Here is a 72,089-nt window from a genome sequence, read left to right as displayed (position 1 = left end):
ACTGAACATACCTCCCCTACTAGGGTGCAACAGCATTCTCTTCCAGGCATAAAACTGTATAAAACTGTATATATTCTCTACCTGCAATTCTGAGCTCCCAGCATTCCCCTCCACTCTCACTCTGAGAGTCCAGAGTCCAGATTCTTGGGTGATTTCTCGAGGGGTGTGGACAGGGCCTAGACTGCAGCTGGTCAGTGCTGATCCTGTGGCATGGGAGTGAGGAGAGGACGGTAGGCTAAGATGGAACCACGCTGGAGTGGTGGTGCCCCGAGGTGCAGAGCAGCAGCCATTTTTTGGCAACAATAGGGCTCACTCCCAGATATTCTGAAGCCACACCCCCTGTCTCCCTGGGCAACCAGCGGAGGCTGGGCATCTTCTCAGGTGGCAACCACCTTGGAACAGATCTGGGATTGAAATGCAGGCCCCGTGAGTAAAGGGTTTGCCTGAGGCAGTACCGGCCTGGGTGGAGCATGGGGACCAGAAACACATGCGCAGAGCTGGGAAATTCCCAGGGCCAGGGTGACCCAGAGGACTGCTTTACTGAGCCTAAGATGCACCCGGCCCTCAGGGGATCATCAGCCTATAGACAAAGGAAGACAGGAGGCTAGAACTGACAGGTAACCGAATACAAACCTGCAGGAGCAAAGACAGGGCCTGAGGCACAGGCTCTGGGAACTCAAAACAGCTTCTCTTTTGCAGGGGAATTTAGCAGGGACCGAAACAAATTCCTGCAAAGTTGTTCTGTTCTGTTCAGTCAGTAACATCAATCAGGGGTGGGGCTGGAACTGAGTGAACACCCCCCCAGCCTCCATCAAGCACCCAAGGTTGTCAGGCCTCACCTCCCCCTGCTGGATAGAGGCAGAGTGCACTGGCCTGGCTGAGCAGAAATAGATTTCCTTATGATTCAGGCAGGTGCGAACCCCTGGAGTATCTATTCACCAGAGGCAACTGGGTCACAGCCCTGCAGGGCTATCAGTGACTGGGTGTGACAGAGGTGCAAGATGGGGAAGGAGGCATCAACCTTCCCAGACTAATCTATTTGCTGGATGGGTCCTCCTGACTTCACAGAGCACCAGAGCAAGTCATATCTGAGTTGTCACCAGACCCCTGCGATCCAGTTGCCAGAGACCTTTTAAACTCTCCCACCTGAGACAGGTGCTGACTGAGACAATTGATTTGGACCTTTTGAACTGAGACAATCGCCCGAGGACTATTCAAGTGGTGCCCTGGGTGTGTGATTGTAGGAAGGTTTGATTTTCCTTTTCCAATTGTTGCCTGTGGGGGGCAGGTAACTTAATTGCTGGTATTTCTCCACAGCTGAGACTTCAACCCAGAGTAACTGTTTCAGTAGGTTCAGACAGAGACCAGCTGAAAACAAGACAGAACCACTTAGCCCCACCATACCAAACAGGTCCCCAGTTTCTCAGGCCATAGCACTATACGGGTCCTTGACAAAGCTCCAGGGGAAAAATCAAACAGTGTAAAACAATCATCGGGCGGAATCAGTGGAAAAACTCTGTAACATGAATAAACAGAATAGATCAAACCCCCACTCCCCAGGAAAGATATGGCAGATGTAACTGAAGAGATCCCATTCATAAACAGCTGGCCGAGATGTCAGAAATCTAATTCAGAATTTGGATTGCAAACAAGATTAATAGAATGAAGGAAAATTTGGAATTAGAAATTTGAGGAACAATTCAAAAGTCGGAATTAGAAATTCGAGGAGAAATTCAAAAGTTGTCTCAAGAATTTAACGAATTTAAAGACAAAACCACCAAAGATTTTGATGCACTTAAGCAAGAATTTGCAGCCCTCAAAGATCTGAAAAATATAGTACAATCCCTCAGTAACAGAGTGCAGCAAGCAGAAGAAAGGATTTCTGACATTGAAGACAAAGCCTTTGAATGCTCCCAAACTCTCAAAGAGGAAGAGAAATGGAGAGCAAAAATGGGTCATTCTCTCAGAGAGCTCTGGGATAATTCAAAGAAGGCTAATATCCACCTCATTGGAATCCCTAAAAGTGATGAAGTGGCCTTGCAAGGCACAGAGGCCCTTCTCCATGAAATTATGAAAGAGAATTTTCCAGACATGATAAGAGATTCTGAAATTCAGATAGCAGACAGTTTCAGAACCCCAGCATGACTCAATCCCAATAAGACATCCCCCAGGCATATCATAATTAACTTCACTAAACTTAATATGAAGGAGAAAATTCTGAAAGCACCCAGACGTAAGAAATCCATTACCTACAAAGGGAAGAATATTAGAATGACTACAGATCTCTCTGCTGAAACTTTTCAAGCTCGAAGGGGGTGGTCAATGACTTTTCATCTCCTAAAGCAAAATAACTTTCAACCCCGGATCCTGTATCCAGTTTAACTGAGTTTCATTTATGATGGAGAAATTAAACACTTTAATGACATTCATATGTTGAAGAAATTTGCCATAACCAAACCAGCTCTTCAGGATATTCTCAGACCTATCCTCCACAATGACCAGCCCAATCCTCTACCACAAAAGTAAACTCACTCAGAAACTTTTGATCAAACTCCAACTTCCACACTGGCGAAAGGATTAAAAATGTCCACTGGACGTTCGAAAAACTTGATACCCAAAATTTTACCAGACTTATCAATAATCTCCATTAATGTGAACGGCTTAAACTGTCCTCTAAAGAGGCACAGGTTGGCTGACTGGATACAAAAACTCAGGCCAGATATTTGCTGCATACAAGAGTCATATCTTACCTTAAAAGATAAATATCTTTTCAGGGTGAAAAGATGGTCGTCCATATTTCAGGCAAATGGTAATCAGAAAAAAGGAGGTGTTGCAATTCTATTTGCAGACACAATAGGCTTTAAACCAACAAAAGTAAGGAAGGATAAGAATGGTCACTTCATATTTGTTAAGGATAATACTCAATATGATGAGATTTCAATTATTAATATGTATGCACCCAACCAGAATGCACCTCAATTTATAAGAGAAACTCTAACAGACATGAGCAACTTGATTTCCTCCAGCTCCATAATAGTCGGAGATTTCAACACTCCTTTGGCAGTGTTGGATAGATCCTCCAATAACAAGCTGAGCAAAGAAATTTTAGTTTAAAACCTAACCATCCAACGTTTGGATTTAGCAGACATCTACAGAACATTTCATCCCAACAAAACTGAATACACATACTTCTCATCAGCCCACGGAACATAGTCCAAAATCGATCATATCTTAGGTCACAAGTCTAACCTCAGTAAGTTTAAAGGAATAGAAATTATTCCTTGCATCTTCTCAGACCACCATGGAATAAAAGTTGAATTCAGTAACAACAGGAATCTGCATACTCATACAAAAACATGGAAGTTAAATAACCTTATGCTGAATGATAGCTGGGTCAGAGATGAGATTAATAAGGAAATTGCCAAATTTTTGGAACAAAACAACAACGAAGACACGAATTATCAGAACCTCTGTTATACCGCAAAGGCAATCCTAAGAGGGAAATTTATACCACTGCAAGCCTTCCCCGAGAGAACGGAAAAAGAGGAAGTTAACAACTTAATGGGACATCTCAAGCAACTGGAAAAAGAAGAACATTCCAACCCCAAACCCAGTAGAAGAAAAGAAATGACCAAAATTAAAGCAGAATTAAATGAAATTGAAAACAAAAGAATTATACAACAGATCAATAAATCGAAAAGTTGGTTTTTTGAAAAGGTCGATAAAATAGATAAACCTTTGGCCAACCTAACCAAGAAAAAAAGAGTAAAATCTCTAATCTCATCAATCAGAAACGACAAAGATGAAATAACAGACTCCTCAGAAATTCCAAAAATCCTTAATGAATATTACAAGAAACTTTATTCTCAGAAATATGAAAATCTGAAGGAAATAGACCAATACTTGGAAGCACATCACCTTCCAAGACTTAGCCAAGATCAAGTGGAAATGTTGAACAGGTGCATATCAAGTTCTGAAATAGCATCAACCATACAAAATCTCCCTAAAAAGAAAAACCCGGGACCAGATGGCTTCATGTCAGAATTCTACCAAACCTTTAAAGAGGAACTAGTACCTATATTACTCAACCGGTTCCAAAATGTAGAAAAAGAAGGAAGACTACCCAACACGTTCTATGAAGCAAACGTCACCCTGATCCTCAAACCAGGAAAAGACGCAACAAGAAAAGAAAATTATAGACCAATATCAGTAATGAATATAAATACAAAAATATTCAACAAGATCCTAACAAACAGAATCCAGCAACACATCAAACAATTATACATCGCGACCAAGTCGGTTTTATCCCAGGGTCTCAAGGCTGGTTCAATATCCGTAAATCTATAAGTATAATTCAGCACATAAACAAATTAAAAAACAAAGACCATATGATTCTCTCAATTGATGCAGAAAAAGCTTTTGATAATATCCAACATCCCTTCATGATCAGAACACTTAAGAAAATTAGTATAGAAGAGACATTTCTTAAACTGATAGAGACCATCTACAGCAAACCCACAGCCAATATCGTATTGAATGAAGTTAAATTGAAATCATTTCCACTCAGATCAGAAACCAGAAAAAAAAAAAAAAAGGAATAAGCTTTTGTTACCTGTGTGTCAGCCACTGTTTTAACTAACTATATTTAATCCTCTTTTAATCCTTACTATAACACTATGAGGTAGATGCTGTTTCTTCATTTTTCAAGTGAGGAAATGAAGGCAAATAAAGGTCAAATAATTTGCCCAAGATCATCTGGCTAGTAAGTAGCAGAGTCAGAATTTGAACCCAGGCAGCCTGGTTCTAAAATCCACAATCTTAACCACTACAATGTAGAACTTCATGTAAAAATGGCCAAAGCCATAAAGAAGAAAATTTATACCTTTAATAGCTTTTTATATTTTAAAAAATAGACTGGTTAGCCCAAGACTACAACATGATGGCAGACTTAGCTTCTGTACTAGAAAGGAGAAAAAGCAGAAGAAAGTAAAAGAAAAAAGTTGTATTTCCCCAGCTGAGGATTTGCAAGTATCTATGTTGATGGTGTCAAGGTGACAAGGGCAGATCTGTGTATACAGGTATATACACAGGTACAAGGTAAAAATTGGTTGGAATCATGGCTTTGACTAGAAACACCATAATTATATCAGTGCATGTTGAATTAAAATTATTATTTCTGTGCAAAATTAAGTTCTATGTGGTTGCATCATCTCTGTAAATGGGGACTGCTGGGATGCAATGGTTAAGAGCCCAGGCTGTGGTGTCAGAGCTCAACTCGAACCCCTGGCATCACGTGGCAGCCCATTTAGTCATCATTAGTGCCATAACAATTGAGTCCAGAAGTTGTTTGGGATTCTGAGGAATTTAGTTCCCTTGACATTTCATCGCAATTAACCACAAGTGATAGCTTGGTTGATTTTAATGTCACTGAAAGCCATAGATCACTTGCATCCCATTTCCCCCGGCAAGCAGCTGAGCACTAACTACACTTAAACCCAAACAAATCCCCCTCAAAAACAAACAAACAAAAAAAAAAAACATTGGTGTGTGTATGTGCTCTTGGGAGTCTCTGTCTTGTGGGACAACACCCTATACCAATTCTGAATCAACCAGGGTCCAGGCAGGAGACTTTGAAAAGGGAAGGTTTAGCATGATGAGCTATTTAGTGGGAACCTACCCTAATAGATAAAGAAAACCCCCGGGGGAGAGAAGCCAAGGAAGAAATAAACTTGGCAGGTCCAGCCCTTCACAAGGCTGGGATTCAGACCCACTGTGAGAGCCAGTCCAGCCTGAGGGCGCTGAGGCTGGTAGGTGGCCAGGCAAGCACATGGGCTGGGAACTGACAGCAACACCGGCTAAAGAGTAAACCACCTGGTGTCCCACACATATGCTGCTGGCCACCACGGAGCAAGCAGAAATAGGTGCACACCAAAAACGGGAAGAGGCCCTTCCTCCTCAGTGTCCCCCCAGCATCCTCCCCTGACAAAGTTTAGCACCGGGCCAGACAGCAAAGGAGGAATGTCTACAGTCTGACTCCCTCATCAAGGCAATGAAGGGTGGACACGGGGGTGGGAGTGAGTAAATCGGTAACTGTTTAACTTATTCACTACTGGGAAGAGTCAGAATTTGAACCAGGCAGCCTGGTTCTAAAATCCACAATCTTAACCACTTCTTCAGCCAGCTCCACAGCCTTCCAGAGCTGTTTACGGAAACCTGCACCCTCATTCCCAGTGGGGCTGAGCCCCGGCAGTGCTGCCTGGGGAAGCTGCGCAAACTGTGTTAGCCTTTATTATGGGTTCAGGCAAGCCCTGATACCTTCCATTCACTTCTCTGAATCCTCCTTGGGCAACAGTGACCCTAACTCTCCCTTGATAGTTTTACCAATTAACTCCTGCCAACAATAGGTTTTTTTGGTATTCAATTTTGCCTATTGACCTAGTAGTGACCCCCAAAGCCACTAATGGCCCAGTGGTGCTTTCAACACCCAGACTCAATAGAAGAATCTGAGTATTAAAATTTCTAAACTAGCAGAACCCAGACTGATGGGGACAAAAATCATTTTGTAAGTGGATTCCCATGTAATCATGAAAAAGAGTGGCAGCCAGGTTACAGGGGAGGAAATTGAGGCCCATAGAGGTTCGATAACTTACTCAGGTTGCACAGTTTAACACGGACCAGGTGCAGTTGCTCATGCCTGCAATCCCAGTACTCTGGGAGGCTGAGGTGGGAAGATCCCTTCAGCTGAGGAAATAGAGACCAGTTTGAGCAAGAGCAAGACCCTGTCTCTACTGGTAATAGAAAAATTAGCCTGGTGTGGGCGGCACCTGTGGCTCAACAGAATAGGGCACCGGCCCCATATGCCAGGGGTGGCACATTCAAATCCAGCCCCAGCCAAAAAAAAAAACTGCAAAAAAAAAAAAATTAGCCTGGCCTTGTGGCGGTCACCTGTAGTCCCAGCTTCTCCAGAGGCTGAGGCAGGAGGATGATTTGAGGCCAGGAGTTTCCAGTTGCTGTGAGCTAGACTGATGCCACAGCACTCAGCCTGAGCAACAGAGTAAGACCATGTATCAAAATAAATAAATAAAGCTGAACTAGAATTTAAAACCAGGTCATCTCCAAAGTCCGTGCTGTTTCCTACTATGTGCCAAGCTGCTAGGAAGTACTCGTGTTTAATTAACACAATATCGGACCTCAGCCCACCTGAGGGTTAAACGTCACGGATCCTTTCCTTCACAGCCTGTATGCGGAGGAGGAAGGAATAGCAGCTGTATGACACTCTCTACCTCTCTGGTGCACTGCTGGGAGTGGAGGAAATACGTGGCTGAGATTTGGAGCAAACATTAACTGAGACCTCCAGTAAATGCAAAGTTCTATTGTTTTTTAAGAGACAGCTGGCCATAATCTAGTAGGGAAAGGAATGGCTGTGATGTAAATATCCTTCTTAAAGATGAAACTTTATTAATAACATTGCTTTCATTTATAGAGGTCATCATCAAGTCCAGAGACATGACTGAATTTGTACAGCTGGAAGCGCTCGGGCAGGGTCAGGTGTTACCCACCTACTTCCAGTCAAGGCAGAGTGCACCTTGATGACAGAAAGTGCCCTTAGCAGCTGCCACCCAGCAGGCTGGCTCCCTGTACCTCCCCCCAACCCCCTCCATCCTCCACCCCTCGACCCTCTACCCTCCACCCTTCCTCTCCTCTGCCCCTCTACCCTCCACCCTCCACCCCTCCCCCTCCAGACCTCCACCCCTCTACCCTACACTCTCTACCCCTACACCCTTCTACCCTCCACCCCTCTACCCTCCAGCCCTCCATTCCAGCTCTCTGGGCCCCCGGCCTTATTCAGTTCTGCTTAGCACTGGTTGAAGCCTATTTGTCCCAGGCTCTCAGAATCCAGGGGTCAAATCTGGTTCACAAATCAGTGCACACACAGAGGCAAGTAGGCAGCTTGCCACTATTTAAACCTTTAAAGATAAGACACTCATTGTTCCTATTAGAGCTATAGGTATCACAAACGTTGTGTTAATTTAACAAACATGAATATGGCAGTCATTATGTGACAGGTGCTTTTATAATCACTTCACAAATATTCACTTATGAAGCCTCATAAAAGACTGTAGGAAGTATGTTCTATCATTAGCCCTATTTTATAGGCAAGGACGCTGAAGCACACAGGGGATAAGGGATTTGCCCAAGGTCGTGCAGTTAAAAAGCTAAGGCTGGTTTCACAGATTCAATACTTTCTTTCATTTGCACCCACATATACAGAGTTTAGCTTCAGGGGTATCCAGTCTTTTTACTTTTCTGATGCCCATTGGAAAAAGAGTTATCTTGGGTCACACATTAAATACACAAACACTGATGAAAGTTGATGAGCAAAAGAATTGTTGTGCTATCCGGCACCCCAGATAAGCAAAGCAGGCTGCAAACCTGCACATTGAAGAGAAGGTCCCTATTGCAGTCTCAAGAGCTAGGAGAGGGAGGCATGGACACACATCAGTTAAGGATGCATTGTTGCCTTAGAAACCAGGCCTTTCTGGTCTGTTTGTTCAGTTCCAAACTAGCAGCGACAGTGGTCAACCTCAGACTTTCCCGTCATCTGAAGTCAGCCAGTATCTGACGTCACCATCTCCTCCTGCTGGAGGAGCAAGCTGGGACCCACAACACCTAAGATTGTCTCTTCCCAGATCAACGTGAACTAGAAACCTGACCCAAGGGGCGAGACTGGTAAGAGCTGGAAGGTCAGGAAGTGTGGATCTGCCCTGGCCCCTCCGTGAGAGCCTATTCTGCAGCCACAGTCCAGGCAGCTGTGGGACAATAGAGCCAGTGACAAGAAGAGAGGAAAATCCAGGGATGCTGACACTCGACTGAGGTTTCTACCAGCTTCAATAACAGACCCTGTCCTCATGTCCTCACCAAAGTATTTAACATTCCTGTAAAAATGAATAAATATATTTTTAGCAAAACATAACTGTTTAAGTGACAAGTAGTAGGAATTGTCCTGGGTTTTGTTTTCATGTAGCCAAATTTATTTTTGTCTCTGGATTTTCAGTTCTATTTAGAAAGCCCTTATGGACATGAAGGTTAAATGGAGAAGTCGTTCATTACTTCAATGCTATCATTTTTTACACTTTAATCTCTAACTCAGCTGGAGTTTTTTCTTGCATATGGCATAAAATATGAACGTGATTTTATTTTACTTTTACTTTTTTTAGTGGCATGTAATAATTGTGCATGTTTTGGGGACACAGAGTTATATTTGGATACATGTATACAATGTGTAATGATCAAATCAGGGTAATTAGTACAGTTGTCACCTCCAACAATTACCATTTCTTTGTGCTATGAACATCCAAAATCTTCTTCCAGCTTTTTGAAAATGTACACTAAATTATCCCTCACCATGTTCACCTACAGTGCTACAGATCGCGGGGACTTATTCTTCCCATCCAGCTGCAACTTTGTAACCATTAACCAATCTCTGCTCGCCCTTCCCTCCCACTCCCCTTTCCAGCCTTATACTATGTAACCACAATTCTACTCTCCACTTATTTTTGTTTTTAATTCAGAGTAATATGAGGGTACAAAGGATTAGGTTACATTGTTTGCAATTCTAAGGTAAGTGTGCTGTATACCACACTTACAAGAAGTGTGTGTATATATATACCACAGTTAAGTTAATGGGCAGTTGGGTTGTCTTGGCAATTGTGAATTGAGCTGCAATAAACATTCTAGTGCAAATGTCCCTGTGAAAAATGATTTTTCTTCTCAGTAGATACCTAATAATGGGATAGTGGGATCAAATGGAAGGTCTACTTTTAGCTCTTTTACTTCTTTCCATAAAGACTGTATTAGTTTGTAATCCCACCAACAGTGTAAAAGTGTTCCCTTCTCTCTGCACCCATGCCAGCATCTGATGCTTTGGGATTTTGTGAAATCTTACAGATATTCTCATTGGGGTTAGGTGATATCTCAGGGTGGTTTCGATTTGAATTTCTCTGATGATTAGGGATGATGAGCATTTTTCCATGTGTTTGTTGGCCATTCTCTACTCTCTGCTTGTATGACAATTTTTTTTAGCTCCCACATGTAAGTGAGAACGTTCAGTATTTATCATTTTTGCCTGGCTTATTTCATTTAACATAATGTCCCCCAGGCTCATTCATGATGCCACGAATATAGGATTTCATTCTTTTTTATGGCTGAATAGTATTCGATGGTGTATATGTACCACAATTTCTTTATCCATTCATCTGTTGATGGACATTTATGTTGAGTCCATGTTTTAACTGTTGTGAATTGTGCTGCAGTAAACATGTCATTGCAGGCATCACCCCAATATCCAGAATATGTGATTTCCTATCCTTCAGATAAATACCAAGGGAAAGTGCCCCAGACCTGATCCTGAACTGCTGAACCATTCTAGACTCTACAAATAAATTTCCTAGCTCTTCAGTGAGTAATGCAGATTGAGGTCAGGTACTGCCTTCACAGCCTACAAAAAATAAAATTCTCAAAACTCCTGACACCATGCCAAGCAGGGCACATCTGCTCCACCACTGCACAGCCTTAGAAAGGGAATGCCGACCATTGCGTGCTCTGCCCACGTACCTAAACAGACCTTAGGATACCACGTAATTCTACTTCGTCCCCTCCACCCACAACACTTGTGAGCATGAGACCACAGAACTCTGGTCCGGCTCAAAAAGATGAACTTTGCAAATTATATTCTTTTCAGGGCAGCACCTGTGGCTTAAAGGAGTAGGGCACTGGCCCCATATGCCAGAGATGGTGGGTTCAAACCCAGCCCTGACCAAAAACTGCAAAAAAAAAAAAAAAAAGCAAATCATATTCTTTTCTTGACAACTGGAAAACTGAAAACAACTGGAATGTCACACAACTAGAAAGTCACATAGTCAGGGCCTCGTGGTCTAAAAGAAACTGGAGCAGAGAAGAGGAGGCGGGAGACAGAGGGGTGGGTGACTGCGGAGAGCGCCCGCAGTCCTGGCTGCTCTCTTGGCCTCCAGTTCTGGTCCAGTGTGGCTTGGATCCCTGTTCTCAGGGGCTCATGACATTCCCTATTGAATCTAGATCCTGTGAGAACACCACTAGAGGACAAGCCTAGTAGCCCACTAATTAGTGACAGAACTTGGAGCAAAATCTCGGCCCCCACATCAAAACTGATGTATCTGTCCTCAAAAGCAGGGGTAATCATGAGCAGACTTTACAACTAGGTGGCACGGCCCCCCTGATCAGAATGGAGGTCTGCCCCGTTAGATGAGGCAGGGTGTGTCCTGCCAGCCTACTTGAGTTGGGAAAGTCATGGAAGTTAGCGGAAGGCCATCAAGAACAGCTCTCTGCCCTTGACTAAATGAGACAATGCCGCAGAGCTCACCGTACATTGTCAAACATGATGCAGTCTGTATATCATGCCCACCCTGACTCTGCTCCTCAAACCTCACTCCCACTCCCACCCAGGGTCCCTCTGAGAAACAAGGACATTGGCTGGCATGGCACATATATCCAGCTCGTGGATGGAACTAAAGTAGTCCCTCAAATTGTGGTTCCTTTGTGATCACATGGTTAGACTGGATCAGGGTGTGGCCATCAGAGTGGGAGAAAGTCTAGGGGAGAAAGGGCAGGTCCTTGTAGGTAAGGATGTGCAGTTCCCTTCACCATGGTGAAAGGTGCAGGTATGTCCCCACCCCAGCAAGGAAAAGGAGGTGACTCACTCTTTCCCATAAGTCCTTAATAGTGTCTGGGCTCACACCTCTTAGCTCGCACCACTATATGAGGTCAATAAAAATAGGTACCCCCTGTATAATTGTAAGGTGACATCTAAATTTTTCATCTTTGGCTTGAATAGCAGCAAAGAATACAACTTCTGGTATATAGTAACTATCAACATTTTAAAATAAAACTAATGTGTTGCTCCCTTAAATGTAAACATAAAACTGGATCGTGGGGCGGCACCTGTGGCTCAAAGGAGTGGGGGGCCAGCCTCATATACTGGAGGTGGAGGGTTCAAGCCTGGCCCAGCCAAAATACTCCAAAAAAACCCAAAAACTGGATCATGAGATAGACTGTGATGGGCAGGGTGAGGAGTGAGATGGGAGGATGAAAATGAGCTGGGCTCAAAATGAGTGACCATGATCCCTGCAGGCAGAAGGGGAGAAACACTTTGGGCAGAAGAAGTAAGTGCAAAGGCCCTGAGGCAGAAAGCAAGGTAGGAACATAGCAAAGAAGGGACAGAATTGTTGGGGACGTGAGGGGCGGGCAGGAGCTGGGTCATGGAGACCTCTGCTGACTGTTTTCCCTTTGCCTCTTGACTTCCTCCACCCTACCCCCACTGTTCTGGGCCACAGGAACCTGGCTATGTTGGTGAGCTCGGTTGACTGTCAACATCTAGATGAGCACAGCCTAGGGTGTGTGCTGCCAAAGGTCTGAGAGAGAAGAGGTTCCCTTCTCACAGGCCTCTCTGTTTCTGAGTACTGATCCCCACACCCCGCACCCCTTCATGCCTCTGAGTGGTGGCACCACCTGCTGCGACAGCCCAGGGTATTACACTGTCTCCCTCTCTCTCTCTGCCTCTGTCTCTCTCTCTCTGCCTCTGTCTCTCTCTCTCTCTTCTCTCAGTGTCCCTCTGCCCTCCCCACCTTGGTAAAAAGTTCTCCTCTTTAACTCCCCTCTGATTATCCTAATTTGTGTGTGTTTGTCATCTGTTTCCTCCTGGGACTCCATAGGGATACCATGACAAGGTGTGCATATTTTATGAGTAGTATCCTTAAGTCATTTGATAACTTTTCCATCCTGAGAAGCTACAACACCCATCTTTTTTTAAACATTTGTTTCCAAGTGCTAATTACAGCGCCATCGGAAATGTTGAGCGGCTATATGCAGGATGCACAACAGAGCTAAGTGTACTTGAGAGACAACTGGTCCGTTGAGAACAAAATGCATTTGGAGGCCATGAAGTTCAAGATGCAAGCAGCATTCCCAGGCAAGCCCCTCTCTGGGGAATGGAGCTGGTCACTGCAAACCCTGTTCCCCTCTCCAGGTTAAAAACTTCCTCTTCACCCCAGTGTTAGTTGGAAGAGTTTCAGCCATAACCATATTTAGTTATATTTGGGGAGGGGGAGTGGTGAGTCAAAGGTTAGAAAGGGAAAAAAAGGGAATGTATGTATATTTAAGTGGCTGAGATAACAGTTTGCTCCTAACATGCTTGCCTGGGAAAGCCCCAGATGGACGTCATACAAAACAAAATAAAACAAAACACCCTTTCCCTTCATTGGGTGGTCAGCTGGCTAGTTTGCCTCAATCCAAGAATCACCCTGTAAACTCATGGCTTAGTCGCAACCCTCTGGGAAACTTCAGTGGCTACCAGGCTACTGGTGACAGGAGACTAGTCCAATGCTAATCATTGCCAGTCACAGCTGACTTATTTTTTTCAAAGCAGGTTTCCTTCATCAAGATAATATGAAGTTACTGGCGAATTGAAATTTTCAGACAGCCCGGACTGGAAGCAGGAGGTTACGAGTGAATTGCCCAGTTAGAAACAGGAACATACGAGAAGAGAAAGCTGCCCTGCCCTCAGAAGCTAAGCCATGTTCCCAGCCGGAAAGACCCTGGTGCAGGATGCTGGGACCAGACACTCTGCTCACACTTTCTGAGGAAGTGGAGAAGGCTGACAAGTGTATGGCCTCCAGAGCTTAATTATGAAGCAAAGAGGAAAGGGCGGAGAGGTTGGTTAAAAATAAAACTTATCAGATGAGGTTTGGGTGCTGAGAATGTTATCGCTCCCCACAGGAGGGTGGAAAATAAAATAGGCATGTCAGGGAGAACCAGGCCACAGACTGAATAAGTATGAAATAGAAGGAAATGACCGAGCAGCCCAGGAAAAATGCAGAATTGGCCGAGGGCCTTCCCCGAGTGCTGACTGTCCAGGAAGGCACGGCCCAGCCCCCCCCACCACCGCACAAGATAAGTCAAGGCCAAAAACCCTGGCCAGGGAGCTGTTTCTGGAAGAGAGAGAATGTTTTCCCTCCGTACCTTTTCAAACTGTTTGCATTCCCCTCCATATGTGTTTGTTACCTTTTATTAAAAAGAAAAAAAAAAAAAAAAAACCTGAATGTTTATGGAAAAGGTTCTTGGAAAATTCCTACTCACAGCATTTTAGGGCAGGTAGTTTGGTCCCCAGGCACTTCATTGAAATCCAAATAGCTGGTAAACACTGAAGTCCTTCCCCAGCTTCTTACTATTCTGCTCCCCTCATCCACACCAGCCCTGGCCAGCCCTGAAGTGAAGAGGGACGGCAGGATGTAACTTCTCTCAGATCTGTGAACTTGATCTACTCCCAAAGCTCTTGGCAAAACTCACACCCACACCCTGCTCTCTTTTAAGCCCATTTTCCCAGAAATGAAAAGTGTTCTCTCTGTTCCTCAATCTCAAGTAACCTTTTACCTCTGTAAAAACCAAGCATCGTCATAAGAGATATGGGGTTGTTCCTCAAAAAATAGGTGCAAAGCAGACATCAGGCCCACCTCGCTTTGTGGCACTGAAGTGCTTTGCAGATGCTGCCATTTTTTTTTTTTTTGCAGTTTTTGGCTGGGGCTGGGCTTGAACCCGCCACCTCCAGCATAGGGGGCTGGTGCCCTACTCCTTTAAGCCACAGGCGCCACCCCAGATGCTGCCTTTTTTTTTGTTTACGAGTTGAAGATGTGTGGCAAACCTAAGCAAGTCTATCAGTGCCATGTTTCCAGTACCAGGTGTTCAATTCCGTCTGTCACATTGGGGCAATTCTCGCAACTATTTCAAACTTGTTCATTATTATCTGTTTTGGTGACCAGAGGGATCTTTGATGTTGCTGTGGGAATTGTTTGGGGGTGCTATGTATAAGATAACAGACTTAACTGACAAAGGTTGTTTGTGTTCTGACTGCTCCACTGATCAGTTGTCTCCTCCTTTGGCCCCCCTATTCCCTGAGACAAAACTATGGAAATCAGGCCAATGAATAACCCTATAATGACTCCGAAGTGTTCAGGTGAAAGGAAGGGTCACCAGTCTCTTACTTTAAGTCAAAAGCCAGAAGGTTGGCCAGATTCCATGGCTCACACCTGTAATCCTAGCACTCTAGAAGACTGAGGTAGTGGATTGCTTGAGCTCAGGAGTTTGGGACCATCCTGAACAAGAGTGAGACCTCCATCTCTACCAAAAACAGCAAAATTCCAGGCATGGTGTTGTACGCCTATAGTCCCAACTGAGTCAAGAAGATCACTTGAGCCCAAGAGTTTGAGGTTGCTATGAGCTTTGATGATGCCACAGCACTCCACCCAGGGCAACAGAGTGAGACTCTGTCTAAAAAAAAAAACTTGAAGCTTAGTAAGGAAGGCATGTCAAAAGACAAGACAGGCTGAAAGGTAGGCCTCTTGCACCAAGTTGTGAAAACAAAAGTTCTCAAAGGAAATGAAAAGTGCTTCTCCAATGAACACACAAGTAATAAGTGAAACAGCCTTATTGCTGATATGGAGAAAGTTCCAATGGTCTGAATGGAATATCAAACCAGTCACAACATTCCCTCACACCAAAGCCTAATCCAGAGTGAGGACCTAAGTCTCTTTAATTCTATGACTGGTAAGAGAAATGAGGAAGCTGCAGAAGAAAAGCCGGAAGCCAGCAGAGGTTGGTTCATGAGACTTAAGTCATCCCCATAACATAAAAGTGCAAGGTGACTGACCAAAAAAAGCTGCAGCAAGTTATCCAGAAGATCTGGGTAAGATAATCAATCCATGAAGGTGGCAACACTACGCAAGAGATTTTCAACATAGACAAACAGCCTTATACTGGAAGATGCCATCTAGCACTTCCATAGCTAGAGAGAAGTCAATGCTGGCTTCAAACTTCAATGGAAAGGCTGACTCTCTTGGTACAGGCTAATGCGGCTGATGACTTTAAGTTAAAGCCAGTGCTCTTTTACTATTCTGAAAATCCTGGGTCCCTTAAGAATTATGATAAATCTGCTCTGCTTGTGCTCTATAAATGGAACAACAAATCTGAATGACAGCCTATCTGTTTACAGCATGGCTTACTGAATATTTTAAGCCCAATGTTGAGATCAACTGCTCAGAAAAAAAAGACTTTTCCTTTCCAATATTATGACTCAGTAACAATGCATCTGGTCACCCAAGAGCGCTGATGGAGACGTACAAGATGAATCTCTCTTTCCTGCCTACTGACACATCCATTCTACAGTACATAGATCAAGCAGTAATTTTAATTTCAAAGTCTCATTATTTAGGAAATTTATTTCACAAAGCTATGGCTGCCATAGATAGTGATTCTTATCATAGATCTGGGCAAAGCAAATTAAAAATCTCATGGAAAGGGATCACCATTCTTGATGCCATTAAGAACATTTGAGATTCATGAAAGGTCAATATATCCCTAGGAGTTTGTTAGAAGTTCATTCTAACCCTCATGGATAAATTTGACAGGACTGAGACTTCAGGGGAGGAAGTAACTGCACACGTGGTCAAGTCTGAAGATGGGACTGAATTGCTTCAATCTCATAAAGAAACTTGAATGGATAAGGAGTGGCTTCTTGAGATGGCATCTACCTGGTGAAGAGACTGTGAACATTGTTGAAATGCTAACAAAGGATTCAGAACAGTCCATAAACTTAATTGATAAAGCAGCAGGGGGGTCCGAATCCAACTTTGAAGGAAGTTTTATGCTAGGGGAATGCCAAACGGCGTCACAGGCCATACAATCTTTCGTGGAAGCAGAGTCAGCTGATGCAGTAAACTTACCTTTTTTTAAAAGAAATTTCCATAGCCACCCCAACCCTCAGCAGCCACCAACAAGGAAGGAAGACTCCCCACCAGCAATGATCATGCCTCACTGAAGGTTTAGGTGATTGGGGGCAATTTTTTGCAGTAGTATTTTTAATGAAGATATATATTAATACTTTTTGACAATGCTAGTGCACACCGAATAGAATGTATGTAAACTTTTATATGCACTTTTATATTTTTTGAGAAACCAGACTATCTGTGCAACTCATTTTTATTGTAATATTTATTTGGGTGGTCTGGAACCAAACCAACAGTAACTCCAAGGTATGCCTATGCCCTTTAAATTAATTTTAATGACCCAGTGTTTGTCCACTCCTAAAATCATAGATTTCACTCAACTGCTCTTAAAGCTGTTTGCAAAACTATGCCAATAAAACACAACAGCCATTGTCTATCTGAGATATTTCTCTAACTTAAAAAAAAAACAATTACAAAATGGCCTTCATAAATTAATGGAAAGTTTGGCGCTCGGGAGCATAGGCAGCAAGTACTTCCAGAAAAGCTGACTTTTCCAAGTGTGAAGGTTATCAGAGATCAAATAAACACGATACAAGAAAAAAACTGGTATTTTTTTTCAACACTTGTCATCTTTCCTAGTAGTTAAGCCAAAGACTTATCTGTTTTAAAGAAATAAAAGTAGCATCTTTCTACACAACACTTTTAAAAGATTAGGTAGAAATAGTCCACATGCCTTTGAGAATTTAAAATGTTTGTAAAAAATCTCCTCCCAGTATTGCTCAGAGATGATAAAAGTGTGCTTATCAGACAGAGAACTATCAGCAAGAGAAGGCCACTGGCAGCTCTACCTTAAGCCCAAGCTGGGAAGTCAGTGTACCAAAAAAGAGAAGGAAATGTTTCCCTTCTTCCCCCCACCAAGTGTGTCTGACACACGGACGCGAGGGCAGCATCTTGTGTGGTGCCTAAATGTCCCAGTGTGAGTGGCAGCATGGGTAGCCTCCTAAGTACTCCTGATTTGTTTTCACTTCCAAATGGCCCATGACACTCAAGTGATGAATGGATAAGGGCACACCCCAGGCAGCCCATGCCCAGCATCAGCATGAGGGACCAATGTTGAATGTAAAACCAAAATCCTCCCCCCACCCCGCCCCATCCTGTGAATCACGTGGGAAAGAACCCATTGCAGTCAAGGGAGAATTCAACCAGGAAGCTGGGGTTTTCTGCTTGTGTGGTTTTTGTTGAATAACAGACATTCCCTTAGGATGCCGTGTGTGACACCCTTGTACATAAGCATAACATTAGGCAAAAATATCAAGCACCAGCCTTCAAGGCTCCCCCTCCAGCTCCACTCGTCCCTGTTCTTGTTTGGCATCCGCTCTATAGGACAGAGACACCGAGGACAACAGACACTGGGGAGCTGGAAGGCGCATCACGGTGGGCCACTCCGTGGTGTGTAACCTTGGGCAGGCCACCCAACCCTTCTGGGTACAAGTCCTGAACTGTGGAAGAGGAAGAGAGGTCTCACAGGGGCTGCGAGGAATGAACACCTGGGAGCACAGAGCACTGGGCTGGAATACTGGCATCCTCTGAGGACTCCGTCATCTTACCCATTGTTCTCAGCTTCTTTACATCAGACTCCTTAACCTCTGCCCCTGGTCTTGCAAATGCAAAGGAGATAAAACTATGGTAAATCCAGCCTCTCAAAGGATCTAATTTGACAACACAGCAACATGAGAGAGGAACATGCTAAGAACCACATTTGGATGGGGTAAAGTGGGTCTGAACAGACTCAGTCTTTAATATAAACCTGCACATATTATCCAAGAGTTTGACTGTATAAAGTTTCACTTGAAAAGAACTGCATATTTTTCCACTCAATTCTGACACTAATTTCAAACCACTTCACTAACTGGTATTCTTCTCATATCATTCAAAAGATTCGTGACTGAAGCTAAGTCAGTTCTATATTATTTTTAATTAAAATAACTTTACTAGGAATATCTCCTTGCTTATCCTCCTAGTTGATCAAATATAAAGGTACCTGCCATGTCCAAACTCCCTGTCTGTCTCACACAAACTGCTGACCCAGCAAGGCATTTCCCATCACTGCTTTCTAAACACAGGAAATTTCGAGACCAAATGGCCAAAAGAATTAGGATGACCCAGCCTCTTAAAAAACCTGAGTTAAAGAAGAAAAACAAAATCATGTCTGAATAGATCATCCATAATTCAGACAGTCCAGCATTCAAATGGTATTAACTACTCGACTAAAGATCTATTTAATGCACTTAGGTAGGACTTTTTATTTCCATGAAATTGGATCTTTGGTTCAAAATTTAATCTCCTACCAAGGACTCTGCACTATATAGGTGACGTAACGGTGAGGCGAGCTCTTAACATTTCATTGCCAGGAATATAAACGAAATTGATCGGATTATTTGCCAAATAATGTTTCTTCGCAGGGCTAAGTCCTCCCCTAAATGGCTGTCAAAGAGAGGACAGTATTAAAGCTGTGTTTTCCAGCTTTATCTTCCAGGACTCAAATTCAGGCATGAAAAGTCAGTGTGCATAAAAAAGTTATTTGTTATATAGTTTATTCATGTAGAGGAGGTTTGTCTGGAAGAAATAAGCAAGGCCTGGGTGGCGCCTGTGGTTCAGTTGGTAAGGCGCCGGCCCCATATACTGAGGGTGGCGGGTTCAAACCCGGCCCCGGCTGAACTGCAACCAAAAAATAGCCGGACGTTGTGGTGGGCGCCTGTAGTCCCAGCTGCTCGGGAGGCTGAGGCAAGAGAATCGCTTAAGCCCAGGAGTTGGAGGTTACTGTGAGCTGTGTGATGCCATGGCACTCTACCGAGAGCCATAAAGTGAGACTGTGTCTACAGAAAAAAAAAAAGAAATAAGCAAGACCTTTTGGCAAGTCAAAATATTAACGAAAGTGAAAGATATAAAACATACTATTAGGCTACCTAATATTCCTTCCGAAGATCGTCACTGTCACTCTCATGACATTAGCAATCATAGACAAAACAGTTATCATTTTGCAGAATATGAAATTCCTAACAATTATCCTTTTTTTCTCTTGGAAGTTTTTTGAAATGTTCCAAAGGACAGATATACTCTGTCCTATCTGAAGCTATTCTTACCTTACTTTTAGGGTCTCAGGATACAGAAGGGTGGAAATATTATTTGTTCAAATTTCAGATTCCTAGTGGTCAGCCAGGGACCTATTCATAGGTAAACAAATATGAAATGACACTACAAGCAAAGCTTTCTAAAACTCTTAGCCTAAATTCATACGTCGACACTGTTAGAAAGATGTATGTAAGAATTCTAGCAAACCCTTCTTGCCAAAGATGGAGGAAATGAATCAAACCATGAGAATGCTATCATCGGACATCAAGTTTATTCAAAAAGTACTTACTGAGCCCTTACTATGTGCCAGGCACTATTTTAGGTGCTGGGAATGTATGCATTGCTTAAGAACATACAAAATCCCTGTCTTCATTGTGCTTATACTCTAGAGGAAGGATACAAGACCATAAACATAATAAATAAGTAAATTACCCAGTATGTTAGAAGGGGATAAGTACTCTGATACAACAAAATACAGCATTGAGAGCATGTATGGTGACAAGACTTATCTGGAAATTTCCCAAGACTAGAAAAGGAAAAATTAAACGTCTTAGAAAGTGTACGTATGTACGGAACATAGTTCTAAACTGACTCATTAATGTTCATGGGATTTTCAAGCAAGAAATTAAAGGGATTTAAAAAACACAAAAGTTTTTTAAATCCTGAAAACTAGGAAGGGTAACTTTCATAAAATAGGTGCTTTACGACAGAGTTCTTAAGACAGCAGAATCTCTGCAGAATGCAATAGTAAAACTATCCACAGTTCTAGCAAATTCCATGATTCTGGCCACACTCCCCACAGTGGATCTGAGGGGTCAAGACAGCTGAAGAAAGGCTGCTGGGGACAGACAACGTAGAAGAACTCAGGTTTTTGAGGGTTTTTTTATTTCCATTTCCTTTTTAGAAGACAGCACACTATTCTTTTTAATTTTGTTAAAGAAGGAAGGTGGGTTCATTAAAAAGGAAAACTGAAAAAAAAATCAGGAACACTCGCATTTCCAACTCCATCTCCCCTCTCAAATTACTCAAGCTGCACACGTTTATTGCATATCAGTAGCTCTTTCCACACTGTTATCAGAGGCTGACACTAAACTACCAGGCAGGTTGTTTTCCTTTGATTTAAATTCAAATTCCATTCCAACAAAGCAACCCAAACAACCAATATCTAGCTTTAGCTTCTGGAGAATTAGGTTCTCCAGGTGAGAAAGGAAAATAGAAAATAAATGGTGTTGTCATCTTCGTTCAGAAAGTCATTATTTTCAGAAAATGAGGCAGAGGCAGAAAATCCAGGTTGTTGGAGTAGGAAAAAGGAATGTCCATTCCATGGGACACTTATAAAATCACTGTGACAGCAGTCCTTTCTAGAGGTAATGATGTCATTACGTTGTGATAATTCTCCAGAAACCAACAGCCAAGGATTAAGAACATCTGGAAATCGTTTTGATGATACAAAATTCCGTTTCCAGCTGCTAAGGCTTCCATGATGCTTCTCTGGGGCATCTGCCACCACCTTCTTTTTCCTCTGCACCTCCTCCTTTCAAAGCAGGAAGTACACATAAAGTGCAAGTAAGATTCATCCCCTCGCCTGTGCTCCTAGGCTCTTCTCTTGATTGCTGGTATTACCACATCTATCAGTTAAACAGCTGGCCAATTAGGATATCTGCAGGAATTTCTGGAGTTAGCACCTGAGTTCATCTGGTAGAGAGAGCATCTGAAGGTCAATGCCGTCTTGGAAAAAAAAAAAAAAAACCACGAAGGACCACTTAAGACAGGGATGTGAACGCTGCAAGCAGGAGGCGGGTATTTGTCATCACTCAAGAGGCCATCTTTGGATCTCGACTGTTAAAGCAAATTCAGGAACTGTTACTAAAATGAAGGAGGCCAGCGAAGGTCGGGCATGGTCAATCTTCGGTGAGGGAAGATTCCGTTTTCCCTGGGGTGGGGACAGAAAAGAGAAGAAAGAGGGGAGGGAGTTAGGGAGGCAGCTCTGAGGAGTTTTACATTACCACTGTCACAAAAGAGCCTCCAGAGAACACTTCCTATCTTACAAGACAAAGGAAAGCCTCCTGAATTTAGTTTTCATAAATCCACTGGGCAGGATTAATGTTTTAATGCAATATGCTTTGGAAAACACTGCCTTACACGCCTGGTTAGAAGGGCCAGGCACGGTGCTGAATCATGTTCAGTTTAGACACGTGTTACCTGAGTCCTGCTTTTATCCTGAGAGTCACAGTCTCACCCAACATAATAAATTAGCTATTGGAGCTGGGTTCCATTGTATTTCCTTTGCAATGTGCCAAAATCACAGGCAAAATATTATGTTTGACTGGTTAACGTTCGTGATAAAAAGTTAATTATTTCCCATCTATCCTAAGTCGACACACAATCTGCAGACATTCTCTGGGGATGCTCTTTATGTTTTTTCCTGATTTTCCTAAGAAACCTAAGGCCAAGTTTTCAGGATTAAACTCATGAAGATAGCTTTATATAGGAAGCTAAACCATAACTGAAATTGGACAGAGTATATTGGAAAATAAGTAAAATTGAATAAAAACCAAGGATTGACTTGACCAAAAGTCGCAGAAAATGAGCAAACCTACTAGTTAAATTCCGAGCAAACCTACTAGTTAAATTCCTGAATTTCTTTTTGGCTTCTGCCCTTTCTTCGGCATCAAAGTACCAAACCGTCATTGCGTACCTGTGAAAGAGAAGCAGATATAAGAAAAGAGGCTGAATAACACTACTAAAAATCAAGCTTAAAGTTAATTTCTCTGCTTTTAATTCTATTTAACTGTACTAAAGACAGAAGGAGTTCCAGGTATGTGCCAGGCATGATTCTGGGTGGTGGGAGTTCCAATGATCCTGGCAATGGGTCTCCATCCTGCTCCAGATCTCACGCTCAGGCAGGGGAGGCAGGTGGCTTAACACATAATGCATCAGGTAAATGTGACAAGGTCTTGCTCTTATCACCCAGGCTGGAGGACACTGGCACTATTAGAATTCACTGCAACCTCGAACTCCCAGGCTCAAGCTATCTTCCTGCCTCAGTCTCCTGAGTAGCTGGACTATAGTCATTACAGAAAGAACTAGAAGGAAGTCACTCTGGGGCATCCAAGTTGGTACAGACAGCACAAAGCAGAGGAGGTGGTATTTTCATGAAGCTTTTAAGAATAATTTGTTTAAATCACAGTAGGTTTAAAACTCTTGGCTGGCTTTCCTTAATTTTGGACATTGAGGCAAAAATGCAATTGAATAATACCCTCAAGCTTCCTGCTGCCTTCCCACTAATTCGCTTTTATACCATCCATGGAATAGACTGTAATGGAAGCCATTTCATGCTTGGATTTTTTAAGGTTCATTTTATAATTATTATAAGATATCAGAATTTCTATAATACTTGATTTTTTTCAAGGGCTTCTCATCAACGTTTGCTAATGTTTTCCCTGTGAAGTCGGTCATGCAGGTGGACTCTATTGAGTCCGGAGAATAACCAGGAGAATTCTGCCACAAATGACAGGGTCCAATCATTATACCCTACGAAATGAGTCACAAGCAGACTTTGGTGGTAGAATTAGTTATCTGCTTATGTAGAATACATTCTGGTTTGGGCGGCGCCTGTGGCTCAGTGAGTAAGGCGCCGGCCACATATGCCGAGGGTGGTGGGTTCAAACCCAGCCCCAGCCAAACTGCAAACAACAAAAAAATAGCCGGGCGTTGTGATGGGCGCCTGTAGTCCCAGCTGCTCGGGAGGCTGAGGCAAGAGAATCGCCTAAGCCCAGGAGTTGGAGGTTGCTGTGAGCTGTGTGACGCCACGGCACTCTACTGAGGGCAGTAAAGTGAGACTCTGTCTCTACAAAAAAAAAAAAAAAAATACATTCTAGTTTGGCAGTTACTACGTAACTTTGTTTGAGGCTTGGATCTGTGATTTCTGGAGAGGGACATATGTGGTTTTAATTTAATTAGACTCATTAAGGTTTAGGCATCATCCTACCAAAACTCTCTTCCTGCCCCCAAGTGCTATTATCAGCACAAGTTGCACCCCACAACACTTCAATGCTATCTACTGTGCAGCTTTGGCCAGAGACAAAGTTAAATCAAAGCAAAATCAGGAATTAAAATTTTTATCAAGAATTTCTAGATTGCCTGGGTGTGCTGGCTCATAGCTGTCATCCTAGAATTTTGGGAGGCTAAGACAGAAGGATCACTTGAGGCCAGGAGTTTGAGACAGCCTGGGCAACATAGCAAGATCCCATCTCTATAAATAGCATAAAAAAACTATCTGGGTGCAGATAGTGACTATAGTCCCATCTACTCAGGAGACTGAGGCAGGAAGATGGCTTGAGCCTGGGAGTTTGAGGTTGCAGTGAATTATAATAGTGCCAAGGTACTCCAGCTTGGGTGGTAAGAGCAAGACCTTGTAGCTTTAAAAAAAAAAAAAGAAAGAAAAGAAAAGAAAGAAAATTCTAGATTGACACTAAACAATTCCAAATTGTTCAGTAATTATGAAAATACTTACATGCACCTACTAAAGAAAGGATTGTTTGGGATTGTTGGGATCTGGATACACCAAGTCCAAGCCAATTTTAGGCTAAGGAACAGGTGAAAAAGAAAAATAAGTCAGAACAAATTAGGCTTTCTTTTTTGAAAGCTCTTTCTCTGCTTGCAACTGGCAACTTCTAAACTCATCTGGAGTAATCACACAGAATTCCTGATATGTGATAGCCAACATTGTCTAGGGATAGATCAAAATTAGATTTTTTTAAAAGGGGAGGAGGAGGTAAGGGGGGCAAGGAGAGGAGAAAAAAACACTGAGAAATTTGGAATCCAATATACCCAACAGAAACCAGTTTTATTAAGAGTTATTTTATATTGAAGGTACGTTTCATATTCTAAAGAATTCAAGTTTCCCCTTTAATTTTTATCAACTTCAAATAGGTTTACTATCAGCTTTGGGGTGTGTTAAGTCCCCCCCATGCATAGGACACATAGGGGGGAGAGTTTAGAGAGTTCTCTGGGAACTGGGATTTATACAAAAGCTTTTGAAGAGGGGTCTGCCCCTTGCTGTTACCTGGTCGCATAGGAAGGCTGGACTTCATGTGGGTTCCTACGATCTGACCAGAAGAACAGGAGTCTGTCAAAAATGGGCTCCACGTCTGCTATGAATGATTTCCCTTCTGGGAATATCCGCAGGATTCCGCCATGTAGCTGAAGGCCACAAACAAGGGAGATTATTTCCTGGTCTTACATATAATTTACCAACAACGATATTCCAGCCCCATCGAGAAACAATGCCATCTTCTAACCTCTACTCCAACTGTATGTGATCCCCCAATTTTGACTTCAGCCTCATACTTTCAGGCTTGGCTGAGGTAGCTCCTTGATCACCTTATACCAAAAAAGCCTCCCCACTTCCCACAATCCCATGGACTCAGAGCACCATTAGATTGAATCATACAGAATTGCCAATATTTCGCTATTTTTGACCCACAAGACCCCCTTAAGAATTTCATGTGGTTCTAATAGTAACACCTTCCTAAGATAATCATCACAGGTACCTTCCCCTTCAATTAGAACTTACAGCTTTGTATAAATGTCTTAACATAATAACTAAGAAAATGCAGTGAAGGCTACGTTAACCATTTTGATGAAAATATTTCAAATGGTATATAAAACTAGCACATTGTACCCCATAATTGCATTCATGTACACAGCTATGATTTAATCACAAAAAAAAAGAACTTACAGCTTTCTTCTGAACTCCCTTAGCTCCTGTCTGATCTCATAAATTGGAAATTAATCTCGTTTTTTCTGAACTCCCAGACCACTTTATCTGCATCTCTTATGACATATATTACTCTCTTCGTTGCATTATTTTTTTTTTACATATATACCCCTTCTTCCCTACTAGATAACCATAGTCAGGCCTCACACATTCCTGCTTCCCCACAGCACAATGCCTAACACTAGCAAATATCTGTTAAATGATTTGATACCTTGCGATTTATTATTCTCAACCTGATAACTTCACTCTCTTCCCTATAACAGCACTTCTGAAGAATTTAAAGGAAACCTCACGGGTATATTCCAGTCATATTGCCAAGTAGGGAGAAGAGACAAGCCTTTTCACTAATTCACTAGTTTCCTTGGTTTCATTTTTTCTGACCCCAGATAAGACATGATTGCTTTCTGGCAGCCTGTCTTTACCCTAACGAACATGAGGTGGAGATGTGGAGGGTTCAAAAGCCAAATCAACTTGAAAAGTTCTCTGACTTCCCAGACCCCTAAATCATTCTGAATATTTGGAAAGCTTACAAAGTCCAGACAAATGTTCGTAAGCGTGGAACCAGACTTCATATCTCTATCTATATGTTATAATAAAAAAAATAAACCACAGGGCCTCTGGCATTCACAGACCATAGTAAACCATGGCAAGCAGCCATCAACAAGACGTATCACCCCAAGAGAGAAGACTGTGTGGGAACTCTGTCTTGGGTACAGTTTTATATCCTACAGTTCTATTTTTGTGGAATTTTCTCAGTGTTACTGCTGGAAGGGAAAAGGAAAAATCTCTGCATTGAGAGTCATATTGGCTCTGAATTCCACTAAGAATTTTGATTCTCTAATCTCAATATTAAATTATCTTTTCTTCGTCAGTGACTCTTCCCGCACCCTAATAATCATCCTATCTGCCCCGCCCCCAAAATTAACTTCTATTATAAAGGGGGGGAGGGGAGAAAAAGATGAAACAGAGAAGACTCATCAGTGGGAAATAGGGTTGATTAGGATCTCCAAACTCTCCTCTAAGTTATCCAAATTCTTTTCCTATAGTTTCTGACCTTGCCCTCCACTCCCATTGTTCCAAAATACCTTGGCGTCCCAATTCTTGTTCAGGTAGTAGATGCAGGTGATACAGCGGCCGTCACCGTTGGGGTTGTCCACATGGCGAACATAACCGGTTCCATTTCCTGGATAGCAAGCCACCATCGCCTATGGGGAAATCCCAAGAAAGCTGGTTAGCAAAGCTGTGACAACCTCCTGCTCCTACTGGTGGGCAAATAACACCGTCTCCTGGGGTACTTATGTGACATCTATAGGTCGCTGCTGGCTTAATTACACATGCAGTATGTAAATCTGAACTCTTCAGCTCAGCCCCGTGGAAACTGGTGCTAGAACATTTTAGACAGTCATTCTTAAAGTCACCTATCTCTGTGTCATCATTAGCGTGCCCTGCCTTATCTTCAACACTCCTTTTTGAAAAAGCAGGTTCTGAGTTACCATCCCAGATCCATAAAATCGGAATCCAAGGGTGTGAAGCTCAGGGACTAGCCTGTTCAGCAAGTGCTCCTGAATTCTCTTGTTGTTTGAAAACAATGGGTAAAGATATATGAATTTACAAAGAGATAGAACCAGTCACAAAGGAGGAAAATGTCAGCTTATTCCATAAAATGCTCAGGAGGGAAGGAAGAAGGGAGGAGCGACAGGAGGCGACACCCTCAGCCACCCTCACCCTCGCTGGTTAGCTCAGGAGGTGCCGGGTCTCCGCAGGGAAAAACCTCACGCGCATCTCAGTACAAGTTCTTAATGCTTGGCCTCCTCCTACCTGGTAATTATCAAATCAGGCGATAACCTGAAGTTCTTTTGCTTTGTCTCAGTGTAACCTGTATCAACCAGGTGGAAAAATAAAGCAAAAAGCCGTATCAAAAATCCTACTGAAAATTACTATTAGAGAATAGCAAACCTCTAATTATTCCAAGGAAAAAACACAATATAGAATAGGAAAAAGAAAAGGCGAAGTACAGAAAGCCAGCTCTCTTCCTCATAGGACACTGCCATATTTTAAAAATACCGTTATAGAGCCAGGGAAGGTGGCTCATGCCTGTAATCCTGGTGCTTTGGGAGGCTGAGGCAGGAGGATCACGTGAAGCAAGAAGTTCAAGATTACAGGGAGCTATGACCAAGCCGCTGCACTCCAATGTGATAGACAGTATTAAGACCCTGTCTCAATATATATATATAATTTTGATAGGCATGTAATATGTGCAGGGACGATGACAGAACTGGCAATGTAAAATGACGATGGGGTCCCTCCCATTCTTTTCACAGATGTATTCTTAGCGCCTAGGACAGTGCCTGACACACAGAAGGTGTCCATTTAAAATGTGATGAATAAATCAATGAATTAGTGAATGGCTCTTTCTCTAAGGGTGAATTCACATTCTATCCAGATCAATAGCTATTTCCATCATTATAAAAACCTATCTTCAAACATACATGCAGGGCTCCAGGTCATATATTCCCTGATAAGTAGCAGGGTTGCTTCCCTGACAAAATGACCCATTGGGTAGAGCCCCAAACTAACGTACCAGCAGTTCAATGAATCATCTTTAATGCAGTTGCCAAGTCACTTCCAATAGTAGCATGAAAACATGGAACCAGGCATCACACACTCTGCAAACTAGAACAGTAAGGCTGAATGGTAACATGGCTTTAATGATTTTAAAGCTTAAATCATCATATCTCACACTTTATATCCTCATGCAGCTAGCAATCCCCATGTCCTGCCTCCGAACATCAGAAATGTCAACGCGCTGTCATCCTTAGAGCAGAAGTTAGGTCGTTAGCGTGAACATCTTTCAGAAATTTTGAGGTGACTCCAATAAAGATTTAACGAATGATGGCACCACCAAGGAAAGGATGGCTCAGGGAAAGGTGACTGCAGCCAGAAATGATGGGTCTGGCTGGAGAAAAAGAGATAAATGAAGTCACCTATAATGACTGGGGAATTACCTGTCCCTGGAAGCAGCTATTAGGATTATAAGAACCACCACTGAGCCAATAATGAAAGTCACTTAAGCCACAAAAAATTACAGGCTAGATTTCCTACCATCTCAGCCTCCCCTCAATATGTGTCTGAAAGAAAAATACTCCATCAGTGCGGTAATCTTGTATTCCTACAAAGGCTCCACTCTAAGGAAAAGGTCAGTGGTCTGGATGCCTGTCAGTCATCTAGTTCCTGCTGCAACTAATTGTGTGATCCCAGGAGCAGTTGCTTCTCAAAGAGGGACCACAGCCTCCAAATGTCCAAAAAGTTCTACGACTTGATCTCGGAAAATGCAACAGAGGGCGGCACCTGTGGCTCAGTGGGTAGGGCGCTGGCCCCATATACTGAGGGTGGTGGGTTCAAACCTGGCCACAGCCAAACTGCAACAAGAAAATAGCTGGGTATTGTGGTGGGCGTCTGTAGTCCCAGCTACTCCGGAGGCTGAGGCAAGAGAACTGCCTAAGCCCAAGAGCTGGAGTTTGCTGTGAGCTGTGACATCACAGTACTCTACTGAGGACGACAAAGTGAGACTCAGTCTCTAAAAAAAAAAAAAAAAAAAAAAAAAAAGAAGAAGAAAGAAAAAAAAGAAAATGCAATGGAGTTCTTCAGGGGCATTTTGAGGTATTTCTCTGCCTCAGAATTCAGCTCAATTAAAAAATTGAAAAATACATAAAAACTCAAAAAAGTACATCCTCTATTAAATGCTGCATCTACAAAACACAGAGAAAGAGCCACTTTTATAGAGGACTTAACTATTAGAACAAAACCCCTGAGTGTCAGCAAAGCATCTAATTGCTTAAGAGAGAGAAACCGAGATAATTTTGCTGGCCAGCGTTGAGTATGCACCCCCTCTCTCCTGGTTCCAGAAGCCACGTGCAGCAAGTCTGAAACAATGGGAGGAAATCATCGCGAGCCTCAGTGGGCCTTTTGAAACTACACCGGGCCAATTTTATCAGTGTGTTTTCTGGAGGAGTGCCACAGGAGATGGGTCTGGGCTTGGGCACACTCCCAACTATTTGCTGGGCTTTGACAGGGTCTAAAACCAAGAGGCTAGGGATGCACCGAGAAGCCAGCCTCCCTTCGCTAGCCAGCCTTCCATTTCAGTGCCAATTTGTGCACGGGGCAGTAACAAGCTCCGGAAACCAATCAGTTCAACTGAGCTGCTATCTAAGCCTCATCAGGCCTGGGAAGGAATTTAGAGTGTGTAACAGAGGAGAACGCTTCAATGCTCTATTGTTACAAGAACAGGGCCAGAGGACTTTAATGATCATATAACAAACATGCCCAGCAATAACGCTGACATGTATCAGGAGGCTATCTTATTTATTACAAGCTTTTCATTGACTAAAACTTCCTGACTAGTATTTGAAATGTCCACACGTCTAATAACACAATAGTGTCACCTAGAGTAGCACATGTAATACAGACCTAGAGTTCTATTCTTGCAGATGCAGATAAATGCACATATCCCCTTCCGCTTTCACCACTCACTCCACTGACCCCATAGTGCGCCCACTCTGACCCCCCATTCTCAGAGGCCTTTCCATAGGTCTGTGGCAACGGGAAAAGGGCAGAGGGGTGAGCCAGGCTTCCTGGGCTGGTTTTAGACCAGAATGTGTGCTGCAGACACCTACGCAGACACCTTTAGGAAGGAAATCTGTATGTATTCTTTGAAGATGTAAACAGATCCATAATAGTCGACTCCCAGTGTAAAAACCTGCTCCCCAAATGTCACAGGTAGATAAGAAAACAGAGGTTCTCTTATAGTTTTAGACGAGCTAACTTCATAAAAAAAAAAAAAGCACCTCATCAAGTCCAAAGGTAAAGTTGAAAAATAAAAGTCTAAGACTTCTCTTCCAATGCCTAAACAGAAAGCTCTTGAACTCCATCACCCGCAGCTTGACTGCATGTGAAAAACCATGTTAAAATATTGACGTCGGCAACCTCTACCATCCACTCAGTGAGGATGACAATTTTTTCAGACCCACAGGTAAGAAAGGTTATTTAGACTCACCCCTTCTCTAATAAGTATATTTCTCTAGAAGTATATTTCACATTGTTTATGACTTTGGAGTCAGAGTTGATTGTATGACTTGATTGCAAACAAGTTATAATAAAGTGGCATTTATGCAAATTCAGCAAATAAAAATACTCAAGTCTCACTTCATTTGCAAAATTTGCAGTAAGTGGACAGCTATTGTTTATAACCTGTCAAGAATACTATAACTTCAAAGCTGTCTGGTTAAATAACCTCTAAACTGGTTTGTGTTTTTTTTTTGTTGTTGTTTTGTTTTATTTTTTGCAATTTTTGCCAGGCTTGAACCCTGGTATATGGGGCCAGGGCCCTACTCTTTAAGCCACAGATGCCACCCTAAACTGGTTTTTTGATACATCGACCAACAAATGCCAGACCCTCCTCTAGCTGCTAAGCAGAAATACCAAACTTTGTAAGGCTTTGTTTTAAATTAAGAATGGTTTGAAGTAGAGCACATTTCAAATGCAATGCAACCTAAGTATAGGATAAGCTGCAGGTCTGCTCATTTGTAAAATGGGCTGATGAGGACTAATGGAGATAATCTATGTAAAATGCTTAGTGGAAGGACTCATATACACCAAGTGCTTAATAAATGTTATCCATTTTAAAGCTGATAACGTGGCATATCTGTCTTCCCCTCAACTGGGGCTACAGAATATGTGATATCTCTCCTTTAGGAGATTCTACTTAAAGTGCTTTGTAGTTTCCAATCCTGGGTTGGCAAACTAAAACAGCTTTGACACTTAGCAGTAACACAGATGGTTGAAGCCAGTCAGGTATGTGTGTGTCAGAACTCTGGAGTGTGTTCTATGCCACCTACACCAGGGGATTTGCTGCCATTTTCAACAAGGGCAAATCTTCAGAATTCTATGAAAAGTTGCAGGCAGATTTCTATATAAATTCCCCTAAGTATCTTTGATCCCAACTTTTTAATCAGGGCCCAAATACATACATGTATTTTGAGATCACTGTCCGGAATCAAAGACGTCGAGCTAATCTGAGAGAGTTCCTGAGGGTGGGGACCTTCCCCATCTATCTTTACCGGGTTCAGACATATCCTGCCCAAAGACAAAGCCTCCTCTGTTAGTGCCATCCACACACATTCCACTTGCCTCCTCTCACCTCTCATCCTCAAGCCCTGCCAACTTGTCCACCCAGTACAGAGCAATGGAGACCCAGGATCCTTCCCTTCTCCCCCACCTGGCATAACTACACAGTCAATTAGACATGTTAAGAGTTGGGAAGATATACCTGAGACCATATACCTACTTTAACTCAATCGTCCGCAGCTTGACGGCATGTGAAAAACCCAAGGAACTCATCATAGTGTAGAATGCAATAGCTGAAGTTTTCTGGCCAGAAATAGCTCTCATTTACATTCGGTGGCAACAACCTAGGTGATTTTGGTCAGCTGTGGGCAGAGGAGTTGAAGGCTGTACTTCCAGGGTCGTTTATCTGGGTGATCTGTGTCCAGCACGTATTTTAGCACAGTCAACGTGGCCAGCAAGCAGGGCAGCTCCCTGTTGTACCCTTCATGTCCTGCACTCATAGAGGCACCCTGCAGAGGGAGGGACCCCATTTGGTAATTCATCTGAGCAGGGAGAGGGATTAGTCACTGGAAGAAAGGCACTATATGTGCCAGCAGCAGTTCTAAGATTGAAATCCCCCCCTGTTTAAAAAGAAACAGAAAAACCTCCAAGTATCCAAACTGCTAGACCAGCAGTTCTCAACCTGTGGGTCGTGACCCCTTTGTAACAATGAAAATACACTGAGGTATTAGGAAGGTTGAGAAGCACTGTGCTAGATTCAGGTATACTACAGGAGACACTGGAGTGAGAAAAACCCTGGAAGACGCTCCATCCTTGCAAGTTTTGGTCTTTAAAAAAAAAAATCTAGGGCAGCGCCTGTGGCTCAAGGAGTAGGGCCCCGGTCCCATATGCCGGAGGTGGCGGGTTCAAACCCAGCCCCGGCCAAAAAAAAAATGTAAAGACAAATTAAGCCAGAATGTCAAATTCCATTATTTTCCATTTGGCTCCAAAAAGGAGTGAGAGAAAAGAACTCCAAAAATCCTCTGTGCTTTAAATCCAGAGGACATGAAAAGCAAACTGGACCTCTTGTGTGAGCCTTTTGTCATCTCCCTTACTGGGGGTAAGTGATGTTCCAGCATTCAGCACGATCCATTGTTGTCACTTAAATTAAATTCCTACAGTACAGTGTTCACAAGGCCTCTTTACAAGATGATGGCAATGACACAGAACTTACTCCAAGTTTCAAGAAAATGTCATGGACACAAAGTTCACAGTTGCTGCCAGTTGGCCCCACTCTTTGTATGATATTTAACAAAAAAGCAAGCTCTCAATGTGATGATGAGACAGAGCGAACATGTAAGCATTACAAAGTGCTTTAGAATTTTTATGCATTCCTTCTAACTTCCCCCAGACTGGCACAGAGAAATTAGCTGTAGATAATGTAAGCACTTTAGTGCCAAAGCAAACTTTGCTCAAACTGTCATTAGTTATCTTGACATCTTGCTTGTATCTATGTTGCTGGTTAGGAGCAAGCCTAGCTATTTCCTGCTTTCTAGTGCCTTTAGACTGATGTAACGAAACGAGGGGGAGATAGGAACTATGCCCTTGGTGGGCAACAGCACAAGCTTTGTCCGGCTCCCATGGTTCCCCTGCTAAAGATTCAAGACAACTCGAAAGTTTGAGAACACCAGTCACACAGTCACGTATCTGACAGGTAAGTGATCCTTTCAGTAAACCCCAAATTATTCATGAAAATGTTTTTTACTACTTTATTTTGACAATGAAAATGACTTGTGCCTGTCCCATTTGCCCTAAATCCACACTAAAAATAATTCCTCTTCTGAACCTACATACCCAGAACACTGGTGTACATAACCTCACCTCCAAATGTACAGCAATAATCACAGTGCCCTAATACCTTAATTTTGTAGTAATGTAGGGACTTCAGTACTTCTTGAAAGAAAAAGTAAGAAGTTATAAGTGACTTTCAGTTGCTTTAGTGAAATGGATCTGTCCCCTCCTGGTCAGGAAAGAGCACCGTGCCTTAAGGGCAGAGAATTTACTATCTGCACTTTAAAACCTGTCCTTAGATGTAAGGAAACTTGGCCTTACCTTCAAGATCATCTAAAGAAGCATCAGCAACTACCCAGATTCTGGAGACATCAAGTCCCCTTGGGTCAGTGATGACAGTTCTACCAGGTTTGATAGCCCTTGAGATTCTTACATAAAAGAGATGTAAAGATTCCACCCTCCACCTCCAGAAACATGCACATGTACACTGAAATCCACACAAAAATTACAAGGGCTCCCAAGCCTGTAAAGTCTACCCCTACTAGATCAAGATTCTGTTCCAGGGGATCCTGCATTATCACACAAGAACTTCTAAGTGAATCACCCTCCCCCAAGAAGCCACTGAAACTCTCCCAGGCCAGAAATTTAAGAGACTATTGTCATTCCTTTCTGAATTGTAGTTAATTCTTTGCCTTGGAGGGGATTCAGCCAGAGCTCTTGCAATTAGGCACTGTAAACAGGCCGGGCAACATGGACATATTCATACAGGCTGTTTGGGTTTGGGCAGGCCGCCCTTCCCGTGAAGGCCTGGCGCTGAGCCAGCGGGGTGATGGCTGAGTGACAGGGCTACGTGCGCTGCGTGAGGGTGGCAGCCAGCCCACACCCGAGCACACGGCCAGGGAGCCTGAGCAGGGAACGGCCGCCGGGGAACCCTCCCCCCACCCTCTCACTACCCCAGGCTCCAGAGAGACAGTTTTCCACGGGCCTTCCTCACAATCATCAAATCAGCAAGAGGCAGTCTGGCCCAGGGACAAGCATTAAGACCAGCATTTAACCATATCCTTTCTGCTGCCTTTACGCCGATATTAACAGCTGCTGTTTCCTGAGAGCCCACACAGGCGGGTGGCGCTTGACACATATCTTGTTGGAGTTCCTGGTTCCTGGGAAGGTGCGTGTGCCCTGAGTCACCTGCTTCACAGGTCTGGGCAGCAGTCATTAACCCCAGAGGTTATCCTGTGGACCCAGAGGATGTCATCCTTCTAGAGAAAAACACAGCATTTAACTTCCTTTGATGTGAGAAAACCACATTATCTGAAAAATAAAACTTTACATGTGGCTCTCTAAAGGTTCTGTGCATGGGAGACAGAGGCACGCTTGCGACCAGGGGCCTGTCAAGAGCTGAGGGTGGCTCTCTTCACATTTTTGTCTGAAATGAATCCTAAAATACTTGAAAGAAGCCATGATAATTCAAAGACAATTGGTGAGACAAGACTTTACTCACAGATAAAGGGTGAGTAATGCATAGTTACCAATCAAAACAGTCAGGAAAATGCCTCCAAGCGACATCCTTACAAAACAGGAGAAATCTACATTTGCATTTCAGCACTTAGGAAAATATCTGCTGAATGAAAAAAATAAATAAATAAAATAAATACATAAATAAAAAATAAAAAAAAATTCTACGCAAGTCAGCATAGAATTAGAACTGGTGAAATTCAGTAGCCATATTGATTTTACTGAGCAAGCGTTCAGAGCTTACCCTGAGCCTAGCAGAGATCCCTGTTCACCCACACTCCCTCCTTTACTGTCCATGACATCCCCCTGAGGAAGGAACATTATCTCCATTTTACAGAAGAGGAAACAGAGGCACTGAGAGGTCAGGTAACTTGCCTTTTGCGGGAGGACTTAATCACCCAGCTGTGCTTTGCCAGCACAGCTTATGGGATGTCTGACATTAGCTTATTCATCCCCACCTCATGGTGGAGGGAACGAAGATCTTTAGTTTTACTTGCTATCAGCCTTCAGATCATAGAAAATCATAAAATGCAAAAGTTTACAAAAATATGAAAAAATGAGCGTGATTGGTACTGAGTCTATGAACTCAGGCTCTAAGGGGCGAAATTTTTATCAAAAGCAAAAGGAAAGAAACATTGACCCTGAATCCCGCGGCAAAGCACTAGTTGTCCACGTTGTCTTTGCTTTGGTTATTGCCACTGCAGAGCCCACCTCAAGCCCACCATGAAATCTCTGTAGCCCCTGCAGGGCCCACATGGCTTCCCTGCACTTGGTGAGCAGCCCGTATTTTACAGGGGGCCAGCCCACGGGCGGGGCTGCTCTTCCCTCTCGGAGGTTCTGTGGGAAAAAGGCAGCCTCTCCAGGACCTTGGCACAAGTCAATACCAGCCACAATTTTCAGAATTACTTCAGTCAGAAGATAAATGGCTAATTAAGAAAAAACAAAAAAAGGTAAAAGAAAAAAAAAACAAAAGTGTACGTGTATTTCCCCTGGGAAGAAAAGGAGCAGCACCCAATAAAGGAATCCCAGGGATGAGATAAAATTTCCCTACAGGCATGAAGCTCAGGAGATAGCTTGACTGTACTACCACCTAATCCTGCCGGATACAGGCTGCTGCTTAGGGGAGGTCAACCCCACCAGAACACCTGTTAGTGGACTAGGAAGTAAAGAGGTCTTCTGAAAGAAATGTATCAATTATTGGGCGGCGCCTGTGGCTCAGTCGGTAAGGCGCCGGCCCCATATACCGAGGGTGGCAGGTTCAAACCCGGCCCCAGCCAAACTGCAACCAAAAAATAGCCAGGCGTTGTGGCGGGCGCCTGTAGTCCCAGCTACTCGGGAGGCTGAGGCAAGAGAATCGCTTAAGCCCAGGAGTTGGAGGTTGCTGTGAGCTGTGTGAGGCCACGGCACTCTACCGAGGGCCATAAACTGAGACTCTGTCTCTATAAAAAAAAAAAGAAATGTATCAATTATTTGGGGAGCAGAAAGGGGACTAGAAATAAAAGAGCACTTGACTCAGAGGTTGGGGTTAGGGAGGTGGTTACTGCTCCTCAGACAGATAAAACCCCATCTAACAAACGGGGAAACAGAGGCAGAGCCAAACAGTAACTTATTAGACATGACAGAGCAAAGTAGGTGAGCCAGAATTCCAAACTACTTTCCACCACTAAACACTGCTTCCAAAATAGCAGGGAAAAAAATTATGTGAAACAGGTGCTATTACTAGAGTGACCGTGAATGAAACTGCCTTCCTTCAACTCCAAGATAGTGCACAAGGGATTCCCAGATGAACCTTGTGGCCTACCAAACACAGGCTCAAACCCTGAACTGGGAAAACCAAAGCTCTCCATGCCCACGTGGCAAGCACCTGCCCGCCTCTACCTAATCAAACCTTTGATTCCAATCAAGCTAGATTCCATCTGTTTGTCAAGTTTTCCTCCTAACCTCACACCCCCACACTTCAGCTTTCTCTTTTTTTTTTTTTTGGCCAGGGCTGGGTTTGAACCCACCACCTCCGGCATATGGGACCGGTGCCCTACTACTTGAGCCACAAGCGCCACCCCACTTCAGCTTTCTCAGGCTACCCTGGATCTACATCTTACCCAGGAGGGCCAGAAACCACGTTAGGCTTCTATGAGGTGTTCACGGCGCATAATAGATGCTCATTATTGAGAGAATCATCTATCTGCTCTTCCAGGCACTATTTTCCAGTTGTGCTCATCCCAAGTCACTGAGTTTTCTCATTTTTCCTGGTGCCTTCAGCTCACACTCCGGGCAATCCCGCCGTCATTAGCAATGATTTATTTCCCCCTCCACTCACCACAATGGGAGGAAAGCAGTTCCAAATTTCACTCCAGTTCTAGTGCTGGAAAATTAAGTTTGTTGGTACAAATAATAGAAAAGTTATAAATGTGTGTGTTTAACAGCTAGTGGCTTTTTCTCAAAATTTCCCCAAATGAATTAAAAAGTCCTGCACTTTTTAGTTTTAGCAATGAATAAGCTCAGGTCTCATCAGCTGAACTCTTACTCTTGTTAGGAATTGTAGAAAGGCACAGCACCCTCCCCAGTTAAGTCTCCCCACGATGCATTAACCTTAGGCAACATTTGCATGTATGCCAGTCACCTGGTGAACTTGTGCTTCTGAATCAGTAGGTTTGGGGAGCAACCCAAGAATCTGCATTCAGAGAACGTTCCAGGTAATGGTGATGCTGCCAGCCTGGGAACCACCACGAACCACAGCTATTGCATGGCAAAACCAAGAGTTTTTATGCAAGGCCTCACCTTAGATGCCAAAAGGTAAAGAAGACTTAGTCAACTGTCCTAGCTAATTTGGGGAACTGAAAGTGGGTGCGTAAAACAGGAATTCCCAGGGCAGTTTCTGGCACAGGCTTTGCAGCGTCATTCCTAAAGCTGGCAGGAAACATTCCAATTGTAACTTTCTAGCATTGCTGTTTTATAGCGGGCTCTGCCTCTGAGGATTACTGTCATGTCAGCACTGGGGTTTGACTTTTGGTACAAGTCTACTCTCTCCAGGAATCAAATAATAGGCGCTGAAAGCAACTAGTCCTTTTCAGATGGAAATTTAGTCTCACTTTTAATTCCTTATAATCCTAGAGGTAGATAGAGAGCGTTACTGTACCTATGTTACAAATGAAGAAAGTGGGCTCAAAGAATTGACTAGTGCAAGATCACAGTGAGATGAAATAAAACGTAAAATGTCCATCTCAGCACCTAGCAGCAGGTGCTGACCATATTTAAGTTAAAATATAAAAATAAACATCTAATTCATACATAAACACGTAGAAATTGAGGTCCTGAGATGCCGCTTGCTAGGGGCTGAGCTAGGACCAGAACCGGGAGCCCCACACCTCAGGGCCCCAGGCTTCTCTTGCTTCTCTGAATCAGACCTGCACACGTGAATTATCCAGATACTTACTGGAGCAATGCATAGAATTTCAGAACCAAGAAAAAAAACCTCACAAGCTAAGGTCCTCCTTGAGATGGTCTCTCACAGCATGCTACTGTAATAAAATATTTAAACGCCTTGGCATCACTTTACAGAGCAAGCTAGCAATACCCCTTCCCTGTTTTTTTCCTAACAAAACATTTACAGCTTTTTTGACACCCTGACATCCACACCATTTAAAATCCACTAAAATCAAAGTTCCTTTTAAAGATGAAATTAAGCCAACAAGCACCTATGAATTTTAAGAGACTGTTCTAGGCATTAAATGTAGATACAAACCTTAACAGTGTTTGTGTTTAAGGAATTTCTAAGCACTTGGGCAGCAAGTCAGAAGCCCAATAAGGAAATGCGCTGGGGCAGCTTGGACTGAGCCACCCACAAAGTTCTGGGTGGGCAGAAGGGATGACTTCACGGAACAGACACTCTAGATGGATTTCAAAGAGTGGAAGACAACGAGGACGCTCATTGACCTGCAAAGTTTCTGCACTTCAGGGACTAGAGGGGAAGGAAGGCAGCAGCTGGAGAGAAAAGGCGAAGGAGTGGACACAGCAGACCTTCGATGCCTCGCTCAGCGCACCGCACTGTGTGGTAGTAGATAACAGAGAAAGAACATGGTTGATTTTTGGGGGTTTTTGTCCCGTTTTACAAGCACAAAGATGGCACGCTTAGAATTGGGTCTGGCTACTACCTCTAGCAAAAGCACCTGAAATGGATTACAGGGAGAAAAAAAAAAAAAAAAAAGGCAGGTGATTTATGGTTAAAGTGAGTTACTTTTAAAAATTTCCCTCCTGCAGGATTTCTAAGAGAAGGAAGCAAACTTTAGATTAAAAAAAAAAAAAAGATTAAACTTGAGGCTCCATAGTAAACCTAAAAAACAAAATCTAAAAAAGCACAACAGGCCAAGGTTTGACCAATAATAGGGCATGTTCCTAACTCTTCCATTTAAAAAGTGTTTTAAAATACTTTTGTTTATCCACCCCAATCACTCAAATTACCCTGCAAAACAATAAGAATATGAAAGAAGCCATGGGGAAAAAAGAACCTGAGATTTGTGAGTAACAGGCCCTCAGGTTTGTGAAGGGTAGAAAAGGAAGGGAAGGGCGGCGCCTGTGGCTCAGTCGGTAGGGCGCCGGCCCCATATACCGAGGGTGACGGGTTCAAACCCGGCCCCGGCCAAACTGCAACCAAAAAATAGCCGGGCGTTGTGGCGGGCGCCTGTAGTCCCAGCTACTCGGGAGGCTGAGGCAAGAGAATCGCTTAAGCCCAGGAGTTGGAGGTTGCTGTGAGCTGTGTGAGGCCACGGCACTCTACCAAGGGCCATAAAGTGAGACTCTGTCTCTACAAAAAAAAAAAAAAGAAAAGGAAGGGAAGTTGCAGGAAGGGGCACAGGCCGAATCCTTGTTCTGTGCATCTGGAGAACACAAAGCAAGCTCCTTAGGATGTGCAAACTGTTCAAAACAGTCCATCTTTACTATTTCCAGGCAACACTCACAAAGATAAATATTATTAAGAAAGTTTCAAAACAACTTCAAGTTCTTTAGATCCAAGAATAGGTGTCATAGATACCTGGAATTGAGTTTTTCATTTTCTTTTTCCCACTGGCAAATAATCAAGACTACTCTCATACTCTTTGATTCTTTGTGTGTTGAAATTATTTTTGCATGGTAATAGTATTTTGGCCTGATTTTGGAAGGAAGATATAATATCTAATATGAGATAGGCGCATATATCCAGAACTTGAGAAACACTGATCATTGTACCTTCTGAAGCATCAAAAACTGGCTTGATTTATTTAGTAAGAAGTATTGACACTGTATGAACATGGAGGATATTCATATATTGGTGCTGAATTAATCCGATACATGATCTGAAAGGCCGCATTAGCCATGGCAAACCCACGGGTCTATGAGGCTGGGATTGAATTGGGGCTGGATATGACAAATAAGTACACGTAGTCCCTACCAGCTCACCAAAAACAAGAACAGAAACTTGCCCACAAATCTTCTTTGCATATTGCAAGAAGATGCAAATTTAAAGTAAGTGTCATACTGGTTTTAAGATACAAATAATCGAGAGAAAAGGGGTACACGTTCTATGTATAATTAACCAAGCTAACTAATCTTGCTTGGCAAAAAGACACACAGCTCTGAATCCGAGCCAAATCAACGGCTCACGGCAATCTGCCAAAGCTGAATTCTGTAGCCTGGCATCATAAAATGATTTGTCTGTTGTATTTACAATTCCAGTGCCTCTGGATTCGGTTACCTGCTGGGTACCCTTGGCAGATGTCCAGCAGAATACGTCTGAACTATCGCTACTGTCAGAACATGTGCATTTGACAAACATTAGAGAAAGGAGACACCTATTTCTTAGAGCAGTATTAGTTAACAGCTACAAAGCGATGCTACAAAGGAATCAACAAGCCTGTTGTAACAATTAACAAAAACTAATCTTTTCCATACTGTTAGCTTGCAAGGTACTCCTTGGTCTTCCTTGGGCACAGGTCAAAATGTCATTTAATTTACCTGCCAAACTGAACAAATGTGGTTCACAGGTGCGCAGCCTTCTGAGCTTGACCCTGAAGTACCTCGACGCAGATGGGTTCTTGCAGACCAGTCTCAGAAAAACTCTGCTCGTTAAGAGTTGGGGAGAAGTCCACCCCTATCTTTAAGCCTCATCAGAGGTGTGTTTTCAGAATGGTATGTTTTCAGAATGGAGTCAGAAAGTGCTAGGCTATTTGTTATTTATGAAATTACTAGTTTTTTGGGCAGCGCCTGTGGCTCAGTTGGTAAGGCGCCGGGCCGGCCCCATATACCGAGGGTGACAGGTTCAGACCCGGCCCCAGCTGAACTGCAACCAAAAAATAGCCGGGCGTTGTGGCGAGCGCCTGTAGTCCCAGCTACTCGGGAGGCTGAGGCAAGAGAATCGCTGAAGCCCAGGAGTTGGAGGTTGCTGTGAGCTGTGTGAGGCCACGGCACTCTACCGAGGGCCATAAAGTGAGACTCTGTCTCTACAAAAAAAAAGAAAAGAAATTACTAGTTTTTCTAGCCAGAGTCTGGAATCAGGAAAAAAAATTTACCAACTTTGCTTGAGCTGAAGCAGAAAGGTCAGAGAAAAAAATGACACTCAAAGGCTGAATGTAGAGTTAGGCTGCATAACTCCACCGAAGGGGAGGGGGGTTATCAATTTTCAGTCAGAATTATATTTAAAATTTCCAATAAGACAACTGATGGAGCCAAAGTGACCTACTGACCCTGGGTCCCATGCTACCAGACCCACGGAGCAATCCCAGCCAATGTAGCCCCTTTCTAATAAAGCCCCCTTTCTCAGGCCCACTATGTACGCCCTTCTCAAGCACCTGCACAAGATATCATCTCTACAATATAAATACAACTGCTGAATGACCAAGGGACTGAATAGATGTGAGTTCTAATATCTCTAGAGCTCTAAAACCCATATTATTGAAGTCCTATATAGTTGTGGTCACTCATTTTAAGTTTATAAAGAAATTGAACAAAACCCAAAGAGAAACATGATTAGTAAGTATAAAAGTGGACTTTTTAACTAGAAAAAGAGAAAACAAAGTTGGTGACAACTAAGGCTCTGGACTCAACTCTCAGATTAGTTCTTCAAGGAGTGGTTTAAATCACTTTCCATTTCCCTTCTCACATCCACACACAGGTTTACCACAGCTCAAAGCCCAGAGTGATCTGTAAGTGAATTAGTTAAATATCCTCCAATTTTCTGTTTCGCGGCAATCGGATGAAGTTGTGGTTGAATGGCCAGTGGTCCAAAATTGAGCAAAAGAAATTCTAAATTAAACACATACACCCCTACCTTCTTTCTTCCCAAGTGTCATTCAACAAAATAGAGAACAGCATGCAAACTCACCCATTGCAGACTTGCTTCACTGTCACTGGTCTGTATTCTGTAAATTGCTACCTTGTAGTAATTTCCTTCCTCCAGGAGCCAAGTTATCTTTAACACAAAACTTTGTATAGGGGGTGGCGCCTGTGGCTCAAAGGGGTAGAGCGCCGGTCCCATATGCCGAAGGTGGTGGGTTCAAACTCAGCCCCGGCCGGAAAAAAAAAAAAAAAAACAACTTTGTATAGGAATCCCTTACATCCTTACAGAAAGATGTTCCAATGCTTTAAATTCAGTGCTTCCTCTCTCTAAAATACCTCATTCATAGATAGATTTTTAAGATTTTAACTGCAGAGATACTGGGTATAGTGTTTAATCCTCAAATTCTGTGTTCTAAGAACCACATCTCTCATGGGCCCTGAACACCATATTTGTGACATATGATTCTATGTGCATCCAACACCCCTCCCAAGGCTAGTAGGTCCCCTGAGCCAAGTGAGATGATCAGACTTTGTCCCAGGCAATAAAAATAGAGATTCTGGAATGTTACTCAAGTCTCTGCTCATCTTGAACTGAAGGTGGAAGGCGCCATTATGGGACGGCCATCTTGAGCCATATGCCCTGAACAGTAGCAAAAGCCAGATTGAAGGAAGGGGAAGAAACAAACACAAGCCTGGAAGCAAAGATGGAGGCCATGAGGCACCAGAGGGAAGCACTAACACACCCTGACCTGACGAGTAAGGACTTTCTGGTTCCATGTTCATAGCTCCAGTTTTCTGAGGGCTCTGGCTACGTTTTCTACACCTGGGTCCTGACAGATACCCTGATCTTGCAGTACGTTATCCTAATTTTGCTTAAAGTAGCTTGTAACATGATAGTAAGCTCCATTAAGTAATGGAGATTCCTGACATCCCATAAGAAGAGTGGGTCAAACAATTATTGCTCAGCAGCAGAGGGATAAATACCCCACCTTGCAACACATTTGTTTATTCATTCCAGTCAGGGGTCCTCAGGACAACCTTGTTAATACACAATTTTCCTAACAATAACAAGAAAAACCCCAGCACACCACTCCATCTCTTCTTCAAATGTACTCAACTGGCCCACTTCAATATTTGGGTTTTTGGTTTTGTCCCCTCCCCCCGGTTTTTTTAAGTTTGAGAATTAGTCAAGGGTGAGCTAGAGGATCCTACCATTCAAGAGTGTATGTGAGAGCTCTGAGTCAATGCAATGAAGTCTGTGGCGACCAAAAGTCTAAATAGTGACTGATAACTCTTCTAGTAGGATATAATTTTAAATAATTTGTACATACTGAATTTTAGTCACAATTAAGAAAACATTTCATGAAACTACATATTATATAGGGTATATGCACCTAATAGGACAAAAAGTTGCTGAAATTGAAAAAAAAAAAATGAGTATGTGAAAGTAAGCTGGTTCATCCTGGAGTCCTAGGCCCTGCACAGAACCCCACAGAGTGAGCACTCCATAAACACTTGCTGAATAAATGGGAGAATGGAAGTTGGAGAGTGTCACAGGAAAGGACACAGACTCTGGGGAGAGTCCAAATCTCCCCCTCGGAGCCTTCTATCACTGGTGAGTCTCAGGATTCTGCTAAGAACTTCATGTACACTATTTTTTTTTTTTTTTTTGTAGAGACAGAGTCTCACTTTATGGCCCTCGGTAGAGTGCCGTGCCATCACACGACTCCCAGCAACCTCCAACTCCTGGGCTTAAGCGATTCTCTTGCCTCAGCCTCCTGAGCAGCTGGGACTACAGGCCTCCGCCACAACACCGGGCTATTTTTTGGTTGCAGTTCAGCCGGGGCCGGGTTTGAACCTGCCACCCTCAGTATATGGGGCCAGCGCCCTACCGACTGAGCCACAGGCGCCGCCCCCCATGTACACTATCTTACTTGATGCTCCTTCCCCCACCCCCTAACACTTTAAGATAGTATTTTCCCTCCTATTATACTTGGTGAAAACTAAGCAACTTGTCCAAGGCCACCAGGTTAGTAACTCCAGACCTAAACTTCCAACCCCTAGTATAAACTGCTTCTTACCACTGACTCTGAGACTTTGGACAAATTATTTAATCATTCTATTTAAGACGGTGATTCCTACCATGACGTAAGATAGTATTTGTAAAGTGCTTAGCACAGGACCAGACCAGGGGAACTCCTTGATAAAAGGTAGTTATTATTACAGCTGCTAAGTGAGTCTACAGTGAATTGCTTCGAGCAGAGGGACCTTTGGTTTTATAAATTACACATGCTCTGGAAAACAGCCATTTTCAAGATCTAGGCAGCCAAAGAAAAAGAAGCAAATTGTGGGGTGGCACCTGTGGCTCAGTCAGTAAGGCGCCGGCCCCATATACCGAGGGTGGCGGGTTCAAACCCGGCCCTGGCTAAACTGCAACCAAAAAATAGCTGGACGTTGTGGCGGGCGCCTGTAGTCCCAGCTACTTGGGAGGCTGAGGCAAGAGAATCGCTTAAGCCCAGAAGTTGGAGGTTGCTGTGAGCTGTGTGATGCCATGGCACTCTACCGAGGGCCATAAAAGTGAGACTCTGTCTCCACAAAAAAAAAGAAGGAGCAAATTGTGACCAATATTGATCTTGGACATGGTCTATAATCTCCAAAAGGGAGGAACAGATAATCCTTTCCTAGCCTAAAAGCAACGACCATGCTTGAAGTTAGGGGGCGCCATACTGCTGTATGTGATAGAAAACCACCTACCCAGAGGGTCTTCAGCACTCTGGATTTTTCTCCCACGCAAAGTAGAAAATTCTTACCATTAACAACTTTTTTTGGCAGGGAGAGGGACCATCTAATATTTCTATTAATATATTCTTCCACAATTTCAAGTTTCATTCCCAATGCCTTTGCTATTTGCTTCATTGAGATAAAGGGTAATATTCAATGACCTTTCAAAATCCAGCAAAAACTAGAAGCATTTAATTGGGATAGATCCATTAATAATCATAACCCCAAGAAATGTAAAGTGGCTAAAAAAATGGTCTAAAATATATCTATATACTGGCAACTGTTGAAAGTGGGTGATGGGAGCTCAATATATGAGCCTATGTATACATATGTTTGAAAAGTTCTTTAATAAAAACTTACAAATAAATTTAAAATCGATGTACACATGCTGGCTTTTAAAAAATTAGTTTTGGGCTCAGCGCCCATAGCACAGTGATTATGGCGCCAGCCACATACACCGAGGGTGGTGGGTTTGAACCGGCTGGGGCCTGCTAAACAATAATGACAACTGGAACAAAAAATAGCTGGGTATTGTGGCAGGCACCAGCTACATGACAGTCCCAGCTACTACATGAGAGTCCCAGCTACATGAGAGGCTGAGGCAAGAGAATTGCTTCAGCCCAAGAGTTTGAGGTTGCTGTGAGCTGTGACGCCATAGCACTCTACCAAGGGAAACATAGTCGGACTCTTGTCTCAGAAGAAACAAAAAATTAGTTTTGACTGAAAACCTGCTTGATGGATGCAGCACAGGAAAATGGTTCTATCACTGCTCTGGGAAGCAGTATAAAATAAAAGACTTGGTTGAAGGAAGAAAATCAAGTTAAGAAGAAAAATGGTTAAATTAAGGTCAAACTGGTATAAATCATGTAGAAATGGAGTGTATTTCTACAATACTTTAATCTTGAACTTCAAACAAGAGACCCAAGGCCACTAGACATCACCAAGGAGACTTCTCTACACAAACAAATCAAACTTTTAACAAATTATTTACTATACTAAGTGCTTATGCAAGCTTGGTTTGCATTGGGTTCTGGTTGGCCAGGGAATATTCCAGTCTAGAGGTGATTTATCTAAAGGGCAGGAATGAAGAGCTCTGTGCCAACTAAGCCAGCGTAAAGCTGGAAATCCAGGGATGGGATAGGATGGATTTTCTCTGTTCAGCTCACAGTCACTTTCTCACAGGGTTAACTGAAAAGTTATTTATCCCACCCAAAAGATAACCCTAACTGAAGAATCCTACCTACAGATCTCTTTTTTCCTCACCCTGATTTACACAGTGCTTTTCATTACATTTCACTTCAACTCTAGCCTGAAATCCTACCCCTAGCCAGTAAGCCAAAGCTAAATAAAAATATTTAACTTTCAAATACGTTCGTGACCTCTTTCTACCAATTGATTCTGACCTCTGTTAGAGCAAATTCTGTCCCTACAACACTGGGGAGAAATTCCTAACACCTGAGTTTAGGAGAAAAGTTTAAAATCTGATAAGCTATCTGCTCTTCCAGGCTGACTCTACAAACACCTTAGGGCTCTGAAGCTAACTCCCCCCTCTTCCACCTCAGGAGAAAAGCAAGGTCATTTAGTGCAGAAGCCAAACAAATTAAAAGACAAATGATTTTCTAATCCTCCATCAAACAGCTGGAAGAAGAGAAAAGAAACACTTTAACATAGCTCTGCGGCACAGTTCAGCTAACATTGAATTTTTCTCAAATCAAAGTAAAATTTAAAAAGCAGAAATTTTCTTCTAAGAGTTATTTTATTGTGTGCACTAATAACGATGCTTTCAACTATTTGATTCAGGTCCTCTTGCCTGGAAAGGTGCACAGCAACCTATGTCCCCCTGCTCTAACTCACCCACATCAACCACTCACCATTCACCACTTCACAATCTTTACCACCTGCCCTTGATCAAGAGTGTTCCTCTCAGCTTGGAGGAGAAATAAGACAACAATAATTTGTTTTATCACAGGATTAATCTGCAATTGAGAAATACTACATTTGATCAAAGAGCACTACCTAAGTGAATGTACTCATGCTGGTATACTTTACTTCACTGTGTTTGAGTAAAAGTGTTCCATAGTTCTGACAGCCCCTTGACCAGACCGCAGCACAAGTGCGATTCCTCAGCTTGGCAAATCACTCAAACTAGCTGGACTGTCCTTTGAGGAAGGACTGGGGAAGGCTATCCCAGAGTAATGTACATGCACCATCATGGCACCTGCATGTTCCCATATTTCTGCAAATCTACCTGAAAATGTTTCCAAGATAAATTACCACCCAGGGAGTCACTTCCGGCTTTGTGAACAAAAACACCGGGTTCTTTCCAGAGGCTCTTGACTACTCTCACCCGCACTTAACTGGCTGTTTAGAGTGGGTTTTGCCATCCAAAGGAAAAGGAAGGTGGTGATGTAGAGCTCTGCACCAGGAAAGAATTGTCAGTCAAGTAGATGGTCTAACAAGTGTCCTGGATTCAAGATGTCAAAGGCAACATTCAGAAGTGAATCGTTTGACCCTTTCACACCTTAAACTCTTCCTTCCCACACCTGCCAAATTGCACAGTGCAACTGCCACATTGCAAAAATCACAACTGCCTCCAGAACGTAGGAGTGCTTTTGCAGGGATCCCTCCGTGACCACAACCAAGGGCAATTTCAGGTGGCCTTAAATTAGGCATTTAAGATCGTGAGCGGGCGCATCTCAGATCTTACACAATGTTTCTAACATCCTTTCCCTCTGGATCTTTTGAGAATCTCCGTGCTTAAAATCGGACCAAAGCCCAGCTTTTAGCAACCACCAGTCATTATCCCAAAGTCAGCAGAAGGTCATCATAAACATGCACTTGAACCCCTGAATGTGGACTTTTGCTCAGAGAGGCTGGGGAGAGGGTGTGTGGGACAGGAGGATGTAGAGGGGAGAGATAAACCAGGCTGACTTCTCGGTGATAAACCAAAGTTCACTTGCAGCCCTGCGAAGCCTCCCGTCCCCGCGGGTGGCAGCTGCGGCAGGGCGCCCGCGCGCGTCCTACCTTGGACCTCTCCTTGACGTAGTATTTGCCCAGCCGGCTCCCGCAGTACAGGACCAGCCTGTCGATGAGGGACAGGAGAAAGCTGATGGCCTCGCAGCCCTCCTCGTTGCCCCCGATCCACGTGATCTGGTCGCCCCGCAGGTGCCGTTTGGAGACGCCGGCGCGCGGCCCGGCCAGCTGGCCGTCCCGCAGGGCGCCGTTAGAGTGCAGCTGCTTGACGCGCTCCAGGACACAGTCGCCCACCACTTCGCCCAGGAAGTTGTCCAGGTAGCAGAAGCCCACCTCGTGCAGACAGGGCACGATGTACTCCAGGGCGATTTTCTCCAGATCCAGCCTCATGATGTGTCCCAGGGGCATCTCGCCCGCAGAGCCGAGGTCGGGGACCCCCAGCGTGCACCCAGACCAGGAGCGCCCTACACGAGCGCCAAGCCGTAGCGCGGAGAGCTTGACCCCGGGTTCAGCAACCTACGGTGGGGACGGTCCCGAGCCACCGCAGCGCCAGGGACAGGGGAAAGTTGCTCGCAACTCTGGAGAAGAGGGATCCCCGGTTCAAGGACGCTCGGGAAAAGTGCAAGGCTCCACCACCCAGCGCCGAGGCAGCTCAGCCACGAGTCGCAGGGCCCCTTTCCTTTGGGAGATGCCAAGCAGCCACTGCTGCAGCTGCGGCCAGACTAGGGTAGAGGCTGAGGTTCGGCCCCTAAGCCCGGCGACTCCGCGCGTCACCAGCCCCGCCCCGGGACCGCCTCCGGGACAGCCCTTCCCCCGGCCCGTCACGGCCGCCCGGTCTCCCCCTTCGCCAGGGATCCCGGCGAGCCCGGCGCCAGCCGTAGTTGTTTGTGAGCTGAGCTAGGACAGGGAAACAGGCGGAATGTTTAGAATGCTCCGGATTTGCATATTGTTTTGCATAAAATCCCATAACAAACTTGAAGACCTGCATACCCCCACTCTGCAAATGTAAATGGAATTAACAGCACGGTTCACTGCCACATTCTGCGCTGGTCACCCCACAGGCTTTTGAGCAAAATAGTAAACCCAGGAACAAATATATTATTAAACAGCGGTCTCCGTGCTTTACGTGGTGGCTTTCTTTATTCTCCTGTGCTCGACCGTTTGACCCAGGTCAAGCCACTGAGAGATTAGGAGGAATGCAGTTTTAACTGAAATGAACACATTTACAATCCCCTCAGCCCCTACTGTGCGCAAAGCCCGCCGGGCTCGGTGGGGACTGGGGGATGGGCGCGAGGAAGAAACGCTGGGTGGTAGCTGGCTGAACTCTGCAAATACTGAGTTTTGCTTTGCTTGATGTTTTCATCTACTTATCTTTCAAGCTTCTTATTAAAATCTGATGTCCTGCAATTTGCCCTCAGAATTAATCACACGCTGTGTAACCGCCGGCGTAGGTATGTTCCCCCAAAAGCACACCATACCCCAGGTCCGCCCTCTCACTTGGCCCCAGGCGCTGATCTTCCCAGGGAGGAGTGGACACCTCTGAGAAAACTTTTTAATTATCCACAGATAAGCTGACTGCTTTACGGATTTTTCTTTCCCTTTGCTATTGAACACCGGAGATCAAAATCGGGGGTGGGGTGGGGGGGACCTTCATACACTGGATGCAAAGCCATTTCCACATTTTTAATTTCACTTTAGTGAGCACTCGGGTTCTTCATTTAAATTGAACAAAAGAACGTACAGGCTTTTCAGGTATGGTTTATTGTGTGCACAATCGCCTACGGCTCTTTCACTTTTATTCTCCTTCCAATAGCCCTCTCTGTCTCGGAGAGGGAATGGAGTGAGGTCTGGTCCAAGAACAAAGAGCGGAGAGGAAAGGGAGCTGCTGGGAGATGGGAAAGAAACAGACGGAGGGCCTGAGGGACGCTCAGGACGGAGGATGGACGGTGTAAGAAACTTTGGTAAAGCTCCTAGCTCTATGAGAGAGGTTGTCTGCCAAGTAGGCAATCAGTTGGCACCTTTGGTATGACCTTCAGCAGCAGGTGCTGCTCTTTGGAGTAAAGGCTTGAATGGGCCATTGCTTAAGGAGCTTTTGTCTAAATTCCCTTGCCAGCGCCCAGAGGACAGAGAGCATCATTCTTGGAACCCCAGGGCTTAGTACCTAGTAGCTACCTAATAAATGGTTACTGGAACCCAGTCTCCCTGAGCCAAGGCAGTTCCAGAACCCAGTCTCTGGAACCCAGTCGCCCTGAGCCAAGGCAACCTCCACATGGGATTCACCACGTCCGGGTTTGTGGGGAAGTCTGGAGAAATGGTCCCTTTGTAAGGCCAGACAGTCCCAAAGAGGACTCACTGGAAGAGAGTGGCAGATTAGCCTGGCCCAACACAAAACCTCAGAGGCCAGTGGAGGGGGCAGTGTGGAGTTCTGCGGGGCCTTTGACTTTTGGCTTAGTCTCCCTGCCCAGCCACTGTTTGAATCCTGGGAGCAGGAGACCCAATATGAAAGCTGAGGACTGTTTATTTGCAGCAAGGAGTGAAATAGAGTTAATACTGAAAAGGAAGGAGACCCTCCTCCCCACTTCTGCTGGAAACGTGCATGGCAGGAACCACTTTGGCTCCTGCAGTGATCTCCAGGGACACTGGGATAAGGGAGGGAGCAGGAGAAGCCGGCAGGAGGCAGCCGGAATGTGCACCCTGGCAGGCAGTGCCTTGTGCTTTCTACAGCTCTGGGGACTACATGGATCTCAAAAGTAGATATTCCTGAAGAGGGCCAGAGTTTAAAAGGGGATAAATGACAAATAATCCTAGGTAGCTGGCTGGAAGTTTTCTAGCTGAAGGTTCTTTGGAGATACACGTGATACAGCAGAAATAATGAGGAGGGAATTGGGGGGGGGGGGGAGCTGGAAACCTGGAGCAGCGCTGTAAGGGGTGGTGGTTAGTCAATTACAGAAAATTGCAGGGCAGCGCCTGTGGCTCAGTGAGTAGGGCGCCGGTCCCATATGCCGGAGGTGGTGGGTTCAAACCCAGCCCCGGCCAAAAAAAAAAAAAAAGAAAGAAAATTGCATACCCACCTTCCAGAATGAACGTACTGACCCAGAACTTTAAGTCCCAGGACTGGATGAACTAGGCTTACTACTCACATAACATTTCAATAATCTCAGAGAAAGCTGGGCAAGGTGGCTCATGCCTGTAATTCCATACTCTGGGAGGCGGAGAAGGATGGATCACTTGAGCTTAGGAGTTCGAGACCAGCCTGAGCAAGAGTGAGACCCTATCTCTATTAAAAATGGAAAAATTAGCCAGGTATTGTGGCTGGCACCCCGGTCCCAGCTACTCTGGAGGCTGAGGCAAGAGGATCACTTGAGCCCAAGAGAGTGAGGTTGCTGTGAGCTATGATTTTATGGCCCTCTACCCAGGGCAACAGAGTGAGACTCTGTCTCAAAAAAAAAAAAAGTCAGAGTAAAACCATAACTAGTCTAGTTATTACTAGAACAACAGTCTAAGCAAGTTCTAGTGACTCTTTGATGGCTTTATACTGTTCTAGATTACTTTGCAAAGACTGGGCAGTTTAGAGAGGAATTCACTCCCCTGGCGCCATCCCTGCTTGGCAAGGGTTCTTATTAATCAATCAAGGACTCCCAATCAGCTCAGGGCTGCCAGCACAGCATCTGGCAGAGGAGCCAGAGATACTGTGACTGGTAAAAATCAGAGTGTGTGATTACATGGAGGAGCACAGACAGGCTGGAGCCAGGCACAGGCTCCAAGTCTGAGCATCAGAGAGGCAAAACCAACGTTAATTAATAAAGTGCATTTGTTTTAGTTATTTGTCCATTAATTTGTGTCATTATAATAGTGAATATTAAAATACCTCTCCATAATAACTGAAACTAATTTCCCTGAAATCTAATTACAACACAGTCTTCCAGAGTGCATCCGTAGTACAGAGGCACTCCCTGGAGGAGCAGGGGAGAAAGGAGGATGTTGAATTGCTTTATCTTGGAATTTGCACTGGAAAGGATCTTATGGTCACCTAATACATACAACAGGTGAGGAAACCAAGGTCTAGAAGGGCTGAATGTTAGTGACGTTCCTAAGTAAAGGGTGAGTGGAAGAGAAGCATGGAATGCCTCTGCCTTCTCAACCCTAACAAAGAGCGCACTCACTGTCCTGTTTATGCATGTATATGTTTTTTAAAAATAAGGGTGGTGCCTATGGCTCAGTGGGTAGGGCACCAGCCTCATATACCGAGGGTGGCGGGTTCAAATCCAGTCCCAGCCAAACTGCAACAAAATAATAGCCGGGCGTTGTGGTGGGCACCTGTAGTCCCAGCTACTTGGGAGGCTGAGGCAAGAGAATTGCCTAAGCCCAGGTGTCATTCATAAAACATAAAATTAACCATTTTATAGTGAACAATTCAGCAGCATTTAGTATATTCACAATGTTGCGCAATCACCACCTCTCTAGTTCCAAAACATTTTCACCACCTCTAAAGAAAACTGTACCTATTAAGCAGGTATTCCCCATCCCTGCTGCTCCGCAGCCCCTGCAACCACTGGCCTTTCTCTCTGGATGCACCTATGCCAGATATTTCCTAATAGTGAACACACACCATCTGTGACCTTTCATGACTGGCTTCTTTCACTTAGCGTGATGTTTTCCAGGCTTACCCACATTAGACTTCAGGGTTTTTTTATAGCTGAATGATATTCCATTGTATGAATATAATATACCACAATTTGCTTATCCATTCATCCTCTGATAGACACTTGAATTATTTCTACCTTTTGGCTACTATGAATAGTGCTGCTTTGAGCATGCATGCGTCAATTCTCTACCTAGGAGTATGATTTGGGGGTCATATGATAATTTTATGTTTAACTTTTTGAGGAATCATCAAATGTTTTCCACAGCAGCTGTACCATTTTGCATTGCCTTCAGTAATGTGGCAGGGTTCCATCAAGTCTGTTTATCTGTGATGAAAATTGTCTGCATTTTTTCTGCCTCCTCAAAGATCAGCCACACCTGAAGTTCCCTTCTTCCTAGCTGGTACCTGAATATTGTTTTGTGTGTTTTTGCCATACCATATTATCAAGAGATTTATCATTATTTTGTATGACTTTACCATGAGCTGGGGCTATTTCTCGTATTTTATTTTATTTTATTTATGTATTTATTTTTTGAGACAGAGTCTCTCTCTGTCGCCCCGGGTTGAGTATGGTGGTGTTTTCATAGCTCATGGCACCCTCAAACTCTGGGGCTCAAGCAATCCTCTTGCCTCAGTTTTTCTATTTTTAGTAAAGACAGGGTCTCGCTCTTGCTCAGGCTGGTCTTGAACTTTTAAGCTCAAGCAATCTCCCCTGCTTAGCTCAGAGAGCTAGGATTACAGGCGTGAACCCCGCCTGGCTATTTTATTTATTGATTAAGCAAAAACTTTTACAACACCTGGCGCTGTGCTAAAAGTTTTTACAAACATCACTTTAATCAATTTGTAAGTACTATAATTGCTCCCTATTGTGAAGCCGACAAAAGAAAGACTGAGGAACTTGTCCAATGCAGGAGAAAATTTGAGAGATTCCAATGTAGTAAAATGGAGAAAAAAGTCATTCTGAGCCTTGTGTCTGCCATAGAAGTGGGTTTTGCCCTTAAGCACTCTTTTCTTGACTCTTAATTAGAACTCTTTCACCCCAAAATGGCAATTTTAATTATTGGTTTCCTTACTGATATTTGGTACAGAAGAAAGATAAGTAAAAGTTGCCATAAGTTATTTAATTGACTACATTGAGTCGTTTTCCAAACTTTGATTATGGCCCAGGATTTTCAGGAATCAAATTCAGTGATGTATTGGTCTGTTGAGGACAGTTGTTGGTAATGAGCTCCACCTCCGTCTGCCAGGGTGCGTGGTCCACCCCTCAGGACACAGAACTGAACCCATTCCTGTGGAGTTGGTGAAATGAGAGTCCCCAAAGTGAATTTATGTTCTTGAGCTCACTGGTATAAATTGGGTTTGGGGGAAGGAGGCATCTGATTAGGGCTCTTTCCCTGTAGAGTGGAGCCATCCTATCCCTCCCCAGGTCCAAGAGGACACCAAAGAAACTGACCTTCTCTATCACTTCCTGATTGCTTCTCAGCACAGAGACAACTTTCATTTGCTCTTTGATTATTGTAGCCCTGTGCAGATTCTGGAAAGTGTGACATATCAGGAACATTCATTAATACTTTTCCAATTCAACTCCTATTTAAGCCGAAAATGCCTTTTAAAAGCCTTTGCATCAATCATAAAAATATAGTAGTGTCAAATTTTAATATACAGTACTGAACGTTTTTTGCTTGATTTTACTAAGGTTTTTTCCAAAGATGCCTCTATTCATTAGAATTTTCTCTTTTTTAGGATAAACTTTATTTTAGAATAGTTTGAGATTTACAGGAAAGTTGGGAAGATTCACACACAGCTCCAAATACCCAACACCCAGTTTCCCATTAACATCTGACATTAGCACAGTAGATTGTCATCATTTATGAACCAATAGTGATATATTATTATTAACTAAAGTCCTTATTTTGTTCAGATTTTCTTCATTTACCTAATGGCCTTTCTCCCCCATTCCTCCTTCCAGGATCCTGTTGAAATTGTGCAGCAGTTGAAGTAAGTTCACAGGCTTTTCAGGGGAGTGTGTACCAAGTCTGTTTTCTTAGCCCTCTTGGCTCGTACAGAAATGATTACAGAGATTCATTCCCCAGGCTAGAAAGGAACAGAAGCCTACAGAACATGCCTTCGTCCTTTCCTAACTGCTCATTGCAGTGACTGAGCATTGGTGACAACTTTGGGAGGCCCTCTCCGCGTAGGCAGGAGCCCATGGAGCTCAGATGGCTGGTTCTACTTCTCCCTTCTCTTAGCCTGGAGGTGGGAGCTGGGAGTGCCCAGGTCCTCTACCCCTGGGCTTCCAGGTCCTAACAGACCTCTCTGCTTTTGTGCATGTACTGACCTCCTCCCTAGCTCCAGAGAAAGAGCCTGATTGCTCCAAGACAGTGGGTCTCAAAATTTAGTGGTCATTAGAATCATCAGGCAAGCTCCTTAAAGCACAAATTGCTGAGCCCCACCCCTCGATTTCTTGTTCAGTAGGCCTGGGATGGAGCCTCATAATTTGCATTTCTGACAATCTCCCGGAGTTGTTTCCACTGGTCTGAGACCACACTTTGAGAACCACCATTCTGGGCGGCGCCTGTGGCTCAGTCGGTAGGGCGCCGGCCCCATATGCCGAGGGTGGTGGGTTCAAACCCGGCCCCGGCCAAACTGCAACCAAAAAATAGCTGGGCGTTGTGGTGGGCGCCTGTAGTCCCAGCTACTTGGGAGGCTGAGGCAGGAGAATCGCCTAAGCCCAGGAGTTGGAGGTTGCTGTGAGCTGTGTGAGGCCATGGCACTCAACCGAGGGCCATAAAGTGAGACTCTGTCTCTACAAAAAAAAAAAAAGAAAGAGAACCACCATTCTAAGCTGATCAATTTATGGTATTGTCCTGGTAACTACTGGTGATCTCGGGGTGGGCGGGGAAACTGCACCAGCCAAATCCAGCAGCTCAAAAGCTTGCTTGTACATTACAATCACTTGGGAGTGTCTAAAAATGACCCACAGCTGGCTCCTACCACCAGATTAATAAATCAGTATCTCTGGAGATAAAACCTAGGTATCGGCAGTTTAAAAAGTAAAATAAGGGCGGCGCCTGTGGCTTAGTGAGTAGGGCATCGGACCCATATGCTGAGGTGTTGGGTTCAAACCCAGCCCCAGCTGAACTGCAACCAAAAAATAGCCGGGTGTTGTGGCGGGCGCCTGTAGTCCCAGCTGCTCGGGAGGCTGAGGCAAGAGAATCGTGTAAGCCCAGGAGTTGGAGGTTGCTGTGAGCCATGTATAAAACCTAGGTATCAGCAGTTTAAAAAGTAAAATAAAATAAATAATATTACATAATATAGCTGGGACTACAGGCTTGCACCACCATGCCTGGCTAATTTTTTCTAACTTTTCCCTAATACTACACTGAATAAAAACTGGCACTATGAAAAAAATAATAATTTTACATAATTATCAAATAAACAAATTAAAATATCAACAAACAAATACAGTCATGTGTCTCCTTAGGAGGGAGGTAAGTTTTGAGAAATGCATCATTAGGTAATTTCATCATAGTGTGAACGTCAGAGTGTTTGCTCACACAAACCTAGACGTACAGCCGGCCACACACCTAGGCTGCTCTCCTAGGCTACCACCTGTACAGCTTATGACTGTACTGAACACTGTAGGAACTGTAACACAATGGCATTTGTGTATCTAAACATAGAAAAGGCACAGTAAAAATATGGGACCACTGTCATATATTTGGCCTGCCATTGACCGAGACATTGCTATGAGGTGCACAACTACAATTTATACAGTACTCGGTGATTTTAATGTGAACAGTTCTGAGAACCACTCCCCTGCCTAAACCCAAGAGAATTCGTATTGAAGGAAGAGGTCTCTCTCTTTCTCTTTTCAACAGGCATCCCTATGGCCTCTGGCAGCCGTCTGTCACCGTAAAGAGACAGTCTTAGGATGCAGCCACATGAAGGCAGGCAGCATAGAGTGTTGAAAGAACTTGGGACCTTGGGGACATCACTGAGCTGCTTATCTCACTCTTCCTGGAGCTTGTCCTAACTCTGGACTTCCAGTTATCTGAGATAATACATTTCCTCAGTTTTAAAGCCAATTTAAGTCACGGTTTTCAGCTACTAGAAGTCAAAGGGTAAAATGCCGCTTCTTTTCTTATCCATTCATTTCCTTGTTCTAACAACACCAGAAAAACGTGTGGTTGTCTTGTAGCCATAAAAAAAACAGCGTCTACCCTTAAAGACACTTTGCCTGGGTGTCCTACCTTTGGCACTCTCCAGGGACCAGCTTCCCTGTCCCACTCCACAGAGACCAGACTGACAGCAGGAGAGTTCTGGTGCATTCTGTGGCTACTGGTTGCCTCCCCCTTCACCCTGTACATTGTCAGTTCTGAAATTGTACTACGAATGTTTTCTTCTCCCCAACAAAAGAAATGAGTGGGATAAAAAAAAGACCTGGCATTTTACTTTGTATTTAAAATAATTCGTTTTCTTTCTTTTCTTTTTTTTTGAGACAGAGTCTCACTTTGTCGCCCTCAGTAGAGTGCTGTAAAGTCACAGCTCACAGCAACGTCAAACTCTTGGGCTTAAGTGATTCTCTTGCCTCAGCCTCCCAAGTAGCTGGGACTATAGGCGCTGGCCACAACCCCAGCTATTTCTTTTTTTTTTTTGAGATGGGAGTCTCTCTCTTGCTCAGGCTGGTCTCTTCATGAGCTCAAGCAATCCACCTGCGTTAGCCTTGCAGTGTACTGGGGAGTGCTAGGATTATAGGCGTGAGCCACTTTGCCTGGCCTAGTTTTCACTTTTTGCTTAAGCAATCTCATGATAGTGAAATTGGAGGTTACAATTATATTATTCACAAATGGTTTTCTACAATTGCAAATTCTTCTGCAGACAATAATTACTTTTATAATCTTCATTATAGGAAAATGTTGTTAGAACATAAATACTCAACCCTAGAAGTTACTTGGAACAAAGTAAATGTCCAGCCAATTCTTTACTGTATACGTTTAAAATAATGGGCTACAGAACAGAATATAAGGTCCTTGCAGTGTGTGTGTCAAAGAGAGACAGGGAAAGAGGCGGAAAGAGGCGTCAAGTCAATGATTATTTCTGGGAAAGTGGGAATATGGAAGTTCTTTCATGTTCTAGTGCTTGCATTTTCTAATTTTTCTCTAATGGACTCATATTGCTTTTGTAAGAAGGAATTTTTTTTTAAGATATGGGATTGTTTTTGCTACTCAAAAACAAAATCTTGAATTCCTCCTCATTGGCTTGTTCAAGGTAAGTACTGTTCCTCACATTCTGTGCACTGCTTTGTTGAAGGTGGCTGGAATCCTGTGAATTGCATTTCCCAGATTTCCTTGCCAGCTGGCCCACTTAGATGCTGCCAGTGGGAAGCACTGGTGGGAAGCTGCGTAAAAAGAGGGAAAGACCCTTTTTGTTAAAGGTCTGGCAGTGGCTTCCACAGTGACTGGCAGCTGCGGGGCCTCCAGAAGCCTAAGTGGTTCCAGCGATGGCATCCCTGGTGGGGCGTGGCCAGTTCTCACAGCAGCCTCTCTGTCTGAGGCCAGATGCTGTTAGGCTCTAACAACATCACCACGTCTTTTTTATTGCTTTGGCCTCAGAAGTGGCAGTGACTTCCTGCAGGTACTTATCTGTTACCACCTCTCTCCCTTTTTGTTCCAGTAATCTTTCCAGCACCTTTGGGACTGATTCCTTACATTACATTCCCTCTGTTTAAAAATACCTAGAGTAATTCCTGTTTTCTCAACAGGGCACTGATTGATAGGCTCACATATCTTCAGTTCCCACATCAAATTCCCAGCAAATCCAGCCAATTCTACTGCTTGATGGTAACTCCAGCCTCTCTCCTTCTGTATCCAGGGCTGTCACCAGTCCAGACACATCACCTCCCACCCGGATCCCTGCAGCACCTGCTCTCAGATCTTCCCCCTGCTGCACGGAGAACCCCAATCCATTCTCCACACAGTGCCCAGAGCCATCCTCTTAGGAAGTGGGCAGTGCCCTTCTCAGCTCTGTGTTTATATTGTTCACAGTCCTATCAAAACTCGACATTTTTGTTTGTGTGGTTAAATGGGCATGTTTGGGCGGCGCCTGTGGCTCAGTCGGTAAAGCGCCGGCCCCATATACTGAGGGTGGCGGGTTCAAACCCGGCCTCAGCTGAACTGCAACCAAAAAATAGCCAGGCATTGTACAGGGCACCTGTAGTCCCAGCTACTTAGGAGGCTGAAGCAAGAGAATCGTTTAAGCCCAAGAGTTGGAAGTTGCTGTGAGCTGTGATGCTACAGCACTCTACCCAAAGTGACATAATGAGACTCTTGTCTCAAAAAATAAAACAAAATAAAATAAATAAATAATGGCGGGCGCCTGTAGTCCCAGCTGCTTGGGAGGCTGAGGCAAGAGAATCACTTAAGCCCAGGAGTTGGAGGTTGCTGTGAGCTGTGTGATGCCACAGCACTCTACCAAGGGCCATAAAGTGAGACTCTGTCTCTACAAAAAAATAAAAAATAAAGAATAAATGGGCATGTTTATGTCTGTCTTACCCAGGGGGATGAGGGCAGGGATGTTCTTCTCAGTATTTTCAGTGCCCAGGAAAGTGCCTGACACAAATCAGCTGCCCACTGTACATTTGCAATATTTGACTGCGTTTCCATATTTACACATGGAAATAAAGGAAATCGGATTCATTTCAATAAATTCGATATTGTTAGATGTTACGTATGTTTCTGTACAGAATAAGCCACAAATTAATTAAAACCTAGGAAAGAAAAAAGTAAACATTTTTAGAAAACAGATCAAGCTGATAAAAGATAAATAAAGAGCTGAAAAAAAAACCTTCCCAAGATGTAGTAGCAAAATTTTCTACCAAATCTGATTTGGTCCAGATTCCTCTGTTGACAAATTTACTTTGACCTAAATTGACTTAAGTTCATTAGCTAAAGCCGATTCGATTCTCCAGGCTGGTTGCTAAGCCACTTTTTTTTTTTTTTTTTTTTTTTTTTAGAGACAGAGTCTCACTTTGTTGCCCTTGGTAGAGTGCTGTAGCGTCACAGCTCACAGCAACCTCCTGCTCTTGGGCTTAGGCTATTCTCATGCCTCAGCCTCCCAAGTAGCTGGGATTACAGGCGCCTGCCACAATGCCCGACTATTTTTTTTGTTGCAGTTTGACCAAGGCCAGGTTCAAACCCACCGCCCTCGGTATATGGGGCTGGCGCCCTACTCACTGAGCCACAGGTGCTGCCCTGCTAAGCCACTTTTAAGGCTATGTGAAAAACTACCAGAGAATTTCACTTTTAATTGGATGTAATTCTTGCCATGGTTTCAGCTCTTTCTCTGTTCCTTTAGTTAGCCTTTGTTCCATTCATTCAGTCAACAAGTATTTTCTTGCCTTCCTCCCAGGTGCCAGGCACCATAGTCAGTGCCTGATGCGCAGGTGACAGGTGAAGAAGACGGGTCCCTGTGCTGTAGAGGCCCTTGTGCAACAGGCAGGCAGTGAGCAGAGAAGCACTGGAATAATCACAGCGCTTTCAGGTTGTGACTAAGTGTGGTGAGAAGGTAAAAACAGCTGAATGTGACAGGTGGTTGAGGGGCTCCCTCAAAGTCTGTGGTGAGAGAAATTTCCCTGAGAAAGCAACACTTGCCCTGAGGCCAAAGTTCCCGAGGAGCCAGCAGGACCTTGAGAGCACAGGGAGTGAAGATAAGATGGAGTCAGGCAGGCTAGGGAGGACATGACCCAGCTGGGCCGGTCAGGGTAGGTCCTGTGTGACCTTCACCTCAGGTCTCCCATCCTTGCTATCTTGTAAATTCAGCTTTAAACTTAAAGTGTGTATCTTGAGTAGTTTAGGGTGATTGATTTAGGAGATTAACTTTTGAATTAGAAATGTTTTTTGGGTTGTGGATTAAACCAATTATTATTTATTATGGGTCATGGGTTTGGCTGATAGTTTTTTAAGACGAAGGTTAATCATTATTGTTTAAGATAAGGGTTAACATGGTTTTTGCTTTGAACTTTTATGTATAAAACTATGGTTTTGGAAATGGAAGGACAGAATGGTAGCCAGTCTTGGAGAAGCGACTCTCACTGTTCTCCAGAATTGCTGGTCTTCTGATAATAAAGGTAGTTGGACCTATCCCTGCCTGCAGGCCCTCTCTGCATGTGGCTGACAGTGACAGGTGGCCAGACCTCCTTCATCTGGTGACACCCTCACTGAGACTTTAGAAATCTCACACGTAGTGACATTATGATGTCTTCTGTCCTGCACCCCAGGTAGTTCCATATAAAAATTATCAACCAAGTCTTGAAATAAATGCATGAAGTGAAAAAAATTTTGTATTTCCCCCAGTGGCAACTACTTGAATACTTTTGTGGAAATATTTAAAATCAAATTATTTTCTTATTTATTGTGCTCTCCTTAGCTGATTCTTCAAATATATTTCTTTTTTTTTAATTTACTGAGTTACCTAGCACTTGAAGCTGTTCCTGCAAAAATCCAAAGAGCATGCCAGGAAGAGGGAGGAACAAACGCAAAGACTGGTGTGAGAGCTTGGTGCACACAACCCAGAGGCCCGCTCTTTCGGAACAGTTTGTGCCCATTCTTTCACATGTTGTCTGTAGCTCCTTTCACATTTGCATGCTCCTGAGAGTGACTGTCTCCTAAACTTGGTTTCCTTTGTGGCCTTACCTGGGCCCATCACTGCAGCAAAACCATACAGTAGATGCCACGTGTCAAGCAAAGCCTAAAATGTTTTTAACATGTGGCTCATTGCAGAAAAAAATGCCAATGCCTGGGTTGATGTGTTTATTTCTGAACTCAGATCAGTAGCTGTTGGAGACTTTACAGCCAACATGATTTCATTCCTTTTTTTTTCTTCAATGTGACCTTGGTGACAGTGTAGAAAATGGGAGGGCAGCAGGTGATAGCAGCTGTGGTGCTAGTTGCACTAAGGGGCAGGGGCTTGGACTTGGGCAGGAGCTGTAAGCATCGAGTCTCCTGAAGGGATGGACCCTTGTGTAGCTACAACAAAACGGGCTTATTTTTCTTCTGAAAGGGCTCTAGGTGTCTTTTGGTAGGGTCTGGCTGTTTTCAGCTATTAGAAAAAAAGTCTTGGACAAATTAAATGCAACAAGACTTTAAATTGAGCAAGAACAATTTGTGAATCCGGCAAATCCCTGGAGCCAGAATAGCACCAGAGAGACTCCAGCCCTGCCACAAGGTTGAAGAACATTTAAGGACAGAAAAAGGAAAGTGACACGCAGAAAACGGAAGTGAGAAACAGAAACAGCTGACTTGGTCAAGCTGCATGTTTGCCTTATGTGAACACGCTCTGAAGAGTTGGCTGCATTTTATTGGCAGAAACTTGGTGATTGGCAAAAAAGTAGGTTACACGTCAGTGAGGTTATAGTTCACTGTGCTCAGGGACACCTTAGGCCAGACTTAAAATCTGTAAGGAGGCAGGGTGAGGCTAAGCTTAACACAGTAGAGGGTTTAGTGGGACAGAACTGCCCCCACATCAGACACCAAGCACAAGAAGTGGGTTGTGTCTATACTTCATCTAGACCCACCAGTTGTAAATCTGGATTCCTGCTGTCCCATCTTGGTTTCCATTCATGTGCTAGGATCACTCACAGAATTTAGGGAAACACATTTGTGAGTAGCCAGATGAAGAGATGGGTAGGGCAAGTACGGGGGCATAGGGAGAAGGGGACAGAGCTCCCAAGTTTCTCTGGGCCACCACCCTTCCAGAACCTCAGGATGGGAGGTCAAGTTCCTACAGACTTAACCTCCACCACCCTCCCCCATTCCTGAAAGCTGGTGGGTGGGTCTTAGAGTTCCATTTCTCTAAGCCCCTGTCTCTTGGTATTCCCAGATAACTGGCCTCACTCCAAGTCACCTCATTAGCATGAACTCAGGTGCCATCAAAGGGACTCATTGTGAATAACAAAAGACATCCTAATCAGGAAATTCCAAGGGTCTTAGGAGCTCTGTGACAGAAGCTGAGAACAGACCAAATATATTTATTACAGCACAGCTGCCTTTTGAGCCTTCCCATCTATTATTCATCTTATTTGACAGGCCCTTGGGGAACCTCTTGAGACTTTGATATTCCGTTCTCTTTCTGAGTAACCTGAAAGTGCCTCAGGGTCTCCACCAGCCATCAGAGCCCTGAGGACGACACCCTGGCCACCAGTGTGTTCTTTGCCTTCTCCCAGTGACAAACTGGTGAAAATCCCAGGAAGGTAAGGGCGGGATTCTAGTGCTGAAACTCCTCCACAACCCCATTGTCCCTGCTCTGAGGTCCTCCTCGAAGGGCAGGAGCAAGGATGTTCCCGCAGCCTCTGGGCTTTCTGGATACGGTCACCTCTGTGGGTGCCCCTGCTGTGGAGCGGAGTTGTGCTCCATAGGCATGCAGCCTCTGTATCCTGGGTCACGTCTGCAGATGTAACCAACGTCAGGTCTAAATGTAGAGAGGATACCCGAGAAAGATGAGTTCTAGGAGAACAGGTCTTCTCAGGGAGACCACAAGGATACACCTGCAGGGTCCTCTCCACCGTGACTCAGCTCTTGGGAATTTGTAAACTTAACTTCCCAGAACTTGGAAATTTCCAAGTTCTGTGAAATCCTGTAGTTCTGTAGGGGCTGGAATAGCTTCTCCCACTTGATTCAAACTAGCCAATGAGAAGGGTACCTGTGGTGTGGAACTTTTTGACAGTCCATAAAAAGGGAAAGACCAAGCCCGTCATCGGGGAGCACAGCCATTTGGAATTCTTCTTTTTTGTAGAGACAGAGTCTCACTTTACCACCCTTGGTAGAGTGCCATGATGTTACAGGACTCACAGCAACCTCCAGCTCTTGGGCTTTCATGATTCTCCTGCCTCAGCCTCCAGAGCAGCTGGGACTACAGGCGCCCAGCTATTTTTTTTTTTTGGTTGCAGTTCAGCCAGGGCTGGGTTTGAACCCACCATCCTCGGTATATGGGGCCGACGCCCTACTCACTGAGCCACAGGCGCCACCCAAAAGTTTTGTTTTGTTTTTTTACAGTTTTTGGCCAGGGCTGGGTTTGAACCCACCACCTATGGCATATGGGGCTGGTGCTCTACTCCTTTGAGCCACAGACGCCACCCATTTGGAATTCTTCTATGCCATAAGCTGCCGGCTGGTGAATAAAGCCCTTCCTCTTATAAACGTCGTGTTTGGGTGCTCTTTCTGCTGGAGCGTGTCTTCCTGCGACACAATGATGGTTGATTCTGTTCTGGACATGTACAAACTTTTTTCCTCCCATTATTCCCCAAACAATGCAAGTGTAACAGCTATTTATGTTTGCCTTGGGTATAAGTAATCTAGACATATTTAACATGTACAGGAGGCTGTGTGTAGGTTATATGCAAATATAGGGTGTCCCAAAAGTTACCCCCAAAGTCTCCATACACAGGGAAAATAAATAGTTATAGCTAAATTCACTTTTATTGACAAAACATTCATCACAAAATTTTACAAAGAGATGGCCAACATGTAGAGAATCTTTTTTTTTTTTTTTTTTTTTTTGTAGAGACAGAGTCTCACTTTATGGCCCTCGGTAGAGTGCCGTGGCGTCACACAGCTCACAGCAACCTCCAACTCCTGGGCTTAAGCGATTCTCTTACCTCAGCCTCCCGAGTAGCTGGGACTACAGGCGCCTGCCACAACGCCCGGCTAACGTAGAGAATCTTTTGTAAATAGTTTGGAAAATTTCATAATGAATATTTTGTCAATAAAGGTACATTTAGCTACAATTTCCCATTTTCCCTGTGTTCAGTGACCTTAGGGACAACTTTTGGGACACTCTGTATTAAGCTATTTTATATCAGGGACTTGACCATCTATGGATTTTGGCATCTGTGGGACCAGTTCCCCAGGGACACTGAGGAACAACTATTCAGAAGGGACTTGGGAGTGGAGCCATGGAGGGTGATGGAGGTGAGTATATGACAAAATGCCTTGACTGATCAGGAGTGGCTGGTTTCTGCCACACCTTCTTTTACTCTCCATATAGCTATATTCAAGATTGAAGTCAATTTTTAAAAAATCAATTGCTTTCTCCCAAATCATTGTGGATTTGAGTTGCAATCTTCAGAGTGGGGACTGTCCTGGAGGTGCCTTTACTTGTAAAAATGAAGGCAAATCAGACAAAGACTGAGCCCCAGAGGCACCAAAAAAATAGTAATAATACAAAGAAAACTTTGCAGAACACTTTTCACTATTTTTATTCATTAAAAAGAAGGAAGAAAAAGGAAAGGAGGAAGGAAAAAAGAGAAAGGGAGGGAGGAAGGAAGGAAAATTGGAAAAGTGGAATCATGTTTTACTAAATACAGCTATGCTGCTCCTAAGCCTGTTCCTCCATTTTTTAAATGTTCTCTGCCTCCTTTGCTTTTTATTTATTCTTTTGTAAATAAAATACAAATTTTATTACAAAAAAATAAATAAAATAAATACAATACACACACTACACACAAATACCAAACTTCATATCTTGATTGAAGTGACTGGAATTGCTTCTACTGGCCTGGTTTACTCCCCATTTGGCCTCCTCAGAATTTCTCCACACTTCCAGTGGCAGCATCTGTTCTGTCTGACAACTGTCAAGGACACACACAAAAAGTGAACCCCAATTTTTCAAAATTTATCAATTTTTAAAAGATAAGAACTGTTCAGAGGCTGCCTGCCTCCAAGAAGACAGAGGGACTTAGAGAAATGATCTGGGAATGTTGTCAGGATGTGACTGTTCTCTTGGTCAGCACGAGATGAAGAACAGCATCTGTGTTCAGGGGAGACAACTCTGGGATTGGGATGCCCGATCCAAGCCCTCAGGGGCACTTCTCGGGCCAGGAGAACTAGCCTGGGGGTAAGGAAGTGGATGAAGGACACCAGATCATTACCTGCAGAGCTTAGTCTTCATCTGAAAGTAAAAATCATTTTGGAGCCTTAAGGAGAAAGTGCTGGGGGGTTACACAGAACTGGGGACTTACACATTGAACAGAGTAGTGGAATTCAAAGGAGGGAAGCATAGCAGAATCACCTGTGGAACTTTTTCAAACTCTCAGTTTTGATCCATCCCTGTCCCCCACCCCACCTCACCTCCCTGTCCACATCCACTTGCTCCTGCCATCACCCTGCAATGGGGCCTCCGTTACTGACGGGGGCGGGTCTGGCTCCCAGTTGTACTGGGGCCAGGAGCACATGCAAGTTTTTTCTAGCCTGAAGCGGATACAATTTGGGGGGTCCCCTTTAAGAAAATAAATACAGGGCGGCGCCTGTGGCTCAGTCGGTAGGGCACCGGCCCCATATACCGAGGGTGGCGGGTTCAAACCCGGCCCCGGCCAAACTGCAACCAAAAAATAGCCGGGCGTTGTGGCGGGCGCCTGTAGTCCCAGCTGCTCGGGAGGCTGAGGCAAGAGAATCGCTTAAGCCCAGGAGTTGGAGGTTGCTGTGAGCTGTGTGAGGCCATGGCACTCTACCGAGGGCCATAAAGTGAGACTCTGTCTCTACAAAAAAAAGAAAATAAATACAAAATAGAGAATATAAAAGGCCTGTAGCCAATAAAAGCTCACTCGAGCACTCCCGTATCACATACAGATCTGCCTCGTTCTTTTTAATAATCGCGTTCACTGTCTGAGCGCTCTGTAACTCGCCTGACTCCTGTTGATAGATCCACAGAGCGTTTCCAGTCTCTCGCTAGTCCCATTAGTACCTCTCTACATAGGTCAATCCCCACACTCAGGAACATTTCTGTAAGGCAAATTCCCAGAAGTAAAATCACAGGGTTAAAGGGTTCGTGCATTTACAATTTTGATAAATATTATCAAATTACTGTATAGAAATCATTCCACTTTATACTCCCTTCAGCAGAATATGAGGGAACCTGTTTCCTATACCTTTGCTAATACACTATTATTACCAATATTTTTCTTTTCTAATTTCATAGGTGAAAAATTGTATCTATCTTTTTACTTCCTGTTTATTCATTCGCTATGTATTTACTTATTTAATTTGAGACAGAGTAATACTCAGTTGCCCAGGCTGGAGTACAATGGGTATCAGCCTAGTTTACAACAACCTCAAACTCTTAGGCTCAAAAGATCCACTTGCCTCAGCACCCCGCCACTATGCACAACTATTTTTTCTATTTTTCTTTAGTAGAGGTAGTCTCGCCCTTGCTCACGTTGGTCTCCAACCCCTGAGGTCAGGTAATCCATCCACCTCTGCCTCCCAGAGTACTAGGATTATGAGCCACGAGGTCCAGCCCTCTTTCTCTTTTTAACCAAGTTTGAACACTGTCTATATGTTTGAGTGGTGCTGGTAGGGTTTTTGTTGTTTTTGTTGTTGTAGTGACCTGTTCATATCCTTTGTGTGTTTTTTTCCTGCAGGGTTATTGATCTTTTTCTTATTGATTTTTAGAAATCCTTTATATTTCAGGGAATTTACTCTTTTCTAATGCGTTTCAAATATTTTTCCCCATTTTTCATTAGTCTTCTGATTTGGCTTATAGGGGCTTTGCCATGCAGATTTTTTAAAATTTAGCCTTCCAAGAGTGGGTTATTTTAGTTTTGATGGTGAATGAAGGCTCCTCTAAAAAGGTGGCATTTGAGCAGAAACCTACATTTCTCTCACAAGCAGGGGGAAAGTGCTCCAGTCAGAAGACTCTGGGGCAAGAATGTACTTGGTGTGTACAAGAATGGAAAGCAGCCCCAGTGAACACAGTGCACCAGAAGGAAAGGGCACGTGATGAAGAGAAGAGCTGGATGGGGAGGTCCGGAAGGCCAGGGAAAGTCGTGCAAAAACAGGATGTAAAGGTAACTTCAGGTTCTACATGCTATTAAGGCACCTTCTCATAATTAGTGAAGCACATGTATTCATCAGTAAGTTTCCTGTCCCTGGGATTTTTCAGGCAGAAGTGTCACAGATGGGCGGACGCACTGCAGAGGAACTTTAGCTTTAGGTGCAGGTCTCACTAGATGACATTTATCTCCTGTCTAAGCTTACCCAGGACTCTGAGATTTTCTGTGGTCTATACACCCCGGTCTTCTCTTTCCTCGTGGTTTTTCTCGTCTTTTTCTATTTATAAATAGACTGGCTTTCTTTCCATTATCCTCTCCCATGTGAGTCTACTGCCAATGGTTTATTCCTGGCACCACTGATAGTATTAAAGGTCAAGGTTATATAGTGTTTTCGTGGAGATATCTATTTTCAGTGATGCCTGTGCATGTCTGTGGCCTATACATCTTACATGTACCTGATGCTGGAAACTTCTTTGACCCAGGAGTTCCTGAGGACAGGAACTATATCTCCTCCTTTTGTGTCATCTCTTGGTGCAGACGGGGATCTGTGAGGCACTCAGCAAACAGGTGGTACTAATATGCAATCACAGGCTGTGTCTGCAAAATGGCTAATTGTGGAAGGTACGGTACTGTACCCTCTCAACTATTGAAATCTAGTAACGTTAAAGAATTGCCTGAAGGGGGCAGCACCTGTGGCTCAGTGAGTGGGACCGGGCCCCATATACCGAGGGTGGCAGGTTCGAACCCAGCCCTGGCCAAACTGCAACAACAAAAATAGCTGGGCGTTGTGGCAAGTGCCTATAGTCCCAGCTACTCAGGAGGCTGAGGCAAGAGAATCGCCTAAGCCCAAGAGCTGGAGGTTGCTGTGAGCTGTGACGCCATGGCACTCTACCGAGGGTGACAGAGTAAGACTCTGTCTCTAAAACAAACAAACAAAAAAATAGGAAACTGATTTGGGAAGCTTCCCTAAAGATAAATTAAAGCCATGATTATGGATGGAATTGCTAAAGCAAAATGCCGTGGAGAGGGTACAGAGGGACATGGAAATAAAACAGCCATGCAGTCTCTAACATAAGAACTCCCTAACACCTGTAAGCAGATAATGTCACGTGATGCTAGATTTAGAGAGAGGCCAGGTAGGATCTGACATTGAGATGGAAAGAAAATACAGGGAAAGAAGACAGAACAGGTTGTTCTTAGAGCCTGGAAGCAGAAGTAAAGCAGCCCGATGGGGAGAGAAAGGGAGAATGGTTTGCATGTACTATGTTTTCCAGGTCAGAAATTGCTAAGTGCATTAATGGATTTTGCCTCATGTAATTTCATAGCACAGCACCATTGCAAGTTAAGAAATTATTATCCCTGTTTTATGGTTGTGGAGATTGACGCTCAGAAAAGTCAAGTGGTTTCCCCAAAGTCACACGGCCAGTAATTAAGGGAGCTGGGATTTAGAGCCAGCTCAATTTAGATTTAGGATTTAGGATTCAGACCCAGTTCCACATCCTCAATCCTTTCCCTCCATCAAAAAAGAAGGGAAGTTTGGGCGGCGCCTGTGGTTCAAGGAGTAGGGCACCGGTCCCATATGCTGGAGGTGGCAGGTTCAAACCCAGCCCCGGCCAAAAAAAAAAAAAAGAAGGGAAGTTCTCCTGTTATCATAAAACACTGGCAGGCAGCCCAGGGAGGGGACAGGGGTCTCCAGGTGAAGGAGGATGGAGCCTCAGCCAGCAAATATGCTCTGCTCTTGGCAGATGCCAGGAAGGGGACCCTGTAACTGCAACAGTTTTCTCGGCTTCTCTCCCCGCCAAGTCAACATCATGTTTGTTCTAGGGCCATGTTTTATCCAAATAATATCTCAGCATTTCCTCACAGGAAGACATCAATGTGCTTGGTTTGGATGCACCATTTCTTTCCAATTTCCTATTTCCCGGGGGCCACATGCCCTTGACACATCTGTCTTCTGCACACAGCAAACCGCTAATTTGGGGAATTGGAATCCTATATAAGGAGGGAAGATGCCCAATAGAAAAGCAAATTCTAAAATGCTCTTTTAAATAATCCAGCATGAATTTAGTTGGAGATGGGATTTGTCCCGCTTCAAACACATGACGGTACAACTGAATACGTGTATACAAATATAAAGAATCTAAATGTTATGATTTGCTCACTGTTTTGGCACACATCAACACAGGAAAACATTTGCAAATAGGGAGGAGAGGTAAGCAGCCAAAAATAACAGGAAACAGGAGTTGATTTTCTTCTTTTTAAAAAATCAACAAATCCATTCCGTGTGACAGCTAATTTGTTTTACTCCTTCCTTACCATATATTCTTCTTATCAATAGGCACAAAAAGTACATCTAAAAGGTCATTTTTATAGAATAACTTCAAACAAACAACAACAACAAAAAAAAAAACTACGGAACATAGTGACGGTTCCCTGTGTAAATCCTGAATTTAAAGTATCCCAAAACCCAGCAGAGAACCTCACTGCCCACAGGACTTATGCCAGGCCCTTGAAGAAGTTTCTACGTTCTAAGGCTTCGAATTTCAGCCTTTTTCTTGTTCACTATTAGCCAACAGGACCCCAGTTTTGCCACTCATTGGGTGAGTGTGTGAGACTTGGAGCAAGTCACGTCCCCCCTCTGGGTCCCAGGAATCTCGAGTATTCAGTGAGGAGCAGGGGATTTGACAGATACCACTTCCGATGGTTCAACAAAGCTTTGCAGTCCCCTGCCTTTTTCCATTACGGTCTATGCCAGAGCTGCTGGATTTTCAGGCAATATCAGCATTCTGTAGGAGGAGGTACGTCTGGTCCGCTGGTACTTTTCTTAAAGTAATATGCAGATGCTCTGTCCATAAAACATCCTGCTCTCTCACCCAGGCAGGGGGCCCTCTGCACCTTCCCCTGGGGACTGGCACAACAGCTCTCGGCAATGTGATCATAAAACTCTAGTACCACTAAAAGTTACACTGTGGACCGTGGCTCAGTTTCATTTAAAATCTCATCTAGCCCAATCATAAACAAACCATTTTATGTATAAAATTACCCAAAGTTTGGTTTTTTGAGTTGTTCCAATTGTTTTTGTTCACAATTGTTTTTATTTATTCTTTAACATTATCAATAAGACAGTAATAGATAGTACACTATTCATAGAATCTACATTTGTGTACCTTTTGTGGGGTGTGTCCATTTGATAAGCCCGACATTGGGTTAGAAATTGTGTAATCACATAAGAGCAGGTTTCCTCAAGGCAACCCACTCTTGGGGAATAAAAAAAAAAAAGACTAGAAGTTTGTCTTTAATTCCTGTTTTAGAAATGTTATAAACTTGCAAATTTATTTTCCAGTTGATTCAATCTGCCATCTCTAAATCTTTAGGGAGAATTACAGAAAAGGAGATAAAAATCTTGGTAATTTATTCAATTTTATCACTTCTACTGATCCCATAAAAAGACTCCATCTGTCAAATTATCTTTTCTTAAAAAAAAAAAAAAAAAAACCTTTTCATCATTTTCTTTATATGGGTATGTTGAAAACGAGTAGTTTAAGTATCTGTGTCATGAAAACTATTGACGTTCCAATAAAATCTGTTCTTTCTAAATTATCTGTTCTTTAGCCTCTTTTGAGAGGAAAACTTCAGCTTCTATCATTTGTTTATAATTTGCTAGTGCAGCACGGGATTTATTGCTTCGGGTGAATATATTACAGCATCCTTGAGTAGCGTAGAATAAAATATTCTTAACATATTCTGTGATTTGGATTCCAATCCATAATCAGTACATCTTTCTTTCTAACATGTCTGCCTTGGCTTTCTTGAAAGCCAAACAGTGAAAGTCAAAAGCAAGAATAGAATGGAGAGAAACCCAGTGGGGTCCCATCTTTGATCATATGTTTTCAACCTTGTTTTTACAGTCACAGGCTGTGTGAACGCCGATGCCCCAGAAATCCCCACCTTCCTCAGCTCCCTCAGGTTTCTGATTTCTGCTCTATCTGGGCCCTCATTGTCCTCCTCCTCTTTAGGCAGCTCTCTTATTCTCCCAGTGACTGTCCCAGATCTGCATTGTTCTATTCAAGGGTCCACCTAGAATTGTGAGATAAGCTATTGGACACCAGTTAAATTTGAATTTCGGATAGACAATGACTATTTTATAGAGCAAGGATGTCCTGGGCACTATTTAATACACAGACACCCCATATTCTTAATTGCCTAATCTGGTAACCCCACCCCTTACCTCTTCTCCTCTCATAGCTAACTTCGCCTCATGGTCAAATTTGAAGTCATTACCAAGGACTTCCTTCTCTTCCTGCTATGTCCTTCACAAATTTACCTACCCAAAGGCACACCCTTCTGCCTCTCGCCCACCCCAGTTACTGGCTGTTCCAGACCAGCTTCCTTACTGAGCTCTTGACCGCCCTGTCCTCGCCCAAA

General features: G+C 43.8%; 1 protein-coding gene across 1 annotated transcript; it reads right to left on the bottom strand.

The window, feature by feature from the left end:
• Positions 1–20,197: 20,197 nt before the first annotated feature.
• Positions 20,198–48,905, bottom strand: EGLN3 (egl-9 family hypoxia inducible factor 3). Its single transcript, XM_053595618.1, has 5 exons — positions 48,247–48,905; positions 26,811–26,930; positions 25,012–25,148; positions 22,568–22,641; positions 20,198–21,876 (listed from the first exon to the last, which is right to left on the bottom strand). The coding sequence occupies exons 1-5, from the start codon at positions 48,601–48,603 to the stop codon at positions 21,845–21,847; spliced, it is 720 nt and encodes a 239-aa protein (XP_053451593.1). The 5' UTR covers positions 48,604–48,905; the 3' UTR covers positions 20,198–21,844.
• Between the last annotated feature and the right edge of the window lie 23,184 nt (positions 48,906–72,089).

This window comes from Nycticebus coucang, chromosome 6 (assembly GCF_027406575.1).
Source record: "Nycticebus coucang isolate mNycCou1 chromosome 6, mNycCou1.pri, whole genome shotgun sequence".
In the NCBI taxonomy this organism is placed as follows: Eukaryota; Metazoa; Chordata; class Mammalia; order Primates; family Lorisidae; genus Nycticebus; species Nycticebus coucang.
Note: the sequence above shows the minus strand (reverse complement) of the source record. Positions and strands in the feature narration are given on the sequence as shown.

Coding starts and splice junctions, on each gene's coding strand:
- EGLN3 (XM_053595618.1), bottom strand. CDS start 48,603: ATGCCCCTGGGACACATCATGAGGCTGGATCTGGAGAAAATCGCCCTG. Junction 26,931..48,246: donor ACGTCAAGGAGAGGTCCAAG/GTAGGACGCGCG, acceptor ATTTCCCCATAG/GCGATGGTGGCTTGCTATCC. Junction 25,149..26,810: donor ACAAGAATTGGGACGCCAAG/GTATTTTGGAAC, acceptor TGTGGCCTTCAG/CTACATGGCGGAATCCTGCG.